This window comes from Bidens hawaiensis, unplaced genomic scaffold (genome assembly GCF_021521415.1).
Source record: "Bidens hawaiensis isolate Kalapana, Puna unplaced genomic scaffold, B.hawaiensis_p1.1 tig00044300_1, whole genome shotgun sequence".
NCBI classification, from domain to species: Eukaryota; Viridiplantae; Streptophyta; class Magnoliopsida; order Asterales; family Asteraceae; genus Bidens; species Bidens hawaiensis.
In genome coordinates, this window is record NW_027505888.1 from 27,732 (window position 1) to 99,820 (window position 72,089).

The window sequence follows — 72,089 nt, forward strand, 5'->3', positions numbered from 1 at the left end:
GATATTTGTGCATAAGACTAAATCATAGCGTGAATATTTATACGCGCTCCTGTAAACAGAAAAAAAGGATTTTTGTGTTTACAATTATTGAGGTTTAAAATGCATTTTCAAATTGATTGATTACCTGCTATGTAAGGGTCATCCACTCATTATCAGGCTTACTTATATTTAACTAAGTTTGTCGTGACTCGCGATCTTTGTACATGATACTAAGTAATAGCCCCAATATTTACGCATGCTCCTATAATAGGAAAATAAAGATTTTTGTGTTCTCTGTTATTGAGGTTTAAAATGCATTTTCAAATTGATTGATTATCTGTAATGTAACGGTCATCCACTCATTATCAGGCTTACATTAATTAAGTTTGTTGCGACTCGCGATCTTTGTGCATTTAACTAAGTTTGTCGCGACTCTATGTGTGTTACCAGAAGGAAAAATATGGGATTTTTATGTTCTCTATCATTGAGTTTTAAAATGCATTTTCAAGTTGAGTGGTTACGTGTAATATAGTGACCATCTATATTTGTATTATGCAACTCTTGATGTGTATTTGATCTGAATAAGTAAATGATAAATGACTGATACAAATAGAACTTTATAGTTTATATGAATTTGATTAAGATTTCATTTGTCTTATAGGCTTGCCAACTAATTATTGTTGCAACCGTATAAATGTTAAGACTTTTAGAGTTAGGGTTACAGTTAAATCTTAACACTACTTTTATGACAATGCATGCATAATTTTGGTAACCATAATACTAAAACGCTAACAAAAATCCCTTTTCTGATATAGGCGAAATGTTCTTCAGAAGAAATTGGCTGATTCAGAGGTCTCTGAAGAAGAGCAAAACAATTTACTAAAACATTTGGAGAAAAAGGAGACAGAATATATGCGCATTCAGAGGCATAAAATGGGAGCTGATGATTTTGAACCATTAACGATGATAGGAAAGGGTGCATTTGGTGAGGTAGATAATATTATAATCTTATTCTTTACACAACTCGACAAAAGTCAAAAACTCACAACTCTTTTTTTGACCTGCCTTCATCATTGACTTTTAATCTTTTCCAGGTTAGAATATGTAGAGAGAAGACAACTGGTAACGTGTACGCAATGAAAAAACTTAAAAAATCTGAAATGCTTCGTAGAGGCCAGGTATAAGTTTACTTATTAAGATTTTATAATGTTCATATTGTTTCTGGTTTTTATTAGGGTTTTTTTCCTTACTTTTTAGGTCGAACATGTGAAAGCAGAAAGAAACTTGCTTGCAGAAGTTGATAGCAATTGCATTGTTAAACTTTATTGCTCATTTCAAGATGAAGAATATCTTTACCTCATAATGGAATATCTGCCAGGTGGCGATATGATGACTTTACTGATGCGAAAAGATACATTGACCGAAGATGAAGCTCGGTTTTATGTTGGTGAAACCGTTTTAGCAATTGAATCAATACACAGACATAATTACATTCATAGGTCGATACATAAACATTGTTTTCAGATCTCATACAAAGTTACAAACATGACCGACAGTTTTTTTTAATAAAGTTTAATCTTCTTTCAACTTCTGCAGGGATATTAAACCTGACAACTTGCTGCTTGATAAATTTGGTCACATGAAATTATCAGATTTTGGATTATGTAAACCGTTAGATTGCACTAATCTTCAAGAAAAAGATTTCACTGCTGCAAATAACTTAAGCGGGGCCCTTCAAAGTGACGGGCGCCCTGCTGTACCAAAACGCACTCAACAGGAGCAACTGCTGCATTGGCAACGAAACAGGAGGATGCTTGTAAGTTACATTATTTATTTCATGTTTCCAAATTCATATCTTTTCGAACTATTTCCAAATTCATTGATATTTAGTATTTTAAGAATCTTTGAGAGTTTCAGTTGTGATTTTACAAATTGTAATAATGCAGGCTTATTCAACTGTCGGCACACCTGATTATATTGCTCCTGAAGTTTTGCTGAAGAAAGGATATGGAATGGAGTGCGATTGGTATGTATCTTATGTGTAAATAGGCCTGTAAACGAACCGAACGTTCAGTAAACTGTTCACGAACAGTTCGGTGAGGGCTGGGAAGTTTGTTTATTTAATAAGTGAACGAATGCGAACACATGTTTCGTTCGTATATTTATGTTCGTTAGTTTACGTTTATTTAAGTTCGTTAATATATTCATTTAATCTTTTTTGGCACATTAAAACTTGGTCTAGTTTTAAAAAACTTTTTAGGCTCAAGACATTGTTTTTAATGTTACTTTAGATTAGCTCAGTTGTGCATGCTCATCGATGTTCAGTTATGTTTGTCCATTTCCGTTCGTGAACTGTTCATTTATACAGTTTACGGACGAACATAAAAGAACTCGAGCGCATTAATTCTCTTAAATAACGAGCGTGAAAAAGAAAACCACGTTCGTTTAATTTTTCGTGTTCAATTGTTTGTTCGGTTAAAGTTAAACGAATTCGTTTACAAGCTTAGGTGTAAAAGAGACACTTTTTCATATAGTTATCTGTATATTAGTTGGTTTTTAATTTTTCTGTTGTAGGTGGTCTCTTGGGGCTATCATGTATGAAATGCTTGTGGGTTACCCGCCCTTTTATTCAGATGAGCCTATGTCTACTTGTAGAAAGGTTAAATTGTTGACTTGCTACATAAATGGTTTTTTTATCCCTTATAGTTCTTTTTATTAATATGTATAAAATCTTATTGTTAATACAGATAGTTAACTGGAAAACTCATTTAAAGTTTCCTGAAGAGGCAAAATTGTCTCCCGAGGCAAAAGATTTAATCTGTAAACTTCTGTGCAATGTTGAAAAAAGGCTTGGAACCAAAGGAGCTTACGAAATTAAGGTGACGTGTGGTTTAATTTTGATTTTAATTAAGAAGTAATGTTAGTGTTATGTGGTTTGACTTATGTTGACTTGAGTTTGTTAGATGAGGTGTTAGATCTAACTAACTTGTGTTAGCTCTCAGCTCTATATATGTATGTAGTCTTTAGTTTCCTTGTAACACAACACACAACTAAAAAATTACCTGCTTTTGTCTTTCTACTCTCTCACTACAACAGGCACACCCATGGTTCAAGGGTATAGAATGGGAAAAATTGTATCAAATTGAAGCTGCGTTTATTCCGGAAGTTAATGGCGAGCTGGATACCCAAAATTTTGAGAAGTTTGAAGAGGTGGATTCTTTAGTTGGTGCAAAGCTGTGGTTTTTAACTGTTTATTTATGTTCTCAAGTGTTTTTTTTGCTTACTTTTCTGTTCATGTAATACTACTATTGCAGGGTGAAAACCAAGTTCCTTCCTCAACAAAATCGGGCCCTTGGAGGAAGGTTAGTAATCTTAATACTTATTGTGTCAGCTATATTAAGATAACAATGCTATTACATTACTAATCTGAATCTTTAAATAAGCCATTATAGGAGGTTATATGCGTCTTATGCAATTTAGAATAGAATTTATGAAGATTTCAACCTTTTGGATTTGTTCCCTATTTAGCGAAATTTGTTGATTTGACCCATTTAATCTGTTTTGAGATATAAAACACAACCCTAATCGACCCATCATGAGTTTTTAAGGGTCGGTATTGTCATTTCTGACAGTTTATTATATATTACTCAAATACAGCAACAAGAATATCATCTATTTTTGTCCTTCCTATTTTTTATTTAAAAAATTATTTCAGAACCAATCATATCCGAGTTTTGTAACCATCGAACAAAAAAGAAATAAATTTGAATCACTTTGCATATTAAGAGGCATAACCTAAATAGGAACAATATAATATGCATACACAAATGATAAAATAAATATTTGTATGCTTTTTCCGACGGATTATTTTGTTGTAAAATTTGAACCTTGTCATTGTTCAAACTCCCGTCTTTTCCATTTTCGGTAACAAGGAATTTTAAATTATTAAAATTACAAATATTTAGATTTTACTTTGTGGATTCTCTTGATCTGTGTTGCCTTATGTTATTAGTATTATGAAGTATTTTTCTTTTTTGGTATTTTGTGTTCTAATTCACATATATTCATTCGTCTTTTTGGCAACTGCAGATGCTTTCCTCCAAAGATGTCAACTTTATGGGGTACACATACAAAAACTTTGAAATTGTAAATGAACATGAAGTCCCAGGAATCGGTACGCTCATTTGCATCTCATTTCTTATCCTAAAAAGTTTATTCTTAGAATAAAGCAATAGAAATATTTACGAATGCCAAAACTTTAATTCCTTATGTAACTGATATAACTTCCATTGATCTTAATTGATTATTTTCCAAAAATTATTTTCAGCCGAGTTGAAGAAGAAGAGTACAAAACCTAAAAGGCCAACAGTGAAGTCACTTTTTAGTAAGACCCCTATCTTCACCACTCTCCTCCTCTCTGAACAATTTTAGTTATACATTATTAATAATAATCATATGGTTATTTGAAATAAATGATAAATTAGCTTTTATGTATTAGAAAATCGAAATACACTTTGGGCAACTTTCTAACTATGCTTGTAAGCGAACTGAACCTTAACCGATAATGAACCGTTCACGCTGGAAGCATGTTTATCTAATAAACAAACAAACATGAACTAAAATTTTTGTTCACTCATTTAAACGAACGGACATGGACACTTGTCTTGTTCCTTCATTTATGTTTGTGGATGTTCGTTTGTTTATGTTCATTTAATGTTCACTAGTTTTTTGCTTTAGTTCGTTCATTTATTTAAGTTGTTTACTATTCAATATAAATAATTATATTCATTATAATTTAGTCTAATTCTATAAAAGTAAAATATCACTTCTTACAATTTAGTTAATTCTATAAAACTATAATCAGTTTTTAGAATTTAGTTTAGCTTTATTATTTTTTTTTCCTAACAGATTGATGTTCACGTTTACTTTTAACTGGTGTTTGCTTGTTTATGTTTGCCCATCTATGTTCATTTGTTTGTGTTCGTTTACGTCGTGAACTGTTCGTTTATGCTATTGAAAACGCACATAAGCCAACACGAACATGAAAGGCCTGTTTGTTCAGCTGTTTGTGTTAGATTGGTTGTTTGGATAAAATTGAACAAATGACGAACATGTCCAGTTTGTTTACACGCCAATTTTTAATTGTTTGACCTGTTGCCGTATAGGCTAATTTATTGTGATTACCCTTTCACCCATTAATAAGTCAGCGGGTCAAAATTGATATCTTTACTTATTTGCTTATATTTGTGTGTTTTCTTGCAGAAGAAGAGACAGATTCAACTTCCTCTCAACAAACTCAAGGAAGCTTTCTCAACCTCCTACCCCGACAACTAGAGGTTTCCAAAGAAATCAAGTCCACATGAACCATCACTGATCTGTTAATAAACAGTCACATAGCAGATAGTTATAAAACTAATTAAAATCAAAACGATGTGTTTTTTACAACCGGACAACTTTTCATTACCTGTGGGTAAATACAGAATGAAAGACGGTTTTCAGTTTGTTCAATTTCAAGACGAAAATGATTTGTTTGAAATTATGATTGATTGATTGTTGCGCTTTCATTTTGTTTTGCTTTTTGGGTTGTAAATTGGTTTCCTGGATTGTGTATATCTGTTTTAGTTTTACTTTGTTGTAATCGGTGTGTAACTTATGCGGTTGCCATATAAGTTGCGGGTTGATTAATCATTCTGTTTTGACTAGTAGTGCATAAATCGGGTTTTTTTAAAACCCGGAACCGGGTAGGAACCGGTTTTTTAAGAACCGGGTACAAAATGGAACCGGTTCCTGTCAGGAACCGGGTAGGAACCGGACCCGACCCGGTAGGCAAATATCAGGAACCAGTGGAACCGGGTAGGATAGGAACCGGGTCCGGTTTATACCCGAAAACCGGTTCCAACGGGTTTTCCTAGTTTAAATTATTTTTGACCGTTGGAAACCGGTTCCAACGGCTATTTTACCGTTTTTAGACCGTTGGAACCGGTTTTGAATGTTTATACCCACCCCCACTTACTATATATAGACATACTAGGTTTAGAACTTGTTAACCAACTCCCCTAACTTGTTAAACACTTCAATTTCTTGTTAAACCGCTTACCATTACCAATGGCAACCAACAACGAAGTTGTTATGGTTATCGACACCCCGAGATGCCCCGAGGTTTGGGTTCACTATGACCTGTGTGTCATGACCGACACACAGGAGATGGCGCGATGCAAATACTGCGGAAAGTTTTTGAAGGCGGCATCGAATTTCACCATTTGAAAGCATACCAATAAGTATTGCAAGGAAAAAAAGCATTTGGATGCCAAAAAAGGAGAAGTCGGGGAGTCATCCGGCTCTACAAGTCAAGCCCCTGTCGCCGGTAATAAAGCTTGATGGTCGTAGATGGCGGGACGAAAACAACGAACAATGTTTGCTATTTTTAGTTTTATGCTTAATAATGTTTGTAATTAATCGTTTTGCAATAATGTTCGTTGTGTAATGTTCTATAATTATTATATGTTTAAAAGTTAGTTTAAGTGTTTAAGACAAGTTTTTTATTTAACACAAACAAATAACACTTTAAAAAATTTGTTACATTAATTAATTGATTCGTGTTATATAATACATAAATGATTAGAACAAATACAAAAATGATTAGAACAAATACAAAAAATACAAATTAAAATTAGTCGAGTTCTACGACTTCGTCTTCTTCACCCGAAGATTCTTCTTCCATCTCTTGAATTGGACGTTCAAGTGGTATTTCGTCTTCAAAGTTTGCCTTGTTTTGTATACGATCCACCGCGTCCAAATGATCCTTTAGGCAAATGCACATCTCTAAGGACTCGGGAGTGAGTTTGGTTCTTCGCATCGATAATATCCTTCCACTAAGTGAAAAAACCGATTCCGAAGCAACCGTTAAAGCTTGGATGCTTAGCAAGTCATGAGACATGGCGGAAAGAATAGGAAATTCGTTTTGCTTTCCTTTCCACCATGCCAAAATGTCAAGGTTGCGAACGTCCTCGACCGTTGCACCTTCTACATAGTTTGCTCCACTATATCGGCCAAGTTCACTAGTTGGTGTGTTACCCCTTTGCCGCTTAGCCGCCGACTCACGAACTGCATTCATCATGTTTATAAGCTTGTCCTTGCATGGCTTACTTGATGTTGCTTGCTTCACAAAAGTCGACTTTGAGCTTGGACCATATATTTTGAAGTAATGGTCATAGATTTCTTGAAGGGATTTGTTGAAAGAATCCTTTGCTTCCGTCGACGCCATCGGATCGATCTCGTGCGCACCCATGTTGTCATATATTTCCTCGATCAATGCCTCAACCCCGGCAACATTTATGTAGGGGTTTAAAGCAGTGGCACAAGTAAACACGGGTGGTATTCCTTCAAAATATTTTAGGAACTTCTTCTTCATTGGGTCAACAATGTGCTCGAAAATGTCATTTTTGTTTTCAAAGTCTTTGAAATTCAAGGAGATGTTGTATAATTCTTGCAAAACCTAACAACTAGTAGGATAGTAAACCCCCGATAATTTAGTTGTTGTGGTTTTAAAAACATAAAGATACTCCAAGAAGTAACCGATATTACCCCAAGCACCGTTTGGAAACATATCGGCTTCGCAACGATCCACAAGCGTTCTATGAAACGCCTGTATAGTTTGTTTTTGTGAAAAAGCACAAGCGAGCATATTACAAGTCGAGTTCCAACGGGTTGGAACGTCCCAGTTCGGCCCCAAATATTTTCTATCCACCGACTTACAATAGTTTTTGTATTCAAGATGTCTTCTTTTTCTACTTTTGAAAATATCTTGTAACATCAACCTAAATAATCTCAAACCGCCCTCCATGGTTTCGTTGTCAAGACCATCTTGAACAACCAAATTGATAATATGGGCAACACATCGAGTATGAAAAAACTTTCCGTAGCAAAGTGGTGTATATTTTATATATAACTTGTCTACCGCTTTTGTATATCAAACGACATTGAAATTTTTTTTTTCCTCAAGTTAAAAGTTGTCACACCCTCAAAATCCACTAACGGAGTTTTACCGTCAAAGGGTGTGAACTAACAGGATCGGAATCATCAGTTATAATCAAACCATAAAAACGTTTAAATGAAAATAAGTGCGGAAGCGTAAAACCATAGAAACAATGTTACGTCACGCATGACGATTTAAAACCAATGATAACAGTTAAAAGTAAGTTTGCATAGTTAAAAGTTTTTCAAGCAATGCGTGTTCCTAAACCGCGCGCCCGCCTCGGCTACCTGAGAATAACATACTAAAAGTGTCAACACAAGGTTGGTGAGTTCACAAGTTATATAAAAATAAATCGTTTAGCGTTTGCGTTCAGCGTTTTGCGTTACAGCGTTTTGCGTTACAGCGTTACAGCGTTTTGCGTTACAGATAGTGTTATGTCAATTATATATCGATAGGTAGCTAGTCTATACAACAAGTATTACTAAGTGTTCGACACCGAAGCTGACTCGTTTATTAAGTGCCTTGTCACCAGGTCCTCCAGACCATGGTACGTGTTAGCCAAAATTACACCCGCTCGACCTCCAGTCGAGTTTAGCGTTGGGTGGGGTTTGTCAAACCCAGTAGTACTACTCAACAGTGACTCGCTATTCAAAATATTAACCGGTTCGATGTGTAGGACTTCAAATGTTTCGTTTGCCACTTAGCCTTTACAAGTGATATATAATTTATAACAAAATCTTAAATGCGTTGTGGAGTATGTTATCTCCCCCAAGTGAAAAGCGTTTGAAAACAGTTTAAAGAGGGGAAAGTGAAACTCACTGTTTGCGAAGAATTTCCCAAATTATATCACCAAGATGCGCGTCACCGAAAAACTCTCTCTAGCGTTCTAAAACAATAAAGAGATTTTTCTAAGTGTCGGAATATTATCGAGTCTCTAGACCCGGCACATAATACCTATGCACATAACATGTTTCGTGTTTCGTTTGTGAATCGTGTGTGACTCTAACCAGCGTATTTGTGACACATTACATGTGTAAGCAATCATATACGTGTCATATATTCATAAAGTACCTCACTATCAATTATTCCCCGTAAGGGCATTTTGGTCAAAACATAACAATTATATAGCAAGTATCATGTTTCATGCATTTTTACACAACTCAGCAGCTAGTTTCACCGAGACAGAAATCCTACTAGAAAGATTGTACTATTTCACCGATCATAGCATCTCAATTAATTTACCAAAAATCATCACAGAAGCACATATGTCTTAGGTTTCCAGAACATATTTAATTATATTTTTATTCCACATAGTTTTCTCACAATCATCAAATCATTACAGCAAACTCATAACAGTCAAATTCATGAGCAACAGAATGTTATTTGCAATTCCCGTTAAACGAAAAATCCAATAAATGCAAGACCACTTGGGTTAGGTTCCTAACTCAATAAGTCAACTTCCAGAAGTGGAACCAACCCAATTGGTCTCGTAGTTCATGAGATATAACATTTACAAAACAACCTAACAGCAGGTCTAACAGCTCAGCTTTGCACAACGTTTTTGTAAAATCATAAAAGTTAACTTCTACTTGTCCAAAAATTACAAGTTTATACTTTATAGAAACTAGACTCAACCTAGTTTACTGTAGTACCAATAATCTCAACCAATTTTCACGTTTACACTTCGTTACAGTCACTTAAACATCATATACCCATTCTGTCCAGAAACTGTTTGCATCCAAACTCAATATATTAACAACCTATGAACTATCATGCATTCATATAACACTCTAGACTCCATAAACACCATTCATGCACATCAATTACCCATTACATACATGATTAGGGTTTTTGTTTGAACTCAAACCATAGACACAACAATTAACATGCAACAACATTCAATCTAGTTATCAAATCATCACCAATCAACAACAAACATATTAACTTCATACATACATGAAAAATCGGCAGCTAGGGTTTTCAATTAACCCATTAAACATCAAAATCAAGTAACAAGGATGTATAGGATAATCAATTATACCTTCCTAGCACCTAGTTCTTCAATCAAAGGCTTGATTTCTTGGTGTTATGTGTGTGTATAGTGGACGGCAGCCAAGGGAGCAAAGGGAGGGAGGGGCCGATCGGACTTGTGGGGTTAATAATAATGAGTTAGGGTTGATTGTTAAGGATATATTTATAAACATACAAGTTACACTCAAGTCCCTCTACTTTCAATTGTTGTTTTTCTAACTTAACTAACTAGTTTACATCTTGAGTTAATGTTCATAACCATGTTATCACGTAACACATAAGTCTAACACATAATTATCACATAATTACTGTTTTGACGTTTTTCGTTTATTCATCAATCGTTTGCGTCAACTCGTTTGCGTTTCGGTGCAAATCCCGAAAGACTACACATGTAGTAAGTGTTAAGCGTCATTTAAACCCTAGTTTAAATGTAATGAAGTGTGCATTAGAGATTCAATGATCTTAAGTTTGAATTGACGGAGTTGAGTTAACGGAGTTAACCTGAAATTGACGATTGTCACATCATTCCCATGTTAAAGAATTTTCGTCCCGAAAATTTGAGTCAAGTCGTGATGAGTGTCTGAAAAAGTAAGAAGAAAAATTTTCAGTTTGTCATAAAAGTGGTTATTACCTCATCCAAAATTTCAAACAATTTTTCGGCGGTATGTGAAAACGGAAAGTTTTCAAACGCGATGGTGCGTTTCATCATTTGCCAAGATACCGGATCGATCCAATGCGCGGTCACACAAAGGTACGATTCCGGTAACCCATGGGGTGCCGACCAAACATCGCTAGTTAAGTTGACACCCGTTTGTAAAGTGTCAAAAAAATCAATCAAATCTTTTTTGGCACATTCCCACAACTTTAACAATGACGTCGAAGAGTGGTACGACTTACATGGGTGTAGCGAGGCTGAAGAGTCTCTCTAATCAAGGTCGTCAATTGAGGGTTGTCGAAGTGGTTAAACGGCAAATCTTGTTGAATCACGAACTCGCTATCCTATCGTGAACCGCTTTCACGTTGTAACGAAATATTACCCCATCTTTACCCAATTCGGCTTGGACCATGGCGGGAACTTCTTTCAACGCCTTGCAAAATTTCTTCTCGATGTGCTTCTTTAAAGTAGAGTTCGAATCATGCTTTAAGTAAGTGCCACACAATTTGCAACGAGCCTTAATGTCTCCATTAAGCAACTCAACCAAATCCCAATTCCGCCATACTTCTTCGTTGCGGTTATGAGGGAGGATCTTTGCAACTCCTTCGTCATATTCGGCACGAACCGGGTCAATAAAAACGGAGTCGGTAGGCGCCGCCTTTCTTTTGCCCTTGTTTTGGCTTACCATAACAACTAGTTATCGAGTGGTGATGGAATGGAAGTGAAAAAAATTGGAGTGTAAAGTGTAAACCGATAAGTTTTCTTGATGTTTTTGAGTTGGAGTGGTAAAACAAGTGATCATCCAACCCTTTATATAGTTGTCTAGTTCAAAAACCGGTTTCATCGATAATATAGCCGTTGGAACCGGTTCCAACGGCTATATTACCGACGGAACCGGTTACAACGGCTTTTTTTAGGAAAAAACCCGGCGGAACCGGTTATTTTGGGTAGGAACCGAAATCGGGTTGGAACCGGTTCCGGGTAGGAACCGATTTTTTGTCAAATACATGGGTCCGGGTAGGGTTATCCGGGTATTATAATACCCTAACCGGGTATGGGGTATACCGGGTATGAACCGGAACCGGTTCCGGGTCGGTTCCACCGGTTTGGGTCCGGAACCGGTTTTTTTGTGCACTAGTTTTGACTTATCTGATATCGCTCTGTTATCGAACCATTTTGATGATGGTCTACAAACGTTAGGGGTGGGCTAATTGACTTATTGATAGAAACATAGTCAAAATAATAGGGGAATGTAAAACTGATTGTAGGATGATTGTGTGCAACTGCTATCGACTATTAACTTTTGCATATTAGAGCCATAGGAACTATCGAAATATATGGAAATAATTTTAGTGTATTAGACTTGGAACCGACCATATAAGTGTACTGATTTGAGTGTATTTGAATTGTTGGTGGTCGGCTGGAGTTGCTACTTTGCTCATTTGGAACGATGGACCACAGTCGAGAACGATTTCTACCATAATGTAACGCCCTGGAATTTGACTGGTAGACAAAAATCAAGGAATCATCGGAAACTATACACTTTGGGGTTCTGGACGATAAGTTCGGAACCCATATCATTGGAGAAATCTGCTTTTATCATTTGAAATGTTTATTTTATAAAACGACATTTACGCCTGGAAAATATTAATTTTTATGCTTTTGAAAAATAAAATGTTCTTATTTAAAAAAAAAAAAAAAAAAAAAAAAAAAAAAAGATTTTAAATAATTATTCGGAAAATGGTTTATAAAAGTTTTGCTGAAAAAGTTTTAGTTTGTTTAAAAACTTATGAACTCGACTAGTCTTGACCCGTCGGTAGCCTAAACCCGAACCCGAGTCACCCGAGTATTTAAGCGGAAAATCAAGTATTCTTACACCATCTCTTTCATTTCCACCAACACTTCCCACCCAAACACTCCCACTTCTAGAGAGAGAGTAGTGAGAGAAAGTCATCCAATCTAAGATTCGAGTCCACCAATCTGTTTATCGTTGTTGTCGGTAAGATCTTCTTGAAAATCATACGTTTTTACAACCAAAACCCGCCCCGAATCGAGCAAAAACTCCGACTTTTGTGTCAAGTGTGTTCTTGGTCAAAAACCGTCATTTTTGGTGTCAAAATGCAAGCTTTTGTGTTTAAAAGTACTAGGAATCGATACCCCTTTCAATCCCGAGCATTTCCATGTCAAAAACTTCGATTTTGGGTCAAAAATCTGGAAAATCTGGAAAACCCGTGGGTATCTCCGTCGCCCAGCTTTCAGTCGATCGAATCAGTTCATTCGATCGAACCAGTCGATCGAATCAGTTCATTCGATCGAATGTGTCGATCGAACCAGTCCAGTCGACCGAATAGGAAAGCAACCGAATGGTCTCCAACTCATTCGACCGAATGAGCTTCGTATTCGATCGAACGTCTGTCTATTCGATCGAATGTGTTTCTATTCGATCGAATGTGTGTCTATTCGATCGAATGTGTTCCTATTCGATCGAATCAGGTCAGAACCAAGCTGTTTCGTCTTTAAAACCTAGTTTTTGCTCGAGATCGTGTAAGGCTTACACTCTTAGACTTAAACTGCGTTGTTAACTTATTATGTCCTTGTCTAGACTTAGAGGATCGACGTTTGACAGCACCCGACCGCCCTAGCAACCACACCTAGTCAACAAGGTGAGTTCATAGCCCCCATTTTTCTTTTAAAGCCTTTCAAATCATTGGGGGTGAAAACATGGTAAATGTACACGTTTTGACAAAACACATTTATTCAAACATTACTTATCATAAACACTTGACAAATCTTTTGCAAACAATGAACATTGGGAAAACAAGTAATCATGGCAGGTTACGCGTACCTTTAACTTTCTCGGAAGTTGTGTATGCATAATCAAATATTCAGGAGTAAATATGGGAATCACTCAGCGTTTAGGGAACATTGGACGTTTGGAAATCAAAGTCATGTACCCGTTATACTTTATCATGAAAACACATTATTCATTGGTCAGTCTTGTGATCGTGTGAACAGTGGCAATATAGGTCACAATAGTGCATAGGTTTGATCTCCAAGTGGTCGATTGGTAGACAGGCCGTCACTAGATGTGGGATTCTAAAGTGATCGATTTAGAATACACGTGACCTATGGGGTTCTTAAGTGTTCGATTAAGAATCCGAAGGATCTCTTAAGTGTTCGATTAAGGATCCGAAGGATCTCCTAAGTGATCGATTAGGAATCCAAGAGATACTAAAGTACGCTTTAGAATTCTCTCATGGTACCCAAAGTGATCGATTTGGGTTACCATCAAGGAAATCAAGTAGCATAGTGTGGTCTTGTGTGGGGTCGATGTCAGGTCTTGTGTGATCATTATGCATCATTATCATTTTTCATCATGGCATGGTTACATATGATTCTTGGGTATCTTATACATATATCCTTGATACCGTTCCTCCTGCATGCATGGAAACAATAATTGGAATCTTTATCCGAAACTCTTGCAGATTCAGTTGAGATGATAAGCATACCAAGCATAGTAGGATAAGTTGTAGGAGTGGTGGGTTAGCCGATGGTACACCCTATATATAAACCCCTACAACTTAGCCTAGTATGCTTGTGTAGGGCTTATCACTACAGTATTAGTTAACCTATGAATTCACTCATCTACTTTTTGTAGTTGACGTTTTATTACATGTTTTCAGGAAATGAAGCAGGAAGTAGCTAATAGCTGATAGAGGCCTTAGAGAGATGAAGGCTAGGCTAGGAGTTGTTTGGAAACTTGATATTTTGTATTAAAACAATTTGTTTCATGTTACCTGGATGATGTAATATTTGACAGTTTGGTTATGTTTATGCATTTAGACTTTTATACTATTGTGCTCAATCAATCACGACCTAGTCGCCACGCCTCGGTTTTCCGCCATTACGACCGGGGTGTGACAGATTGGTATCAGAGCCAATGGTTATAGGGAATTAGGAAACCGACCTAGACTATAACCTAGGACCCTTAACTCTAGATAATTCATGCATCACTATCACACGCCCACACTTATGTGCTTGCTATGTGCTTATGTGCTGCATCTTTAATTGTGTCTATCGTAGCGATGTATTCTTTGGCTATTCCTTATCCTGTTATTCTTATTCCCGGTATCATTCTTGCGCGTTCTTTTTCTTTTTCAGAATGCCTCCTCGTCGCTCGTCCGTTAATGCTGACCCTGCTGACCTCGCTGCCATCATAGCGCAGCAAATTGCAGCAGTTCTTCCGGGTCTGGTTAACAACCTAAGGCAAGAAGGAACCTCGGGCGCGCCACAAGCCCCAGAACCGAATCCTACTCTTCAGGCCGACAGGCTCTATAAGGCTTTTACTAACACTGGGCCTACGAGCTTTAATGGATCCGAGGGAGCTGCTGGTCTTCTCCAGTGGTTCGAGAAAGTCGAAGCTTCATTCAACATGTGCTCTTGCCCGGATGAACTCAGGGTCAAATTCGCGGCGAGTATGTTCCACAAACGGGCTCTCACGTGGTGGAATATCGAGATTAGAACCAGGGGGCGAGACGCGGTCTTAGCCTTGCCCTGGGCCGAGTTTGTTGAGCTAGTCACGCAGGAGTTCGTTCCGAGAACCGAACTCCAGAAATTGGAGGCTGAGTTTAGGGCGCACACGATGAAGGGCGCCGATCACATGAAGTACACGGAGAGATTTCATGAACTCTCCCTATTGGTGCCCCACATGGTTACCCCAGCTTCTCGCGCTGTCGAGCAATACATCAGCGGTCTTCCGGACTCTATGAGGGGCATTGCGGTTGCAGTTGACCCCACTACACTTAAGGCAGTGATCGATCTCACTGCCCGTTTGACCAGGGAACAGCTCAGGTCCGGTGTTTTGCATCAGGATAAGGGCAAATCTTCCGATGGGAAAGCGAAAAAGGGGAACAATAGGAAGCGGAAAGCGACCTACTTAACTGCGATCACTGGTGCTACGCCTATCAACTCCATGGCCCCCGTTTCAGCCGCAACAGTCCAGGGAAGACCGAGAAAGGAATATACTGGGCCGCATCCCAAGTGCAACTTATGTTCTTATCATCACCCAACAAGTGAGTTGTGCCGCAAGTGCACAAATTGTGGACGATTCGGACACCTGGTGGAGCGCTGCAGGAGTCCTGGCAACCAATTGGCTGTGGGGAATGCTAACCCTCAGCCTAACCCTGCTCGAGGCTGCTTCGAGTGTGGCGCGATGGACCATTACAGAAATCGATGCCCTCGCGTCACCAACGTTCCTCCGGCTCGCGGGAGGGCCTTCACCATTGGAGCTGCCGAAGCACGCCAAAACCCCGATGTTATTACTGGTACGTTTACTCTTAACAACAATTGGGTGTCTGTCCTATTTGATACAGGAGCTGATAGGAGTTTTGTCTCTTGCGAATTGGTTCCTTTGCTGAAATTAAAAATTTCCGAGTTGGAACCTGCCTTGGTTGTTGAACTTGCTAGTGGAGAGTCCACACAAGTGAGGTCTGTCATTCGATATTGCACCCTTACTCTTGTCACCACATCGTTCAGTATTGACCTTATACCTTTTCGTCTTGGAAGCTTCGATCTAGTTGTGGGAATGGACTGGCTGTCTAGCAATCGCGCGGAAGTAATCTGCGCCGAGAAACTTATTCGTATCCCTCTGTCTTCTGGTGAAATTCTAACCATTCAAGGGGATAGGTCGGGTGGATGCCTAAGAATCGTTTCTTGCTTAAAAGCCAGTCGGTACCTTCAAAAGAAGTATCCCGCATTTCTAGCCCGTGTTACTCTCAAGGAATCCAAAGTCAAGAGACTGCAGGACTTCCCTGTCGTGCGTGAATTTTCTGATGTTTTTCCCGATGAGCTGCCTGGACTTCCTCCTAGCAGGCAGGTGGAATTTCGTATCGATCTTATTCCTGGTGCTCTCCCTGTTGCTAAGTCTCCTTATCGTCTAGCTCCGCTGGAACTTCAAGAATTATCGAATCAGCTTCAAGAACTTCTTGGCAAGGGATTCATTCGCCCTAGCTCGTCTCCATGGGGAGCCCCAGTACTCTTCGTCAAAAAGAAGGATGGGACTTTCCGTATGTGCATTGACTATCGGGAGCTTAATAAACTGACCATCAAAAACCGGTACCCGTTACCGAGAATTGATGATCTCTTTGATCAGCTTCAGGGTGCTACGTTTTTCTCTAAGATCGATCTGCGTTCTGGTTACCATCAATTGCGTGTTCTGGAAGAGGATATCCCGAAAACTGCGTTCCGAACTCGTTACGGTCATTACGAGTTCATGGTTATGCCTTTTGGAATGACCAATGCCCCCGCCATTTTCATGGATCTGATGAATCACGTTTGCCGTCCATATCTCGACCAGTTTGTCATTGTTTTCATAGACGATATTCTCATTTATTCTCGTTCGAGGACCGATCATGAGCTTCATCTCAGGCTTATTTTGGAGCTTCTCAGGAAGGAACAACTATATGCCAAGTTCTCCAAGTGCGAATTTTGGCTAAAGGAAGTTCAATTCTTGGGACATGTTATCAATGTCGACGGCATACACGTCGACCCTGCCAAGGTAGAAGCCATCAGAAATTGGGTAGCGCCTAAAACACCTACCGAAATCCGTTCATTTCTTGGATTGGCTGGTTACTACCGCCGATTTATCTCAAACTTCTCCAGGATTGCCTTGCCTTTGACCACTCTGACTCAGAAGGGAGAACCCTTCGTGTGGGGACGAGATCAAGAGGAAGCCTTCCAAACTCTGAAGAATAAACTTTGCCGTGCACCGATTCTATCGCTTCCGGAAGGTGACGATGACTTTACCGTTTATTGCGATGCTTCAAATCAAGGCCTCGGTTGCGTTTTAATGCAACGAGGGAAGGTCATCGCTTACGCTTCTCGACAACTCAAGGTGCACGAAAAGAACTACGCCACGCATGACCTCGAGTTGGGTGCTGTGGTGTTTGCCTTAAAAATCTGGAGACACTACCTGTACGGCACGAAGTGTGTCATCTATACCGACCACAAGAGCTTGCAGCACATCCTCCATCAGAAAGAGTTGAACATGAGGCAGCGACGCTGGGTCGAACTTCTCAGCGATTACGATTGTGAAATCCGCTACCACCCGGGAAAGGCTAATGTGGTGGCTGACGCATTGAGTCGTAAAGAAAGGACCCAGCTGCACTCTATTAGAATTCAATCCAATCTTCCCTCCTTAATTCGCGAAGCTCAGAATCAGGCACTTGTGAATGGAGATCTCAAGGGCGTTTTGTCGTGTGGAGCCGAACAGAAATTCGAAACCAAGTTGGACGGCATCCTCTATTTTCTTGATCGAGCATGGATCCCAAACTCTGAGCCTCTTCGAACGCTTATTCTAAGTGAAGCCCACAAGTCCAGATACTCGATTCATCCCGGCAGCAGCAAAATGTATCAAGATCTTAAACCTCATTATTGGTGGCCCGGGATGAAGAAAGACATCGCTTTATACGTGATGAGATGTTTGACTTGTTCGCGAGTCAAGACAGAGCATCGAAGGCCGTCTGGGCTGCTTCAGCAACCTATTATTCCTCAGTGGAAGTGGGAAGAGTTAGCTATGGATTTCATCACCAAGCTACCGCGGACGCCTAGCGGTCATGACTCAATTTGGGTTATTGTGGACATTCTAACTAAATCCGCTCACTTTATCCCGGTTCGTGAGGACTACACTACGGAAAAGTTGGCGCGGATATACATTCGTGAGATCGTTTCCCGTCATGGTGTGCCTAAGGGCATTACGTCTGATCGCGACAGCAGTTTTTCTTCCAGGTTCTGGAAATCTTTGCAAAAGGCCTTTGGGACAAGTGTGAAGCTTAGCTCTTCCTATCATCCAGAAACTGATGGGCAGAGCGAGAGGACCATACAAACCCTAGAGGACATGTTGAGAGCTTGTATCCTTGAATTCGGTAATAGTTGGGAAGCTCATCTGCCGCTGGCAGAATTTTCTTACAACAATAGTTACCACTCTTCTATTAAATGCGCGCCGTTTGAAGCTCTTTACGGTCGCAAGTGTCGCTCACCCTTGTGTTGGTCCGAGACCGGGGATTCACAGATCATCGGCCCGGAACTAATACAGGAAACAACCGATCAAATCGCTATCATTCAACAGCGACTCAAAGACGCCCGTTGTCGGCATAAGTACTACGCAGACAAACGACGCAAGCCACTCGAGTTTCAAGTTGGTGACCGTGTTCTGCTGAAAGTTTCCCCCTGGAAGGGCGTAGTCCGTTTCGGGAAGAAGGGAAAGTTCGCTCCTAGGTATGTTGGACCATTCAAAATCCTTGAAAGGATCGGACCAGTTGCCTATCGTCTTGAGCTGCCGCCGGAACTCGGTAGAGTTCACAATGTTTTTCATGTTTCGCAGTTAAAGAAGTGTCTTGTTGACGAGGCCCTTCTCATTCCCGTCGACGAGGTTCGAATTAACGACAATCTGCTTTTTGTTGAAGAACCCGTCGAAATCTTGGATCGCGAGGTCAAGAAGACCAAGCGTAGCCGCATACCGCTTGTGAATGTTCGATGGAATAACAAACGCGGACCCGAGTTTACATGGGAACGCGAAGATCAAATGAAGGAGAAATACCCTCATCTGTTCTCTTAGTCTCTATTCTTGTAATCTATTGTCTAGAAGTCAATATAACATTTGCAGCATGTATCAAATAATTGTGTTATTCAATGAATATCGTGTTGCCTTATTATGCTTATAAGTATTCTTTTATTTGCATCCACAAATTTGGCTACTCAGGGCTCATGCTGGGAGCACAAGTCATATCTACTCAATCATATGAATTTTGGGGAAATTTATACATTATTTAAGCCAAAAATTTGTCATTCATTCTTGCATTCATGGAGCATGGTTGTGTGTATGTGTGTGGTGTCGTGTCAAATTTTCTAGCCGCACACAATAGAGCTTATACATTGATACAAGGTGAGCTCGTAATTATAGTCCGGAATATAATTACATCAAGGTCACAGGTGTATACGTGTATAAGCAATATGCTATTGTGTAACTAGAAGTCGTGAACTCAAGGTTCGTGTAGAGAAATATTCGACAAAGGTTGAAGAAGTGGTGGGTTAGCCGCTGGTACACCCTATATATAAACCCCTTCAATCCGAAATGAATATGTCTGATGTAAAGCTTGAGGATGATGCCTCGTAGTGGAAAATAGTGTGTCGTCCTGTGTGTCATTGATCTAATAGGAGTCGAAGGAAACACCCAAGTAAGGTTGAAGGAGTGGTGGGTTAGCCGCTGGTACACCCTATATATAAGCCCCTTCGGCTTGATTTGGGTGGTGCCTGAGACGAATATTAGAAGTGGTGGCGCATAGTGGTCATCATGGGATCATGTAATCTTAATCATCGATGCATCAAGTATACTAAAAAGCTAAATTTCGGGACGAAATTCCCCTAAGTTGGGGAGGATGTAACGCCCTGGAATTTGACTGGTAGACAAAAATCAAGGAATCATCGGAAACTATACACTTTGGGGTTCTGGACGATAAGTTCGGAACCCATATCATTGGAGAAATCTGCTTTTATCATTTGAAATGTTTATTTTATAAAACGACATTTACGCCTGGAAAATATTAATTTTTATGCTTTTGAAAAATAAAATGTTCTTATTTAAAAAAAAAAAAAAAAAAAAAAAAAAAAAAAGATTTTAAATAATTATTCGGAAAATGGTTTATAAAAGTTTTGCTGAAAAAGTTTTAGTTTGTTTAAAAACTTATGAACTCGACTAGTCTTGACCCGTCGGTAGCCTAAACCCGAACCCGAGTCACCCGAGTATTTAAGCGGAAAATCAAGTATTCTTACACCATCTCTTTCATTTCCACCAACACTTCCCACCCAAACACTCCCACTTCTAGAGAGAGAGTAGTGAGAGAAAGTCATCCAATCTAAGATTCGAGTCCACCAATCTGTTTATCGTTGTTGTCGGTAAGATCTTCTTGAAAATCATACGTTTTTACAACCAAAACCCGCCCCGAATCGAGCAAAAACTCCGACTTTTGTGTCAAGTGTGTTCTTGGTCAAAAACCGTCATTTTTGGTGTCAAAATGCAAGCTTTTGTGTTTAAAAGTACTAGGAATCGATACCCCTTTCAATCCCGAGCATTTCCATGTCAAAAACTTCGATTTTGGGTCAAAAATCTGGAAAATCTGGAAAACCCGTGGGTATCTCCGTCGCCCAGCTTTCAGTCGATCGAATCAGTTCATTCGATCGAACCAGTCGATCGAATCAGTTCATTCGATCGAATGTGTCGATCGAACCAGTCCAGTCGACCGAATAGGAAAGCAACCGAATGGTCTCCAACTCATTCGACCGAATGAGCTTCGTATTCGATCGAACGTCTGTCTATTCGATCGAATGTGTTTCTATTCGATCGAATGTGTGTCTATTCGATCGAATGTGTTCCTATTCGATCGAATCAGGTCAGAACCAAGCTGTTTCGTCTTTAAAACCTAGTTTTTGCTCGAGATCGTGTAAGGCTTACACTCTTAGACTTAAACTGCGTTGTTAACTTATTATGTCCTTGTCTAGACTTAGAGGATCGACGTTTGACAGCACCCGACCGCCCTAGCAACCACACCTAGTCAACAAGGTGAGTTCATAGCCCCCATTTTTCTTTTAAAGCCTTTCAAATCATTGGGGGTGAAAACATGGTAAATGTACACGTTTTGACAAAACACATTTATTCAAACATTACTTATCATAAACACTTGACAAATCTTTTGCAAACAATGAACATTGGGAAAACAAGTAATCATGGCAGGTTACGCGTACCTTAACTTTCTCGGAAGTTGTGTATGCATAATCAAATATTCAGGAGTAAATATGGGAATCACTCAGCGTTTAGGGAACATTGGACGTTTGGAAATCAAAGTCATGTACCCGTTATACTTTATCATGAAAACACATTATTCATTGGTCAGTCTTGTGATCGTGTGAACAGTGGCAATATAGGTCACAATAGTGCATAGGTTTGATCTCCAAGTGGTCGATTGGTAGACAGGCCGTCACTAGATGTGGGATTCTAAAGTGATCGATTTAGAATACACGTGACCTATGGGGTTCTTAAGTGTTCGATTAAGAATCCGAAGGATCTCTTAAGTGTTCGATTAAGGATCCGAAGGATCTCCTAAGTGATCGATTAGGAATCCAAGAGATACTAAAGTACGCTTTAGAATTCTCTCATGGTACCCAAAGTGATCGATTTGGGTTACCATCAAGGAAATCAAGTAGCATAGTGTGGTCTTGTGTGGGGTCGATGTCAGGTCTTGTGTGATCATTATGCATCATTATCATTTTTCATCATGGCATGGTTACATATGATTCTTGGGTATCTTATACATATATCCTTGATACCGTTCCTCCTGCATGCATGGAAACAATAATTGGAATCTTTATCCGAAACTCTTGCAGATTCAGTTGAGATGATAAGCATACCAAGCATAGTAGGATAAGTTGTAGGAGTGGTGGGTTAGCCGATGGTACACCCTATATATAAACCCCTACAACTTAGCCTAGTATGCTTGTGTAGGGCTTATCACTACAGTATTAGTTAACCTATGAATTCACTCATCTACTTTTTGTAGTTGACGTTTTATTACATGTTTTCAGGAAATGAAGCAGGAAGTAGCTAATAGCTGATAGAGGCCTTAGAGAGATGAAGGCTAGGCTAGGAGTTGTTTGGAAACTTGATATTTTGTATTAAAACAATTTGTTTCATGTTACCTGGATGATGTAATATTTGACAGTTTGGTTATGTTTATGCATTTAGACTTTTATACTATTGTGCTCAATCAATCACGACCTAGTCGCCACGCCTCGGTTTTCCGCCATTACGACCGGGGTGTGACACATAATTTGAAGCCTTGAAGGTAATTGACCAAATCCTTGTTTACTTGTTCACTACATGGCGCACCGTAGCAGTTATGTGTTTATAAAGTTATTTTTTTTTCACCAAAACTTGTCGACTCTAATTTTTGTGATTGTGTGCTTTTTAACCTTTGAAGTAGGTTTTACCTGGAATGGAAAAACAAAAATGAATTCATGAAGGTTAAATTACTGAATTGCTCGGAAGTATGATTCGAAATCTAATATTTTAACAAACTTATTTTCTTCCAGGAAATGGATTCAAAATGATTCTCTTCATGAGAAATCGTATAAATGTGTTTATCGTATTCCCACATGTTAAGATCCTATAAGAGAAAATAGCATATATATATATATATATATATATATATATATATATATATATGGTAAGGATCCTAAGAGAACTATTGGAAAATTGAGAACTTTGAGAACTATTTTGGACTACTAAAAAAAACCTTTAAAAAAATATTTAAAAAATTATAAAACAAAAAAAAAACGAAAATTTTAAAAAAGTAAAAAAACCAAAATTCTTATATTTCATTCCGGTTTCATAAAAAAACCGATTTTTTTTCTTTTTAATTCGTATTATACCTATACACATATGTATACTTTCATTTAATTTCTAGTTACGTAATGTACACATATGTACATTATCATTTACCTTAAATTATACATATGTGTATAGGAAAAAACATGTGTGTACATATTATACATAAATATATGTATAATAAAAAAATGATTTTTTTTTCTTTTTAATTCGTATTATACCTATACACATATGTATACTTTTATTTAATCTCTAGCTACATAATGTACACATATGTATATTATCATTTACCTTTAATTATACATGTGTATAGGAAAAAAACATGTTTGTACATATATGTATAATTTAGCTAAACCGAGAATTTTTTTTTACGTTTTTTTTAGAAACCGGGATGATAAATAAGAACTTTGGTTTTTTTAGTTTTTTTATTTTTGTGTTTTTTTTGTTTTATGATTTTTTTTTTATTTTTGGGTTTTTTTGTGGTCCAAAATGATTCTTACGGTTCTCAATTTTCAAAAAGTTCTCACATGATCCTGATCCTATAAATATATATATAATATATATGTATGTATGTATGTATATTTATGAAGGACCCAATTTAGAATTTGTTTTTGCCAAATGTGAATTTTCCGTTTTAGACATAAATGTGGATTTTGCCCGATATTAGAATTTGTCTTCTGACAACCATCGTTATTTCATGTTATATGTTGATCAATTTTCCTGCTATATGTGGACTTTTCTCTTAACTCAAGATCTGATGTTTACACCACCTTTACGAACTTACTTACCATGACTGAATGCAAATTTATGCTAAAATCAAAAGAGTCCAAACGGATTAGGTTGGTGAATTTCGACCTTTGATAATTTTTTCACCTTCCATGGGTTTGTTCATAAACTCTCTTACCCACATACTAGTGAATAAAATGCTTCGGTCGAACGCCACCATCACTGTGTTGTTGAAACTAGTCTTACTCTTCTAGTACAATCTTCTGTTCCTCAACGGTGTTGACTGTTAACCTTTTCCTTCGACATCGTTGCCTATCTCATAAATGGTATGTCTTCATGAACATCTTCCAACACATCACCCTTTCGCGACTTGCTAGAGATTCACAAAGTGTTTTCCCTTGGCTCATTAAAAAGCAAAGCCGTTCATGCGGTGATTCTCACTTTGTGTTGGTGTATTTAGCAAGTATGAAATGATATGATTTTCAACAACAGAATAGCACATTTACAGGTATTTATGGAGATAATTAAAGAGTACTAGCTTCTTGTGGATTATACGTAGAACCAAGCATAATTTCTTACTTTGGGACAATTGGTGTAAGTTTATATTTCATTTCATTGTACCTTACAACCTTGGTGTTTCGGTTTTGGTCTAGCAACTTGCTGTTTATGAATATATCTTTTGTCGTTAGGAAAAAATAACTGAAATTAAAGACTAATTTTCTTTTTTCTTTCTAAATGCAACGCTATAGTCACACAACTATGATTAACAAGAGATATTAAATGGTTATTTATAAAATCTATCTAACAATATATATTCAAAGGTAAGTTGTATTTTAAGAATTTAAAGTTTAACTTATTGGCCGATCATAATCTCATAATAACAACTTAATAATACAACACTCTTAGCTTATATTTTAGTTGCAAAGACAACCCCACTCGCATTATCATGTATAACAAATTTATATTTGACTTCTAGCTGGTTTTGCTAAGAATAATGATTATGGGTGAAATAGGAAACATATGTTTTTTGTATAAGTGAAATCGAGTAAAAGCCATGTGTAAATTTATAACTATTAGGTGAGTAAGGTGCCATTAGAAACAAAAATGTAAAATTAGCCATTTAAGAATGTCAATGTCAACTCGCAGGCATGCATTATTTTCATTTAGTCGATTATAGTTTAGATTATTAGAATCTAGTTTGCCGTAACTTTGAATTAGTTCGACCAAATTCTTGTTTACTTGTTCGCTCCATAGCCCAACCACTCTAATTTTTATTATTGTGTGTTTTTTAATATTTAAAGTATGATTGTCTTTATAAAAAATCGTATTGTAACAGCCCAGTTACCGTCACACTATAATATTGTTCGCTTTGGCTGGAACGAATTACCATCACCTCACCCACAAATTTGTTTTTGGTTGCCTATAGGTGGAGACTTTCCAGGAGGTTATACTTCCTGATACTACTTCCACCTGAGCATGCTTAACTGTGAAGTTCTCCTTTCATCCACTATCATTAAGCGCTCAAAACGCCTTATGATAAGGAAGATATTCATCTCTTTATAAAAAAAGCTCAATTCTCCTTCACAACCGATGGGATGTCATATCAATTTTCCTGTTATCTGTGGATTTTTCTCTTAACTCAAGATATGATGTACAACACCTTTACAAACTTAGTTATCATTAGGGATAAGCGTTTTCAGTACCGTAACCGACTCCGATATGATGTATTGTCAGTACCGAATCCGTACCAAGTTTTAAGTTTTCGGTATTGGTACGGTACCGACATTTCCCGAATTTTGCACAAAATACCTGTACCGTACCGTTACCGAACCGATACCGTACAGGTACCGAACCGAATATTTCGATGCCGGCACCGGTACCAAATATTTCAAATTTTCGAGGTCGGTACTGGTATCATCCTGAGTTACAATGACTGGACATCAATTTTATGCTAAAATCAAAATTGTCCAAACAAATTAGGTTGGTGAATTTTGACCTTTGATAAGTTTTTTCACCTTCCTCAGGATTGTTCACAAACTCTCTTGCCCGCATACTAGTGAATAAAATGGTTTTGTTGAACGCCACCATCAGAATGTTGTTGAAACTAGTCTTACTCTTCTAGTTCAATCTTCTGATCCTCAACGGTGCTGGCCTTTTCCTTTGACATCGTTGCCTATCTCATAAATTGTATGTATTTATGAACATCCTCAAACACATCACAAAGTGGTTATCCCTAGCTCATTAAAAAGCAAAACAACTCTCGCGGTAATGCTCACTTTGTGTTGGTTGTATTTAGCAAGTATGAAATGATATGATTTTCAACAACAAAATAGCACACATTTACAGGTATCTATGGAGGACATAATTAAAGAGTACTAGCTTCTTGTGGATTATACATAGAACCAAGCTTAATTTCTTACTTTGGGACAACTAGCGTGAGTTTATATTTTGTTTCATTGTACTTTACAACCTTGGTGTTTAGGTTTTGGTCTAGCAACTTGCTAGTTTCCAATGTTTATTTGTGAATATTCTTTTGCCATTCAGGAAAAAATTAACTGAAATTGAAGATTAATTTTCCTTTTTCTTTCTAAATGCAAGGCTATAATCACACAATAATGACTAATAAGAGATATTTAATGGTTATTTAAAAAATCTAACAATATATATTCAAAGGCAAGCTGTATTTTAATAATTTAAAGTTTTTAACTTATTGGCCGATCATAATCTCATAGTAACAACTTAATAATACTCCTAGCTTCTATTTAAGTTGCAAAGACAACCCCACTCGCATTATATTATCATGCATAAGAGATTTACGTTTGACTTCCAATCGGTTTTGCTAAGAATGATGATCATGAGTGAAATGAGAAACATATGTTCTTTATAAAAGTGAAATCGAGTAAAGTCAAATGTAAATTTATAACTATTATTCGAGTAAGATGCCATTGAAAGCAAAAAATGTAAATTTAGCCATTTAGGAATGCCAATTTACATGCATGGATTATTATCATTCAATCAATTATATTTTGGATTATTAGAAACCAATTTGCCTTATTCAAAAGATAAGAAACTTCGAATTGGTTCGACCAAATTCTTGTTTACTTGTTCACTATATGGCACAACCAATCTAATTTTTGTTATTGTGTGCATCTTTTGTTTTTAATATTTAAAGTATAAATGTGTGTCATCATCTAATCTAACTATTATCATATTACCTTTAATTAAGCTATCCACATGAGATTCCACCTCAACAATTTCTAAAATTATAATTTACATCTAATAAGCTATTTAATTTTAATCTACCTATTTATACTATTAAAACAAAATTATTCTTCCATAAGGTATGTTACTATGAATCCATAAGATAATAATATGTTGTATTAAACATATTTTTAGACATATAAATATATTTTAATATGCTTTGAGACGGCAGGTATGCTATTACGTATATTATTAAATTTAACATTTTTGTTATATTTTAACCATCTGTGTATTACACGGGCTATATCCTAATATTATAACATGTTAGGATCCTAAGAGATATAAGTGGACCCAATTTTATATTTTGTTTTAGCTAAATGCGTCTTTTTCCGTTTTAGACATAAATGTAAATAGTTTCCGATTTTAGAATTTTTCTTCTGACAACCATCGTTATTTCATGTTATATTTTTATCAATTTTCGTGTTATATGCAGATTTTTCTTTTAACTTAAGATCTGATGTTTATAACACCTTTACAAACTTAGTTGTCATGACTAAAATGCCAACTTTGTGCTAATATCAAAACTGTCGAAACGGATTAGGTTGGTGAATTTCGACTTGTGATAGGTTGTTGCACCTCCCTGGGATTGTTCACAAACTCTCCTCCGCATATACTAGTGAACAAAATGGTTTTGGCGAATGCCGCTATCACCATGTTGTTGAAACTAGTCTTACTCCTCTAACTTAATCTTCTGTTAACGTTTTTGGCCTTTGCTTTTAACACCATTGCCTATCTTATAAATCGTATGTCTTCATGAACATCCACCAACACATCATCCTTTCTATACTAGCTTGTTGATTGGAGATTCAAAAAGTGTTTTCCCCTAGCTCATTAAAAAACAAAGCGGTGGTAATTCTCATTTCATGTTGGTGTATTTGACAAGTATGAATGATATGATTTTCAACAACATAAAAACGCATTTATGTACTTATGGATGGTATGATTAAAGAGTACTACCTTCTTGTGGTTAAACATAGAGCCGAGCTTAATTTTTTTTTTACTTTGAGATGATTGGTGGTTTATACTTATGGTGGTTTATACTTCAGTTCATTGTACTTTGTAACCTTGATGTTTTAATTTGGGTCTGGCAACTTGCTAGTTTCCGCCGTTTATTTATGAATATATGTTTCGCTGTTTTGAAAAAAATTAGCTGAAATTGAAGACTAATTTTCATTTTTTTCCTTTCTATGCAAGGCCACAATCGCACAATAATAATTAATAAGATATATTCAATGGTTATTTAAAAATATCTAACTGTATATATTTAATTTGGCAAGCTGGATTTTAATAATTTAAAGTTTATTGGCCGATCATAATCTCATAATAACAACTTAATAATACAACACTCCTAACTTATATTTTTTAGTTGTTACAGACAACCCCACTCGTAGTATCATATATAATAACTTTACATTTGACTTCTGATCGGCTTTGCTAAGAATAATAATTATGACTGAAATGGAAAACATGTCTTCCTCGTATAAGCAAAACCGGGCTAAATTCAAGTGTAATTTATAATGCTTATGCGAGTAAGATGGCCGTTAAAAACAAAAATGCAAACTTAGGAGTGCCAATGTCAACTTACATGTTTAGATTATTATGGGTAAATAGATTATAGTTTAGATTATCAGAATCCATTTCGCCTTATTCAGAAAATAAGAATTCAAATTGGTTCTTCTCGAGGTCAGACATGAATGTAAACCGCATGGTTGAAGTTATGGTCCGGATTCTTGGTGGAACAATATTTAGATTTTAGACGTATGCTGCTACACATTCGAGGCCAGAGTTTTGTTTAAAAGTCAACCTAACTACCGAAGATATGGACTTAGATGTGTGACTTCTGTCAAGCCGTTGTATCATAATAACTGAGTTGTACTTCTTCCTTAGATGTCTTCTGTCACGCCATCGTAATAATTGAGTTGTCGTTCAATTTGATGGAGGTCATGGCCCATATTTAATGTTGTAAGGCGATTGATAGCCAAGAGTGTTTTGACCCGGCAAATCCTAAAATAATAGAAAGAAAGTTGTCATGTTACTGCATGGGTTTTCTAACAAACTCTTCCTAACAAATATAATTAACGAGTTGTTATTTATGTCAACAAAACTTTAGTCTCCTTGTGAAAAAACAACTATTCGGTCGTAAATGAGCTGGCTTGTCGTATAAACCAAATCCAGTTAGGTTCTAAAGGAGCTAGCTAGCTAGGCTCGGTTGGCTCTTTAATTTTCACTCATTTGAGTTGAGTTTATTTCTAATGTTTTATTACGCCATTCTTATTCTTTCTAACCCCAATTTTGCTGTCTAAGCGTCCAAACACAATACTCTCGTACCGATAAGTGTCTTGATGACAAAACAATGAAACATCTAGTTTCTATTTGATTTTATGACATAGTATTCTTTATATATTTGGTAGGAATTTGTTAAACCTAGCTAGCTTGATTATACATATATATTCTTTATATTTTGTTAAATTTTATCTTAATCTTAGTTTTGTTATCAATCTATTATAATAAAATACTATTATTTTTGTCACTTGTCAATCTAGCTCTCCTCATCCTTTCTCAACATATTTCACTATGGTCCTTATATTTTAAGTAATTTCAATATATGAATTCAAGTTTATTTTTATAAATGTAAATCCTAACCGATTCACTCATTAACATTAATGGTGAAATAAAAAAATAAGAAAATATAAAATTTGAAGTTACAGGCCTGTTGGAATAAAGTTTGTTTTAAAGTCACAGGTAATTGAAAATTAAAGAAAATAAATGTGCATCATTGTCGAATAATTTAGATTTTTATGGTAAACTACAAATTGTTTTTAAACTGAGATTCGAGAAGCAGTGCGTAAATTTTTATATAAAATTTGCTTTAAATTTGGATTGAAAATTTTCTCATATGCATTTAAACGAAGGAAAATGTGTATTTTCTTAATTTTCTCTAAACATTTTGTATAAATCATGAAAGCATAAAGAATATCTATTATATACATCTTGATGCTTAGCATTAAATCATTAAAGTTGAATATATTAATTAAAGTTAAATTTATCTAGGGTTGCTATGCACTTGAAGATCCTTATTTGTCACACGGACATCTATACGTGGCTATATCAAGAGTTATAAGGAGACTTATATGTTACCTTGTCAATAGTTACAAGCAGACATAGACTAAAGACTTTGATTTTTGATAAATAATGTATACCAACTAATACAATTACAAATGCAGTGTGCAAGGAAGTTTTACTTATTTATAATATGTTTATGTGGTCATAGTTATGTAATTTCTGTAATTTTAATGTAAATTGTAATTGTATTAACAATATATGATCATTTTGTTGACTATATTTTACTTCATATTTAAAGTTTTCATTAATTACCCGTATAATACACAGGGCTCAGACTAGTGTTATATATTTGGTAGTTGTTGCCTTGTTGGAAAAATTTAACAAACAATATTTATTAGTATTTGTTACTAATAAATTAATTAATAATGTGTCCAAATAGTAAAGATAAATGCGATATATCAATACCGTTATGAGTTATGACTCACTTCCTACATTAGTTAACTTAAACAAGGCTTTTCACTGCGGTTATTTATCAATCTTAATTGCTATGATCCCACATCCCAAATCTGTCCATAAACATTAAACAATACGTTAGTTAGGGTTTAACAAACACGAACCGTTGACCAGAGATTGTTATAAAGTCACAAATTAGAAGAAAAATGAGTAAAATTTTAAGCCCTTAAATTAATTCAGAAGTTCATATATAATATGTGCTCCTTGCAGATGGATATATGTTATTGCAATATATAATTTGTCACGGAATTTCTAGAAAGGCCATTGCTGAATTCTAGAAAGGTCAAAGTTTCAACACGAATATTATTGGTTTCGAAACCAACTGTGCTTATAATTCAGAAATAGGCTATATCATATAAACTTTATACGTGGATATTTAATTTTGAAAGAAAAAAAAAAAAGAAGTTGGAGGTTTCATACGAATTGAAGTGAAAGTCGAGCCGTGAGAATATATACAACAAATTCCTTCTATTCAGGGGTGCTAGTAAAACTAGTTGGAGAGGAAGTAAACTGGGAAGCTGTTTCCTAGACTCTCCCAGCGAAGGACAACGTCTTCGCCTTCCAGTTTAATAGTCTGGATTTCAACCGACTTCCAAACCTGACTCGCCTCACAGTTCACATTCACCCCGACAGGGAGGCCCAAAAAAGTGAACGTACGGAAACACCTTTCTCTTGCATTGGGCCAAACCAGCCATATAGAAAGTCAGCCATAAAGGGCTTTGTCTTGTAGCATGTTTGGGAATTGGGATTAATTTTGAAAAATGCTTATTGACTTGTTAGGTTTTTTCAAAAAGTCATTTTGAAAAGTTAGGATTTGGGGTTTTTGAAAAACTATTTTTTAACCCTTTTAAAAAACTAAAATAAAAAAGATTTTTGTGATTGCCAAACATATTTTAACTTATTGGCTTTTTGAAAACACCAATAAGCCAATAAACATTTTTCCCAAACATGCTCTCAATGTAGTATTTTTTTTTAAATCTTCACGAGTTGAGCAACCAAGTCGAATTAAAAGATCTACAGAGCCACAGAGGCGACGCTGTTTATTATAAATGAGACGAATTCAAGCACGATATTTCCAGAAAGGTTCGAGCTATTTGAACAACCTTAGCTCAACATGATCATTATTTAGGGCCCAGAATCTTTATATGCTCTCCAATAAAAGGTTACAAGTTTTGTCACTTATTACATGTACACTAAAGTATTAAACCTCACTCTTTTTAATAAAAAAATATTATAATACTTATAATTGTTAAAATTTATGTTTTAAAAATTATTAATTTAATATTTACTTCTTGTTTTTTTTTCATATATTTGAAATTTATAACTATATATCTCTTATTTTATATAAAAAAAACTTTACTCAAGATATGTACACTTACAAAAAAATAAAATTTATAAGTTTGAAATTTATTACACTTGTATGTTTATCAACGTGCTTTTGCTATATATAAAAATAGACATAACTACGTTTCGTATCTCTTATACCAGTTAGTACCCATAACAATTCAAGTTGAACTGATCTTTACTCTGTAAACAATATACATCTATCAAGTGCCAAAACCAAGAATTTTTGCTGCAATAGGAGTATTGATACGCTGGCTGACGATCTTGTATAATCTTGAGTCTCGCACACACTAACAACTCCCGTAGCTTGTGTATTATCATATGCCACCCTATGAATCTAAAAAACACATAAAGTAATTGTAACAGCCCCACGTAACCGTATCATGATATTTTTCATTTTGCCGGCACAAACCACTATCGTCTTAGTGATTTAAAACGTCTCATGACAGAGAAGGTATCCACCTCCTTGTAAAGAAGATTTCATTCTCCTCCCCAACCGATACGAGATATATATGTTATAGCAATACCGTTGCATGTGCATGGCTAAAGTCATATTACCATAATATTAACAAAAACCAACAACTAACCATCACACATCAATATGTTCAAGAGGCAACAATATATTGGTATATTTTCAAGTTGTCTATATATTGTTTATTCTTTTTTTTCTCTCTCATTTTTGTTGTTTGTTGTTCTTTACCAAACGGAGCCATTTGGGATGGGCGAGGTCTATTGCATTTAGTCCAAATAATGAGTGGTTCTATATTGATTCTACATATCAAACGATTAAGGTAATTATTATCATTATATATTTACATATAATCATAATAATAACTGTATATTATTATTATTCACAATAAGTTATAATAGAATATAATGCTTACATCAAAAACTAAAATAAGATAATTATTTTAGTTCTTGATAAAAAGTAAATATAGAAATTATAAACAAAATACAATAAGAGATTTTAGTGTACAATAGTTTTCCTGTAACTATATGCCCCATAAGTATAATTTTAGAAATCTCAAGAAGGTAGCACACCTTAAACTTAAATTCATGTTGTTATCACAATTCTTTGCATAATTATTATTTCTATGCATGTTAGTTATTGCTTCATATGCAGTAGGTTACAATCCTAATTTTGAGAGATCAATTATTTAGGTCTTTATGCAGTTAGTTGACATTTATGGTGCCAATAGTTTTAAAATTAAATAGTTGTGCTAATATATCTGCTGGTACGTTTAGCACTTTAGCCTAACCAGTAACCCTGGTTGTTTTACTCCAATTATTATCTTAAAATAGTTTAGGAAAATACTATTCGTTTAACCTTTGTCCAGCTTCCACACCCCTTTGTGTGCTCTTGCTGTTAGATTATGGAGCATGATTAAAAACAAGAAAGAGAAGAAAAAAAAAAGGACTCGTTTAAGCTTGAATTTGCTGTTAGATTATGGAGTATGATTTAAAAAATAAAAAAAAAAGCAATTTAAGGCTTGAACTTGTGACCTATCACATGTAAAATCAAAAGCTTACCACTAAACCAGAAATATGGATTCCATTTGCTAATTTTTATGGGGTCTTTTAAAAATTAAATTTAATGCTTCTAAGAAATTTTTAATAAACATTAGAGTCCCAGGACCCCGGTCCTTTCTATGTGAGCGTGTCAAGATTTGACCACATACCCTTTTTACCTTAGTGTCCATTTCTTTTCTTTTTTTTTACTGGCTAATTAATTTTACACTCATATGATTGAGCCCTTAACATTTTATTTTATATCTTTTTAATTATCTTACCACTACCACCCCACCGAAATAGAAACACAACCTTTTTACCTTAAAACAAAACTCACAACTCAATACCCCTGACCAAGAAGAGGCACCTCTATCCAACCTCAGCCTCTCAAAAAAATAATCTCTTCATTTACAATATATTATTTACTTTTACAGAATATAGAATCATATTAGGGAATATATTATTTACCATAATCACATTAATCTTTTAAAAGAACACACCCAAATCGCCTAGTTTGACTCTTTGAGACTTTCAATTATGCATCAAAACCAGTATAAAAGGAAGCATCACCCCTGACTTATTTCATAAGAACACATTCCCTTTCCTTTATGGCAGCTTTCATATATTTACTCTCAAATCCAATACTCATAGCAGTAATTACAGCTTCACTTCTTGTCCTTTTCCGTTATATCTACAAACAACCACAACAACATGGGAAGAAGTATCATCCAACTGGCGGAACTGTGTTCCATCTTTTCATCAACTTCAACAAGTTACACCATTACATGACTCATCTCGCCGAAAAATACAAAACTTACAGAATATATAGCCCTATTCACGGTGAGGTTTATACAACCGATCCTGCGAATGTGGAGTATATCCTCAAGACCAATTTCCAAAATTATGGCAGGTAAGATTTTATCTTGTTATAAGTTTGTTGAACAAACTAAAATTGTGTAAAAATATTATGGGTATACTTGGCAAAAATAGCTGATGGCAGGAAGCTGGTGGCTGGTAGCTGTAGCTTTTAATAAAATGTATAAAATGATCAAAATGGACATAACTAAAAAACATAATGGTAAACGTAATCACACACACACACACACATATATGTGTGTGTGTGTGTATGTATGTATGTATAAGGCTTTTCTCAAATAAATAAAGCATGGTTATTTTCTATTAAATAAAACATAGTCATTGGCAAACAATCGAGAATAAAATATAATATAATTAAAACATTATTGTCGTGCATTCCATATCAAAGTAGCAATATTGTTGCGAACATATTTCATCTCATTCATTGTTCCTTCAAATAGATCGCTGGTGCTTGTGTCATGGTTACTAACATCATGAAGTTCATCTCGTGGTATGTAGTTTGGATGTTGCTCCATTGTAGTAAACATGATATCTTCTTGAGAATTACGTATATAGTTATGCAATGCAAATGTAGCCATGATAACATCAATTTGTGTTTGCACGCTATACTTGGGCATTGTACCAAGTATCTTAAATCGTTTCTTCAAAATTCCAAATGACCTCTCAATATAACTTCGTAAAGATGAATGTGATCGGTTGAAAGCTTCTTGCATATTATTCGGGGGCTCTCTTTGAAATTGAGATTGATGGTATCTTGTCTTAGAATAAGAAATAAGGTACCCTTTTCTGCCTAGATATCCTTTATCAACCAAATAATATCTACCTGATAAAGGAATTGAAAAACAAAAGACGTTGGAATTTATTAAAAGTAACATGAAACAGTTCCAAATACATGTGTAAAAAGTTATAAATATTACCTTCAGGTGGGTGTGGGAAGTTGAATTTACTATCTTGGGTCGCGTTAATGAAAACACGTGTGTCATGTGCTGAACCCTCCCATCCGATCGATACGAATGTGAAACACATATCAAAATCACATGTTGCCATTACGTTGAAAGTTGGTACCCCTTTTCTACCAATATAAGGTAGTTGTTGACTCTCTGGGATGCAGGCCCCTATGTGTGTACCATCAATACATCTGATACAATCCTAAATATAATTTGAAATTAGTTAAATAACAAAGTACACAAGCATAAATGACATTAATCAATTTAATACCTTGAAATACGGCATGTATCTTTTGTCGTTCAATATTTGAGGTGGTACAAATTGAAAAGTTGGATCTTTTGGTCTTATAATGTCACATGCTAGACCTTGAAAACCTTTATCTCTACCAGCTATTGCCTCTAGAACTTCATGAAATGCTCTACTAATAGTCTCCCTAGAACGTTGAAAACGCTCCCCAACATCCCTGTTAGATAATCCCAATGCCAATGTATACAGAAATATCCCCACCTTCTCACAAGATGACATTCTATCACTCGACTGCAATCCATAGTTTGATTCAAGCTCTCTACATAATTTCATAAACACGTTTGGATGCATTCTGAATGCATTTACACATCGTATAGGATTGCCATTTAAAACTTCCATTATCCAAGCCTGCCCCGTTTGTGATGATGTCATGCATGGTTCCTTGTATGTAGCAACTAGATCAATTGTATAAGTTGAATCCAACAAAAAGTTATAACAATGTAATTTGTGCTTCTTCTTGCTTGTTTCATTATCCATAATAACCCTGATAATAAATTCAATATCAATAAATTCAATATCAGCTTAATATATAAACACGTAAATAGCTAAAACATAAAAGCATATATAGCTTAACATATAAAGACATAAATAGTATTCTCGAATAAATATAAATTAAAATGAAAATATATCATATAACTTCCATAGTCATGGCACTAAAACATCAAGGTAAAAAAACAATAAGTCAATTCAAAAGCAGTAAAGTTCAAATAAATAGAAACAATAATGCATTCATAACATGTCCTCAAAGAAAACTTTAGTCGGTGAGCCTTTGCTTTCGTTGCAGCCACGCTAACCTACTATCATCATGTCGCATGTTTATAAACATTTCTCTTTTAACGGGATCTTCAAATAAATCCTTTGCAAAGAACCACAACTCCTCATCTTCTCTCATTAATCCTGCATCTACCATCTGGTTAAGCACACCTATAGCAGCTTCAATACTAAACTTAGTACTTTGACTAAGTTTGGAAGAATATGATTCTAATATTTCTAGAGCACGTTGTTGATTCATGTTACTTTGAGTTAAATGGTCTTTAAGCATTGAAGCTCCCAATGAGTCTCTCCCTTTACGTTTCATCTTAACTGGTTTAGGCTTAGTGTTTACTTTGGTAGGCTTCTCAAAATTTTTTGCTACCTCACTTGGGCTTGATGTTGATGCATTAGGTTGACGTACTTCATTAATCCAGTCACCGAAGAAATTATTTTCTTGAGTTTCCAAGTTTTCTAGATTAGAAGGTATATCGTTGTATACTTGATAATCGTTTGCATTATCACTTCCGTCAACATTGTCATCCTCAAGGTTCTCAACATGCACCTCACTGAATGTATTTGGATCCATAGAGGGTGCCACACAATTTTGCCCACTAGTAACTGCATCTCCAAATAACTGATCCCACTATTCTTGTAGTTATATAGAGGGTTGATTATTTTGAATTGCTAGAACTTTCTGGTTTTCCTACAAAATATATGGTGAATTGTTAGTAATCATTATTGGAATATTATACGGTATTTAAATGTTAAATGAGTTATATTATGTCACCTTAATTTTTCTTTTCCACCATTCATCGGAACAATTAAGTTGTCTGGTACTTTCATTCCAACCTAGACCAGTTTCTCCGTTCTTAAGTGATTTCCAAAGGTTGTACTCTTTTCTCATACCGTCATACTTGTTCTTTAGAGCTTCGTCACTAATGAATTTGTGATTTATAACCTTTTCAAATTCCGGCTGAAGAGAAACCCATTTGAATGAGGAAGTTCGACCATGCTTCGTTATATATTTGTTTAAGAACCGACAGAATTCTAATACCATTTATTTTGTCCAATTTTCTCTTTTCCCTTTCTCTTTTTTAGAATCCATCTATCAGCCATGAATACATATATACACAATTGCAAAATCAGTCAAGTAGCTAGACTACTAGCTATCTATCCATAAACATATTATAGACCAGAGAGAGGTAGAGAATAAGAGAAAGAGAGACAGTTTGGAATGAATTAATATATGTGGTGTAGAAAGGTTAAGGAAAGTTGTAGGGGTAGTGAAGGAATCTTTATATGAACAAGAACAAGCCTCTCTGTTACTTGCCTTGATGTTTGTATACTGTCATGCTACTTTCACTATCTTAGTGCTCATAATTGAAGTCTTTTTATACACCTGTAATTATCTACTCGAGTGTATTTGATATGAAATCATCAATTGAATACACATGATATTCTACAATTTGTATGGAATATATATAAATTAAAACATGTATTTTCTAAGTTAGGGTGAACTATCTTGGATAAGATATATATCATATAAAATGTACACAGCTCTCAAAGTCATATGATTAAAATTGGTTTTTGATTGAAATTGTCCTTATTTTGGTGATATAAAACACGTTATGACACATAGTTAGGGCCTAGGGGCCAACTTTGACAAGAATAGCATTAGGGGTGAGTTCGGTACTGTACTGGGACCGAAAATCCCGATCCCGAAAATCGCAAAATTCGGTACCGGTAAATGTTCGGTTTGGTATCGGTTCAGTACGGTACCGGGACGATACCGGTACCGTACCGTACCGTACCGGTTCCGAAAACTCAAAACTTTGGTTCCGAATCGGTACCGACGATACCAAATCAGTATAGATTTCAGTACCGGTACCAATCGATACCAATACCGATTTTGCCCATCCCTAAATAGCATCATTGAAACCATTCATTATGCTTTTAAATTCCAATATTCCATTACTTTAAAACAAGATAAAAAGGACGCAAAAGACTTGACCATTTTCGCATAGTAACTTCAAAGCCATTCAGAAACACTCAACACATCTCAAAACAAGACCTACATTACATCATCAGACCACCACCATATACAACCATCACGATCAGTTAACACACACTTGAAACAAAATTTACAAAATACCATATTACAGCAATATATCACGTTTCCTCATCTTACCCGAAAAGCAGCCGGGCCCCCATGAGAACAGTTTGGGTTTGCAGAGCGACACCCGGCACCCACCCCGACAACCTTAACAAACTTATGATGCATCTAATTAACATATTAACTAGACTAATATCAACAGATAATATGATCATATAAGAAAAGCTATTCATCAAACAAACAGATGTATTGAAATAGAAGTGTTAAGTAACCTAATTGATTTGCATCAAAATTAAGAAAGTTAGAAGCACTAAAATTAACAGAAACCACATGTTTATTATGCTATTAATTTTCACGAGTTAATATCTATAGGGTAAAATAGTAGGGCATGAAATTAAAAGCACAAGGGAGGAGATAAAGCAAACATGTTAAAAATTACCTGTGATTAATGGAGTTCGATGGATGATTACAATGGTTGTTGATAGGATTTAACCCTAGAAGCTTGCTGTTGTCGATGGATTTATCCTTGCTGTTGAGGATGAAGACGTTCGTTGTTGTTGTGGAGATGAAAAGGTTATTTAGGTAATATAAACCCTAGAAGCTTGTAGCTTTTTTTAAACGCTTCTACTCTGAGCGTTTCAAGATGGAGTTTTTTCTCTTAATATAAAAGCTTCAAGCCCATTGAACCAAACAAGGCTTTTTGTTGGGTAGGAGCTTTTTCTTAAAAGCTTGAAGCTTGAAGCCCCTAAAAGCTCCTAAAGGCTCATTGCCAAACATACCCTATAGGGACATTATACCCACAACCTTGCATCAGATCTACTTGGAGACGGAATATTCACAGTGGACGGGGACCAATGGCGAGAACAAAGGAAGGTATCGAGCCAAGAGTTTTCTATGAAAATCCTGAGGGATTTTAGCAGTGTAACATTTAGAAATAACACAATAAAACTCGGGAAGATACTGTCACAAGCAGCGGATAGCAACAAAATTATAGATATAAATGTAATGTCTAGTGACTTTTATCGCTAAAACATGATAATTTGTTTAATTAGTGCCGAACATAATTTTCATGATATGTGTGTATATATGCAGGACTTGTTCATGAAAGCAACGACGGATTCAATATTTAAAGTCGGTTTTGGAATCGATCTTGACAACTTGAGTGGCCGAAAAGAAGAAGGTGTTAGATTTAGCTGTGCATTTGATGCTGCAAACAACTTTACATACAAAAGATTTGTTGACCTATCGTGGAAGATCAAGAAGTTTTTTAATATTGGATTTGAAGCAGAGTTAAAGAAAGTTTGAAAATTATTGATGATTTTGTTTACAAGGTGATCCAGGTCAAGATTGAACAAATGCACAAGTCGAAAGATGAATCTTTGGTAAGCTTATATTATTCTTCTGATCATATACGTGGAGGTATATTTTTAGTGTTATATATACCCAAAAATCCCCAATCGCCACCATAAAACTTTGGTTAATCCCTCCAAACCCCAACATGAAAAGAAATCCAAGGTACTTCACTGATTTTGTCTGATCAGGTAAAAGGACAGAATTGACTTCATAACCGTTAAGGGACATGTGGTGGATAATATGGTTATAGTAATAGAACAAACTAATTACTAACGACATACTTGATAATAATCACAATTTGAATAATCTGGTTTTGTGACCATGGTTTGTGGCTGACCCTCCAAAGTCAAATTACAACTATTATACCAAAAAATTGACTTGAAGACTTGAATTTTATAACGTCCTTATTTCTAAATACGGAAAGAAATGAGTTTGACCTGAAAGCTCAAACTGCTGCTTGTTTCCTAATATGGTGCCACTTTTCTTTGTTCCTAACAATTCCTGTATGGCAGAGTTTTTTTTTACCAAAATGGAGTTGAGGGAAATTTTATTTACGTGATTTTAAAAGTATTTATCAAATTAGATTTTTTTCTCTTTCTTTGATTTAAATAGCATTTTATATTTTATTTCTTTTCATTTTTTTATTTAAATTACTATCTTTCACATTTTCATATCATGAAACAATATACGAAACGTGTTTATAAATCACTTTTGTAATATCTAATAATTTTTTAAATACTTTTAAATCAAACCATTTATGATTTTGGTTGCTCGGTGATATGATATTTTTAATTCATCTCTATAATATTTAATGATTCTATTCCATTTAATAAAACTCTAAAAAATAAAATAAACTATTTTTTTACTTCTTTGCAAACTCAATAAAAACAACAGAAACCATATTGCATCAAACAAATACTATGCCTATAAATATTAAGAGATACTTCTTTCTTTCACACACATACGTTTAATATGTTACGGTTCAGAATTCTGATAACTTTTTAAAAATAATTGAAACCACCTGCGATTCCATAACACGCAATTGAACTTGTATAATCAAAACCAGCGATTGAAAGTGAATCCAATCTGCGATTGAAAGTGATAAACGGATCGGAAGCTACTATTGGAATAATGGGCTTGGAAAAACTATTGAGTGTTTGAAACAATGATTTGGCTAAAGAAAGTGGAACATCAATTGGTTTCTTGAAGGAGGGGGCCATACATTTAATTATTTTAAATTAAAAACAAAGAAAGAGAAAAAAAACCTAATTTAGTAAATACTTTTAAAATCACCTATTTTAATAAATAAAATTTCCCTCAACCCTATTTTGGTAAAAAACTCCTGTATGGCATGCTACTCATTGTTTTTAAATACATTTAGAAAACATAATAATTCTTATGAATGGAGTAAATTAAATAATTCTTTTTAGACAATTCAAGGTTTAAGATCATAAATTAACATTTAAATAAAAACTTCAAAAAAAGAAACTAGTTGCGTAACATATTATAATTATTATGCGAGGCTAATTTTTTCAGCTTATCTTCCACCCATCGTATTCTTTTTCTTAATATATCGTTTTGTGTTTCATAAATATTCATTACTAAGTTATTTAATATAACTTTATTCAAAATGTAATACGTGACATAGAACTTTTACAAACTTACATTGTTATGTGATGACATGCGGCACTCTACTTTCTCTAATACTTTAGCAAAATAAGTTTTTAAATATATTTTAAAACCAAGTTTTTGAGTATTTAAAAACATTAAATATTTTACACACACTCGTGTATGTTTCTAAAACGCATACTACAACTATTTTAAGAAATTAAGTTTTTAAATGCTTGGTAGATGGGAAGTCTCATGCTCAAACTTGAAAAAATGCATAGTTTAATATTATTAGGGTAAAGTAGAGTAAACGCAACATTTGTCGTTCAAAAATATAGTAGAGAAAAAATTCTTTTGGGTACTAACTTTATTATTATTTTAGAATTTTGGAGTATCTTATCATATCTTTGCGTCAACGCGAGCCGGATATGTGATGATTATTTTATATGACGAAATTTTTTATACAATAAAAGCCGACGCCTATTTTCATAAAACGTGTTGGTCATGTTGATTCAGTGATTTACCTTTTATCAATTCAACCCTTAGTAATTTATTGAACTTGCGGCTCAAAAAAGAAGATATCCTATCAAGGTTTATTCAGGTTAATGCTAAAGATCCAAAGTACTTACGTGACATAATACTAAACTTTGTGCTTGCTGGTAAAGATCCTATAGCGATTAGCATGTCTTGGTTTATTTACATGCTTTGCAAACATCCTAAAGTTCAAGATAAGGTTGCAAAAGAAATCACAGAAACAATAATCGTTACCGATGAGATCAAAGATATTGAGGATTTCGCTGCTCGTGTGAGTGAAGGTGAACTTGACAAGATGCAATATCTTCAGGCAGCTTTGACTGAAACTATCAGACTATATCCTGCTTTGCCAGTGGTATGCATTCAGTTCTTGTATATACCATGTTTCATTTTTCAATTTTTCATTTTTTTTTGGGTTTCTAAGGGCAATTTTGAGTTAATATTATTTTTCATTCATTCACTTGTTTGATGATATGCTAACTAATTAAGTGAATCCTACAAGGCTACAATCAATACACCTCATGGCTAGACTAAAAAGTTTCATTTATTGTTAAAACTATTCATAGAAATTTAATTATTATAATGAAATATGGAATAAGTTATTATGATTATTTTTTAACGGAACACCCACTTTTGCTAAAACACTCATCAATACGCCCCGTATAGGGCTATACGGGGGGTTATAAAGGGGCCCAATATGCCTCAATACGCCTCGTATAGCTCTATATGGGACGTATTGGGAGGGTGTCTTTAGCAAAAATGGGGGTGTCTCTAGAAAACCCCTTTAACTATTTATGATAGTACATGGGTTGATTAAAGAAAAAAAAGGAATAGAAAATAATATATTAGGGTTGATTGATGAAATTATAAGGAAAGAATTCATGGGTTTGCTAGAAGATAAGAAATAAAAACATATGACAACTCGAAACCACACCTAGTCTGAAAATAATTTTTCAGTCACACCATTTAGCACAATTTTTGGAACGGCTTCTTTAAATAAAAAGTCATCAATGACCAACGGGATTTGATCCATCACCACTTGAAAAAAAAAACTAACAACACATGAATACCAGAATGCCCTTCAGTCATACCGTTTGACAGATAACTTTGACATATGGTGGATGATGTGCAATATAATGATATACAAACATTAACTACGTACACTCTTAAAGGGACATCTGAATTTATTTTTGTGTCAACAATTCCCTAACAATGTTGAGATACAAATGATGTATGTAGGATCCAAAAGTATGCTTTTCAGATGATGTTCTACCGGATAGTTGCAACGTGAATAAAGGGGATATGGTATCTTATCTACCATATGCTATGGGAAGGATGAAGTTTATTTGGGGTGATGATGCACTTGAATTCAAACCAGAAAGATGGTTTGATCAAGATGGCTGCTTCCGTCCAGAGAGCCCCTTCAAATTTACAGCTTTCCAGGTTATTATAATATATTGAGTATTTAAAAAAAATAGCTGTAATTTTTTTGGTCATGAATATTTTAAAATTACTTTATGTCTTTAACTAGTTATTAATTATATATTGTACTAATCAACCCTTTTACTTTTGTTGTTCACAAACAGGCTGGACCACGAACTTGTTTGGGCCGAGATTTCGCATATCGGCAGCTGAAGATAATCTCTTCAGTTTTGTTAGGTTACTTTGTGTTCAAGTTGGGTGATGAAAACAAAGTCGTAAGTTACAGAACCTCAATTAATATTCACGTTGATGGTCCATTGCAAGTGTATGTGTCCCGTAGATCTTTCCACAATTCTTAAATTACACAACGTATCTTTGGGATGCCGGATATATGCTCAGCAGAACATATATAGTCTAGTATATATATGCCAGCTAGTAAATTTGAACGTTTTCGTTGTAATAAAATAGTATGTAATAGTGTTGTAGCTATAGTATCTATGAATAAGCTAGTGTGTTTGAACGTTTTCGTTGTAATATAAATGTTGAAAACTTTTATGTTCTATGTATAGAAAAAAGAATAACATTCATATTAATCACATAGTGTCTGCTTTTGGCTAAGTGGTTAAACACAACTTGCATGATGTACTCATGATAGTCGAACATCATATCATTAAACTATTTACATTGTAGACATGTAGGCTAGTGCAGGTTTAAAAGGAGCTTTCAGTCCTCAAAATTATCCTCTCGAACTGCAAATTAGTTACGTGACCCAATCATTAAAAACTTGAATCAAGTCAACTTTCAACGAACTCAAAGACTAATTAAGTTGAAGCTTATTTAATAAACATGATAAAGTCCGAGCTCCAAGTTTTAAATACAACCATATTAGGGGTGTGCCAAATTAGGGACGTATATATGAAACTAAATATTAAACAATTAATCAGGGGTGTACCTTAAGTCTCTTTTCATTTTTTTTAGCAATATCATAAATAAAGGAAAATTCTCAAATGTCATATTTGACAACTGAAGAAACGTGGATCTACTCACTGGTAGCAGATCTACTTTCCTCGGGTGTGGTTACGATTCTTCACCGATGGTTTTTCTGGATCTGGGTTCTTTCACCTACAAAATGAACAGCGCCGTTAACTTACCCCTCAGAAAGGGACAGAAGGGTCCTCTTTGGGGTAACCCTCCGGCGTGAGAATAAGTATATGTAAGAGAAGATAATAATGTGAGAGTAAGGGAATCTGGAGAGTATTGCTTAATAGCTGAATACTGTATGATTGTGTGACTGTGTTTTTGTATGTCTTTCCTTGTGGAGTTGATGCTGTATTTATAGTGCTAGGGTTTCCACTGATTGAGCTGAGACCAAATTAGGGTTTTGTTAGCCTCCTCCAATAGATTTGCGCCACGTGTCCTTGGAGACACCTGGTGCTTTTTCATTGGTTATAATCACGTGGTAACCCATGAGTCATGCTGAGCAGTCCACCTTTCATTTAGCAGCTGTCAACATCAGCATATCCTTATTCCTTAAAAAGATGCCTTCTGGAAGGTTGTCTGACGTGCACAATCAAGGTTGCCCTAATCCTGATTTGGATAAGGACGAGGTTGATTATGTGCATGTGTGATATGCGCCCATCCTGAGGATGCGCGAGGTCTTCTCTTTATTCTCACGCGCAGATATTTCATGCGCAGATGTGATACGCACAAGCATGTAATACGCGTCACGCGCGGATGCCCCACGCGCAGCTGCGCCATGCGCAACTGTGATATGGGTGGGCATGTATGATGCGCGAGCATGTGATATGCGCCGCGCGCGGATGCGCCACGCACGATGTGATATGCATAAGCATATATGATGCGTGAGCATGTGATACGCGCGAGCATATGTGATGCATGAGCATATGTGATGCGTGAGCATATGTGATGCTTGAGCATATGTGATATGTGCAAGCATGTGATGCTTGAGCATATGCGATATGCGCTGTGCGCATAAGTTTTGGCTTTGTGCCTTGATAATATCTTTGATTTCTAATGTCTTGTATATATCTTGTGGGTTGACCCGCCCCGCTCGATGTTGAGGCGGGTACATACCTCTTCAAGCCCCCCCAGTCTAATGTGTGTCTTATCTCGCGCGAGCGCGGTAAGATAGATATTAGACTTACTGATTTGGTCTTTTAATGGGGTTTTGTCGTTTTGTTGGTTGTTTCCATCGTTGCGCGAAGTTCTATCCATTTAGTTGAAACGAAGGGTCCAAACACGTGGTTGGTTGGTGGTGACATGCGCCGGAAACGTGTCAGACGTTTCGTGTGCTCGAGGTGCTACAGTTGCCTTTCATGTCCCCTCGCACAGCTGTCTGGAACACGTGTCGCACTCGCATTGGTTTGCACCTGCGAGTGGGGGCACGTCTCTGCTCCGTGACTGTTCCGTTACGTTTTCATGTCCCCTCAAACAGTGTCAAGGACACGTGCCGCGGCCACGTTGGCTTACAGCTGCGAGTGGGGGCGCGTGAAATCCGATCAGTTGCCAAATTTCTCTCTCCTGGGCCTATAAAAGCAGGCCCTTAGGAAATTTTTTATCTTCATCTTCATTGTTGCTAATTTTCGAATTTCTGCCTTTCATATTCTGATTTGAGTGTATTCATCGTTTTCGAATCTTCGATTATCTGCTGCTGCAGTTGTATGTCTGATAGTTCAGACTCCTCTAACCCCTCAATCACCTCTATTGCCTCTCGAAGACGCCGTGTGAAATCTGTGGTGATGTCGACATTGAAGCAAAAGGGCAAGGGGAAGAGGGTTGTTGAGACCACATCGGAGGAAGTAGGGAGGACCAAGGCCACGAAAAGGTGGAATGAAATCCCCTGCAAATTGAGGCAGGCCGATCTCGACAGCCTCATCTCGTCATAGGGTTTTCTCCCTGTGTTTGGCTGCATGTTGCCTGTGGCCGGGCAAACGGCGGCGGACCCGCCTCCCGGCTATATTTCACTGTACACCCATTTTTTCACCCACTGCAACCTTCGTCTTCCGATGACAAGGTTTGTAGGCGCGGTGTTACGGTTTTTCGGGATTCATATATCCCAAGTCCATCCGTTTGGACTTGTGCGCATGACTCATTTCGAGTTCATGTGCAAATCACAGCGCGAAGAGCCCACCCCTCGGCGCTTTCAATTTTTTTACAAGCCCAAGATCCAAGATTCTTGGATCTCCTTTATTCCTCGCAGTCAGAAGGTTAAGTGCAGCACCGTGTCATTCAAGAGCCTTCATGACTGGTCTGAGAGGTTCTTCTACATCAGGGCTGGTGTAATCCCCATCCGCATGACGATGCGCGCGATCGATTCTGCGCCCGCGGATGCGGATGTTATTAAGAACCCAACCGGCGCCTGGGTTAAGAAACTGACCGCCGAACCATCCCCCGCCAAGAAAATTCGCAAGGAGGCACTGGTGGGGGTCGGCATGAGTAAGCTGTGGTCCGACAGCGCGCTTGAGCCCGTTATCCAAGTCGACGGGTTGTGTAAGTTTATTTCATTGCTTTATTTCTTTTTCTGCGCGAACATAATTCTTTTTGCTGATATCACTTGACTTGTTTTTGCGCAGTCACCAAGGATTATATCCACGCCGCTTATGATGATCAAGTGGAGGGTGGCTCCGTCGCGCTTGGCGCTGGGGAGGTTGGTTTCCCAGATCGCTTCGATGACATGTTCATCCATGTGGATCTGGAATTTGACTTTGACAGCGACGCGCCTGGTAAGCCTTCGCACTTATGCTTATTCCTTTAGAATACCAAAGTTTATTAACAGTTCTGTTGCTTGTATTTGCAGATGCGCTCGAAAACTACGAGCTGGAGCTCGCGGAAGAGGAGGAGGAGAAGAGGAGGCGCCCCTACTAAAGCGCAAAGCTAAGGGGAAATCTGGCGCAGGGGGCAGTAAGAAACAGAAGAAAGATGACACCCCTGTCGCTCATCCCCATGCTCAAACGAAGGGACCTGAGGAAACCCAGGTGTTTACCACCAAGGTTTCTTTAGCTTCCCTGCCTGTGAGAGTGGGCAGACCTCCTGTCCACTTGAGGTATGGTGGCGTGACCTCCTCCCTTCGCGCGGCTGAAGAGAGAAGCAGTGCCGCGCCTGCGACAGGTATACTTTGCTTACCCATAATGGTTTAATGAGGGCGATCCTGATTGAATTATTATTAAATCTTTTCGCATTTGAATGTTTGCAGGACCGGCGACGGTAGCAGATCAGCCGCAGGCGCAACAGGGTGCTGAGGCTGCGCCGGGGGCTGCTTCGAAGTCCCCTGTTCTACCCTCAGAAAAGGGTAGAATGAACTTTATGGCGATGTTCGCCGCGCGAACAGAATTGCGCCAAGGTATGTTTGCGCATTTGTCTTTTGAATTTTTTGTTTTGATCAAGTCATAAACCATTTTTTGTTGTTGCTTTGTTCATAGGAGTTGTAGCTGGCGTACAAGCTGCTGGTGACACTCCTGGCGCCGTTGCCGGCGCCGCTGGTTCTGCTCCTGCTCCTGCTAGTGCTGAGTCTCCCCTTATTGGGATTACAAAGGAGCAGGAAGCCGTATTGCGCGCCGAAATGGCGGCGTCGAGACCTCCCTCGCCTCCTCCTACGCGCAGCCCTCTCCGCGAGACTGGTTTGGAGCCCTCCAGGTCGCAGGAGAAGAGGCCGATTGAAGAAGATGAGGAGGATGAGGGAGCTCAAGCTGAAGACTCCTTCGGAGTCCGTGCCAGCCATGCGATGCCACAAGACTTCGCAGCGCAGACTTCTGGTGGGGCTGGCGCTGACTTTTCTGCTTCATCCCCGCAGGTATGTTTTAATTTGTTGCTCCGCTGCGCGTACTTCCATATAAGTATGTTTTTATGACTTAGAACATTTCTTGTGTTTTGCAGGAAGGTGACCACGTTTACCGCCCGAGATGGAATATTAACGAAGACAGTTCCTTCCAATCCATGGGTGTATGCGGGGACTTCTGGGCTCATGCCGTGCCTCCTACTGAAAGGAGGTATCAGGAGGGGCGCACCCGCGCTGACTTGCTCAACGATCACATTTTCGCTGGGTCGGCTTTCTTTGCTGCCTCTCAAGAGCTTCATCGTGATTATATTAAAGTACGCGATGCTCTTGTGGAAGCCCAGCAAGAGGCTAAGGTGGCTGCCTGGAACCTTTCTGATGCTCGCGCACGAGCTGAGAAACTCCAGGCGGAGCTCAGCAAAAACCGAGCAAGTGCCAACACCGCCTTTATTAAGCGCGGGCATGAGCTCCAAGCTGCGCGGGAGAAGCAGCAGGTGGCGGAGGCCGAAGTTGCCAAGTACGCGCGGAGAGTGCGTGTCTTGGAACTGCAGGCGGAGGCGCGTGACCAAGCTATCGTCCAGAGTATCACTGAGAAATCATCACTGGAGAGTGAGGTTGCGCGCCTGAAGAAGGAGTTGGCGGCCGCGCAGGCCGATAGAGATGAGGCCTTGGCGACGGCAGCGTCTAGCCAGGAAGCACTTGATGCTGCGCAGGCAGAGAAAGAAAAAATTTTGGCGGCAGCAGCGTCTGATAAAGAGGAGCTAAAAAAGACCAAGGAAACTGTTGAGTTATTAAACTCCCAGGTTCCTGCCCTCGAGACGTCTGTTGCTGGCCTCGCGCAGGATCGCCAATGGCTGGTGTCACAGGGCATGACTCGTTGCGCTTTGGCGATGAAATATTCTGCCGAGTTTCAGGCCCTTGTGATGGACTGCAATGCTGCCGCGCGCTTGGTGGGTCGAGCTGAAGGGTTTACGGATGGCTATGAATATGGCATGTTGAAGAAGAACCCATCCGAGTACCCTTACAAGAGCGACGCGGCCTGCGCGGACATGGCCGCGGTGGGGGAGAAGTATATGAATACTCCCATCCCCATCCTTGTGCAGGTACCTTGACCTTAATGAGTTTTTCTTGATTAATTTTCCAAGTGTTTTGTACTCAATACTTTTCTAATGATTTGCAGATAGCTGCGCTTGCTGACCAGCCCGACCTCGGCGCGCTAAAGAAGTTACTCGATGAATGCGAGAGGGCTGGTGGCGATGATGGTGGCGCGGGGGATGTTGCCCCTGCCAGCGGCTCTGGCGCGGCGAAAGAATCTGCTCCTGACACCGTCGTGATAGAAGACTCCATTGAGGAGGAAGAACTTGACTATGGTCAGTTTGGAGATGAGGAGCGGGCCGCGCCAGATGCTGCGGGAGATGATGAGGGTGATGAAGTGGCTGACGTCGACGTGGAGACTTGAGAAGCCCTTCATCTTTCTAATTTTTTTTTTTTGTTTTTTGTTGTACTTGTAATTTGTAACTCATCACACTTGTAAATTTCAATGCTATGGAATGAAATTTGTTTTCCCTTTTTCACATCTTGCGCATTTCCATTCATCTCTTCATGTTTGCTTGTATAGATATAAGATATGTTTGCACGTTAAAATAAGAACAAGGTTGTAAGGAAATTATTTACTTAACCATAGTCCTATTTTGTAAGTGGTTTCGCAGTATCTTGTTTATGCTGACATGCGCGATGACTTTTCACTATTCCTTTTTTGCGCGTCGTTGTCGCGCTTTTTTTATATGGAATTATGAGTTTTAGCCATTACATGTTAGCATGTGTTACTCAGATATCCACTATGATTCCGCGCGCGACCTCGACCTGAGACCTTAACAACTATGATTTGGCATGTACTTTGCCTTAGTTGTGTTTAGGGATTTTTATGATCAGGCTGCGCGGGATGTAAGATGGATGTTTGTGAGTGTTTTGAGCTAAGGCTCTTTGTTTTGGGCTAAGGCCCTGACGTTTTTAGAGTTGAGACTCGTTAACGTGTTTGAGCTAAGGCTCGTAGGTTTGGGCTAAGGCCCTGACGTTTTAGAGTTAAGACTCGTTAACGCGTTTGAGCTAAGGCTCGCGCATGTATGTTTTACTTCGTTTTATTTTGTTTTGAAGTCAATATAGTGTTGTCATATTGCTCCAAATTAATAAAGGAAGTGTGAAACATGTATGCAAAGGTAATAGAACAAATATTGAAAGATAGCGCGAATCATCATTCATGATGGCTTAAAAGCCTTGATTACATATTTGAATTTTTACATGAAGCATTTTCTAAGCTGTGCTGCGTTCCACGCGCGCGGTATCTTTTTTCCATTCAAATCTTTTAAAGTGTACGCGCCTTTCCCCAATTCTTCTGAGATTTGATAAGGTCCTTCCCAATTGGGGGACATTTTTCCTGGGGGTATTGCGCGGCTAGCTTCATTGTTTCGAAGGACAAAATCATTTTTCTTGAAGTGGCATTCTTTAACGCGCTGATTATAATATTTTTCCAGCTTTTTCTTGTATTTGGCTTCATTGATGATAGCCACTTCTCTGCGCCCTTCAAGCAAGTTGAGGTCCAATCTTCTTTCGCGCTCGTTATCAGTCTTGCTCATCATGAGTATCCTATGGGATGGGCATCCAATTTCTGCTGGGATCATAGCCTCTGTCCCATAGGTTAGGCTGAACGGGGATTCGCCATTGCTAGTTTTGCTTAATGTCCTGTGCGCCCACAGGACATTAGGTAACTCTTCGACCCAAGAATGGGATTCTCCCTCCAACCTTTTCTTCAACCCATTTAACAAACTTTGATTCGCGCGCTCCACTTGGCCATTCCCCTGAGGGTGGTAGACCGAAGTGAAGATTTGGTTGATGTGCAATTCTTTGAGCCAGCTGGATATCTTCCTGTCAGTGAATTGTTTGCCATTGTCGCTCACAATTTCCATAGGAAGGCCAAAACAGCAAATGATGTGGCTCCAGATAAATTGCTTCATCGCCTCAGCTGTGATTTTTGCTAGTGGCTTGGCCTCAACCCATTTTGTGAAATAGTCTACCGCCACTACCAAAAATTTCACTCGCCCTTGCGCTTGCGGCAGGGGCCCCACAATATCAATGGCCCATTTGTGGAAAGGCCATGCGGATGTCACTGGAATCAAGTTGTTCTTTGGCCGCATGGTGTTTGGCGCGTAGCTCTGACATGCCTTGCATTTTTGGATTTCTTTTAGCGCATCCAAGTACATGCCTGGCCAATAGTAGCCTGAGCTCATTGCCTTGGCAACCACCATGCGCGGGCCAGCGTGTATTCCGCATATTCCTTCGTGAATCTCCCTAATCACATAGCTTGCTTCTTCAGCATCCAGGCATTTCATGAGCGGTCCAAGATAAGAGCGTCGATATAATGTACCATCAAGTAGTTCATAGTTCTGCGCCTTGTGTCTTATCTTTCTCGCCTGTGCGCGATCGTCCGGTAACTTCCCCTCCTTCAGGAATTCCATTATTGGAGTTATCCAGGATGAAGGGGTTGTATGAATTACAAGAACAGATTGCGTTTGCACCGACGGGTTGCTCATCACTTCCACCCTGACATCTTTGCCAAAGTGATCAAAATTAGTTGATGCCATCTTACTCAACGCGTCAGCGGACTTGTTTTCGCTGCGCGAGATGTGTATGATTTTGAAGAAGTCAAACTGCTCAACGAGCTTTTTTGCCTGCTCTAGATATAGAGGCATGGTGTTCTCCTTGGCATCATAAAGGCCATTGACCTGTGCAGCTACCAAGTAAGAATCAACATGGGCCTCTAGCCTTTTAACTCCAAACTTGCGCGCAATGCGCAGACCAGCCAGCAGGGCTTCATACTCAGCCTCATTGTTGGTACTCTTGAAGTTCAACCTAATAGCATAAGTATATTCATGATTATCAGGGTCCACCAGTTTGAGGCCTGCGCCGGACCCTTCGCTGTTGGAGGCTCCATCAGTGAATAGCCTCCAAACATCTTCTTCATCATTTGCTCGCGGAGGGTCTACCTCGCGCTGAGCTTATTCAATCTTTCCCTCTGGGATTTCCGTGATGAAATCCGCTAAAACTTGACCCTTTATTGCTGGACGGGGCTTATAGGTGATCGTGTGTTCACCTAATTCCAGCGCCCACTTTGTCAGCCTTCCGGAGAGCGCAGGGCGTCGCAAGACTTGCTGGATGTTGTAACCTGTCAGAACTTCAATAGGATGACCATTGAAGTATCTATGAAGCTTGCGCGACGCGTGTGTTAGTGACAAAACTAACTTTTCCATGATGGAATAGCGCGTCTCAGGGTCTGTCAGCACCCGACTCACATAGTATATTGGCGTTTGGATCCCCTTGCGATCCACCAATAATACTGCGCCTATGGCGCGGTCTCCAGCTGACAAGTACAATGTAAGGGTTTCGCCAGGAAGTGGAGCTGTGAGCGCGGGCAGCTTTATGAGACATTCTTTTATCTCACTGAAAGCTTGTTCAGCCTCAGGCGTCCATTTGAATTGGCTCTTCTTCAAGCAGTTCCTCAAAGTGTTAACGAATGGAGTAGATTTGCTGGCGTGGTTCGCTAGGAACCTGTTGATTGACACCAATCTACCATTCAGCTTCTGAACCTCTTTCATGGTGGATGGTGAAGGCATGTCAAGGATGGCTTCCACCTTTTCAGGGTTCACCTTGAAACCATCCTTAGTGACCATTACACCAAGAAATTTCCCCTCTTCCGCGCCGAAAGTACATTTGCTCGGGTTGAGCTTCATGTTGACTTCCGTTAAGCGCCGAAGAGTTTCCTCGATGTCTTTGAGCATTTGTCTCTCCTCCCTGCTCTTGATCACCAAATCATCAACGTAGACTTCTAGATTTCTTCCGATTTGTTCACTGAAAACCGAATCCATAAGTCTCTGATAAGTGGCGCCCGCATTCTTTAAACCAAAGGGCATTTTTGTGTAACAAAAAACACCCTTGTCGGTTCTGAAGGCAGTCTTGTCTTCGTCTTGTGGTGCCATTTGAATCTGGTGATAGCCTTTGTAGGCATCCAGGAAACATTTGAGCTTGAATGGCGCCACGGAGTCCACCTTTGCGTCGATGTTTGGGAGGGGGTAACAGTCTTTCGGACATGCTTTGTTGAGGTCCTTGAAGTCAATACACATCCTCCATGACCCGTTGCTTTTCTTTACCATCACAGGATTGGCTACCCACGTCTGGTATCGGATCGGGCGGATGATGTTTGCGCGCAACAGGTCCTCAACTTGCTCATTCATGGCCTTCGCCTTTTCATCCCCCATGATTCTCTTTTTCTGAGCAATTGGCTCCACCGACTTGAACGTGTTAAGAGAATGTTGCGCCAAGTCTCGCGGAACCCCAGTCATATCGGAGTGTTGCCATGCGAAGACCGACGTGTATTTTGTGAGCAACCTTTTCATTCTCAATCTCGTTTCGTCTGAAATGGTAGCGCCAATTGTGACCGTTTGCTCTGGGAATTTTGGGTTTAAAATCCACTTCTCTGGCGCATTGTCCGCCATTGGAAGTTTCATTCTCCCTTCCCGCGGTGTACTTGTCACTGCGCACAAATGATCGCGGTAAACAAATGTTATGCCTGTTGGTGTATGGAACCCCAATGCGCCGTGCGCTGGCGACGGTATAGCATTAAATTGGGCAATCGTTCCCCTACCCAGGATCATATTGTGGCATGACGTGGTGGGCAAGACCAAGAAGTTGACAACTTCGGCTCGCTTGTGCTCATCATCCCCCATAGTTAGTTCAAACTGAATTTGACCTAGGGGATGGATGATTTCATTTGAAACACCACAGATTGGTGCGTTCACAATTTCGAGCCGCGCTTGGTCCGCCGGGTCTAACTTTCTGAAACATTGCTCATACATAATGTCAGATTCGCTTCCAGTGTCCACCAGGACCTTTGACACCTCATAATGAGCAATGTGTGTGGTGATGACGAGAGGGCTGCTGATTGAAGGGCCTCCCCTGATTCTTGGGAAGATAACTTGCTGCTCGCGCCAATCTCCGTGGATTTGCGCGCTTCTCTTTTTTGACGTCTGCCCTTGTCGCCCCCCCTCAGCCACACAGATTCTTTTGTATTTCTTGCTGGCAGAGGCTCCTTCCGGTTGCTCATCTTCTATTCTTGGGTTTTTCACCAAGTGAGCCAGCCTGCCTGATTTTACATCCTTCTCGATCGCATCCTTTAAATGATGGCATGCGTCGGTGTTGTGGCCCGGGGACCTGTGAAATTCACAATATTTGCCACTGTTTTGCGGTCCCTTGTAGTGTAGTTGCTTGGGGGGCTTGAATTGGACATTCTCAGTACTTAACACCTGTGAAGGTGTTTTAGTGAGGGGAGTCCATATTCTTGGCAGAGGTCTGCTAGGATCTCTGCCGCCCTCCCTCTTGTCACCTTCCCCGCGATTACGAACATCTTTTTGGGGCTGGGGTGAGCTTGGTTGCGTTTGCTTTTCTGTGGAAGAAAAACTTGTTGGTTGCAACCTGGACCACACAGAGTTCTGTTTGGCCCTCTTCTCTTTGCTGCGCGGTGATTCAGCTTGATGCGCTCTTTCTCTTGCCCTATCTTGGGCAATCTGTTTTTCATTTCTCGCGAAGACTCGCGATGCTTCCATTAGTTTTGCCCAAGTGGTGGGCATACCATCTCTGCTTACGAGAGCTCGGCGGAGTTGATCACTGCGCGCGCCTTGTATAAAAGCCACGCGCAGGAGTTGCTCAGTTATACCCCCGATTGCCAGAGACTCCTGATTGAAACGAGTGATGTAGTCCTCAATCGTTTCATCATTCCTGCGCACGCAGTGCATGATGTCATCAGGATCGCGCGTGTGTCTGCGCTGCTGTACGAAGTGGGCCTGGAACTTTTCCAACAGTTCCTCGAACCCATCAATTTGCCCAGTCGGCAAGCTCTCGAACCAGACACGCGCCGCGCCCGTAAGGCAGCGGGCAAACATGTGACACCATGTTGGCATCGTCCAGCTCTCTAGGTTTCCCGTGTTATAGAAACCTTGCAAAAAGTCATCTGGATCTGTTGTGCCATCATATTTGCCTAGACCACTTGGCATCTTGGTCTTGTGCTGGATGGGGGCCTTAGCAATGCGCTCAGTAAATTTTGAGTGCTTCACTAAGATGGCCGGCCTGTACGGCGTGGTTACGTCCACTTGCCCCCTCACTTGGGGGTTGTACGGCATGTGCAGATCCAGATCTGCTCTGGCTCCAGGCGCCATGTTCACAGGCGCGCGGAGTTGTGAGCCTCCTGCATGAGTATCTCGCGTCTTCCTCATGCTATGCACTTCTTCATCACTGAACTCAGTGTGTGCAGTGTGAACAGAATGTCCTTCTTCCGGCGCGCGCGCGGCCTTTTTGTAGTCTGCTTATCAAACGCTTGCCTTTGTGTTTGGTCGGCTAGCTTTTTCTGTTTGACCATTTCATTGTACTTTTCCATTAGACGCCGCTGCTCGTTTATGAGCCATTCATTCGGATCATTTGTTTCTTCTTCTGGACCCATTGGTCCTTTCAGTTTCGCGCCGACAAGATTTTGTAACGTGAGATCGTCTGGAGGAGTTTCAGTCTGGTCGTGAGGGGTTGTGATGAAAGGACGGTTACTGGTGGTGCGCGTAGAATCACGCGGCACCCTTAGAAACTGCTGTCCCTCATTGACACCCTCACGTTCAATATCCTCCAGAGCTTGATCAGCGTTACGAACGCCAGAAACCATGGTGATTGATTTTTTTATGTAGATCTGATGAGATCTGATTGCCGTTTGTAACAGTGGATGGCGCCAATGAAGAAACGTGGATCTACTCACTGGTAGCAGATCTACTTTCCTCGGGTGTGGTTACGATTCTTCACCGATGGTTTTTCTGGATCTGGGTTCTTCCACCTACAAAATGAACAGCGCCGTTAACTTACCCCTCAGAAAGGGACAGAAGGGTCCTCTTTGGGGTAACCCTCGGGCGTGAGAATAAGTATATGTAAGAGAAGATAATAATGTGAGAGTAAGGGAATCTGGAGAGTATTGCTTAATAGCTGAATACTGTATGATTGTGTGGCTGTGTTTTTGTATGTCTTTCCTTGTGGAGTTGATGCTGTATTTATAGTGCTAGGGTTTCCACTGATTGAGCTGAGACCAAATTAGGGTTTTGTTAGCCTCCTCCAATAGATTTGCGCCACGTGTCCTTGGAGACACCTGGTGCTTTTTCATTGGTTATAATCACGTGGTAACCCATGAGTCATGCTGAGCAGTCCACCTTTCATTTAGCAGCTGTCAACATCAGCATATCCTTATTCCTTAAAAAGATGCCTTCTGGAAGGTTGTCTGACGTGCACAATCAAGGTTGCCCTAATCCTGATTTGGATAAGGACGAGGTTGATTATGTGCATGTGTGATATGCGCCCATCCTGAGGATGCGCGAGGTCTTCTCTTTATTCTCACGCGCAGATATTTCATGCGCAGATGTGATACGCACAAGCATGTAATACGCGTCACGCGCGGATGCCCCACGCGCAGCTGCGCCATGCGCAACTGTGATATGGGTGGGCATGTATGATGCGCGAGCATGTGATATGCGCCGCGCGCGGATGCGCCACGCACGATGTAATATGCATAAGCATATATGATGCGTGAGCATGTGATACGCGCGAGCATATGTGATGCATGAGCATATGTGATGCGTGAGCATATGTGATGCTTGAGCATATGTGATATGTGCAAGCATGTGATGCTTGAGCATATGCGATATGCGCTGTGCGCATAAGTTTTGGCTTTGTGCCTTGATAATATCTTTGATTTCTAATGTCTTGTATATATCTTGTGGGTTGACCCGCCCCGCTCGATGTTGAGGCGGGTACATACCTCTTCAACAACCTTGGACATAGTTTTATCTAACACTTTCAAAACTTCTCCAAATGTCCATCAAAGATATCGTTGCAACCTAAACGCCGAAGTGAAACTAACAATTCGCACTTAAATACATTGTAGAGAAACGCATGGCAACCTCTGATCGGTTTTGTGACAACATATTTGGAGAATTTGATCACATGAAAATTAAAATTTTATGTATTTTATTTTATTTTTTTTTATCTTGTAGTGTTTTAAAATTAATTTTAGTTACTTCTTTTTTTTTTAATTTTGAAACTAATATAACTATACTATTAATGCGTAAAAAGCGGACATGGGTGTCATTCAACCCCTCCCAAACACCCGGAGTACTTCGAGAAGTGTGATGTGTCCTAGATCTCAAGTCCTGACGTGGTCCAGAGTCCTTGAAGTTCATATTGGCCTACCCAAGTCCGAATTTGATGATAAAGCAAAGGTTCTATCCGTTCGTCAATGCTTTTACCCGACCTTTTAGATAGTTGTTAAGCCTATTTAAGGTAAAGGTTATGGAATTAGTAAATTATTAAGCTCTAAGCTATGATCTTAGACAAGGCGACAGTCAAAACTTGAGTAACGAATTTAAACTATACAAAATTGTTTTTACAAAGATTTTGACAAAATGAACATTAATTCATGATGAAGACTGAAGAAACATATTTTAAAAGAATAAAAATATAGACTAATAAGTCTAGCTATTGTGATGGCTTGTTTTAAAAGGTTTTAAACTCGATAAATGAGATAAACGGCTTAAACAAGGTTTGGCCTTCAAAACAAGATCCCATATTAGATCAAGAGATTTAACAAAAGACCTATGATTTAAAATAGGTTAAAGAAAAGTATTCGGATAGGAAGAATTGAATTTCTAGAGCTTATACACTATGCGAATATGATAACTCTTTCAAATACGATTGTAAAATCAAACATATGGCTTAAATGATTTTCAAAATATTCATGCGTAAAAGTAATCTACTGTCAAAAGCATTCACGTCATAAGTGCACGTATATTTGGATCCAAGTTATACGTGTATTACAGATGAAAGACCGTAATAGGGCTAGTGCGTGTTCAGTAATAAAGCTGAACGGAAATACTAGTATGTATTGTTGTTGTAGTCTCAAGTTGAACCATTCATGCTGAATGTGTAGATGTACTCAAGAAGTTATGATTAAACGGATTTTAAATTCTTGCCAAAAGATAAGGTTTTTTTTTTGTTTTTTAATGTTGTTCGCCAGCTTTTCACTAGCATACTCCATGTGAATAGGTTACTCATGTACTACTTCCGCCTAAGCATGCTTAACTATGAAACTTTCATCCGCCTCACAACGAACTAAGCCCAAAAGGCAATGGTGATATTTGAGGCGGGACATTCCTTATGAATCATAAACCTATCATAGTCACGGATGATGCGAGATTTGTATAAGATGTTACATTAATCACCCCCTTATGGACTCGTCATCCTCGATGTTTGAGCCACCATCCCAGTCCAGGGATGTGAGATTTTCCTAAGGTATTCTCATGGAAACCCATAGCAATAATCATTCTTGGTTAGGTTTACCCCATCATCATGTACGTCTCATGAATCAAGAGTTACTCGGATACCATTGGTAATGTCTAACCACCTGGTACCACTAATATTGTACACTTTTCCCATGATGAATTGCCCGTCCAGAAACTCACGGATTTGGTTTTTGTTACATTAGTGGAGACTTATCAGAAGGTCACACATCCTGGTATTGCTCCCACATGAGCACGTTCAAAGTTTTTATTTGCTTCACAACCAACTAAGCCTAAAATATGTAGGTGATCTTTAAGATGAGACATCTCTGTGACATTTCGGATTTTTTGTATTATTAAAATCTTGTATTTTATGTTGTTTAGTTCATTTTATACCTTCATGTTACTCAAACTCATCAAATACCCGTTAAAAACCATTAAAATGGCTAAAAATCTCATTTTTTGAAACTACAGGGACTAACAGTGACAAAATGAAACTTGTTGACGAATACCCCAAGACGTGCCATGCGGGAAACTACCCTAGGTAGGCCGCGCGGCACGAGCAACTGCTGGTTGGTTCAGAATCGTTTAAAGTCTTCATTTAATGCTAAATCATTTTATTTTTTATTCGAATCTCGTGAATTAAGCTATAAGAAAACTCTATTGCTCCTTAGGCATATCCATATTCATCACCTTGCTATTATAAACGAATTTGGTATTTTATTTCATTCGATTTCGTCATTAAACACTTATTTTATTGCCTAACTAGTTTTTTTTACCCGGCTCGTTGCGCCGACCAAGTCGGATTTGTTTATGTACCAGTTGCGTTAAGACAGTGAGTCGATGCGAATTTGACCAACATTAATTACATCCTTTACGGTATAAGCAATGTTGGTAAAACCTAAGCGTTAAAACCTAAGAAATAAGTTCTTCAAAATAACTTATAAACAAATAAAATATTTGAAATGACGTTTTTTCGGTCGGTAAAACCCGGACGTTGGTAAAACCCATGCGTTTTCGGTGTCGGACGTTGGGGCGGTGAATCGGTAAAACACAAACGTTGGTAAACCCGAACATTGTCGGTCGTGGGCGTTGTGGCGGTGAGTCGACAAGAATTCAGTTGGTTTTAGTTACGTTCATTCCGGTACCGGAACTAAAATAAAAATGTCGGTAAAACTTGGTTGATGGTAAAACTAGAGCTTTGTCGTCCCAGGTGTTGTGACGGTGAGTCGTTAAACTCGATCATTGTCGGCCCCAGATGTTATTAGGGTCTGGTCCCTACTATCTCAAATATTATTAGGGTCTGGTCCCTCTATCTCAATCTCAAATATTATTAGGGTCTGGTCCATACTATCTTAGATATTATTAGGTTCTGGTCCCTTTGTCTCGCTTAACCATACAACCATACATGTCCCGTCAATTGTCCATACGTTACTTCATATGTTTCCTATCATACGTGCATACTTTACACATATTTCAATTGCATGTATAGTAATTATATTTATATACGCACATTCATACAACAATTAATAATAGCATTAAATAAATAAGTATACACATATCATACACTTATCACTTAGGATAAGTGTATTAACTATCACATAGGAGTATGTACACAGCCCCAAAAAACGTCACAGAGAAAGGGGCTAAAACTCACCTGTAGTCGATTCCTCTCTGAATTAATAGTAATTCCTTTCTTCAACTGTGTCCGAATAACTGTTAATAACATACACGTATTAATCCTCTATAATTTATTGTTATTCATTCCTTAAGTTAACGGGGTTAAGTTTTAAGTGAACTGAACCGACATGTAGCCTTCTTAAACCGATCTTAGTATACTTAACCTTATTTATTAGTATCATATTTTTATAATTTAACCATTTAATTATATATATATATATATTCACAACGTATTTCGAGCTCATATGTTAAAGCTTTTCTCAATGGTCTTACGAGTGTTGGTTCCGATATGAGTTGGTTCTTGGTTTTGTTTGAATCGGGTTACGGGTTCGGGTCTCGATAAATTTATCTTTATCGTATTCTTTTATTGCCAAAGCTTTTATTATAATTATTTATTGTTATTATTATTATCTTTATTTATTTATTATTATTATTATTATTATTATTATTATTATTATTATTATTATTATTATTATTATTATATTAACAATTACCAAAACACCCCCTAACCCTAAGTATGTAAAGCCCCCCCTTCACTCATCTTCTTCCTCTCACCACTTGCAATCCTAGCCGCCACCACCGTCCTCTCCCTTTTCCGGCCACACACCACCACCACTGCTGCTCTAGTCCGGCGACCCACGTGACCGCGATTAGGGTCGGGTTTGGGTTTTGGTTTGGCTCCCTCATCTTATCCCATGGTTATCCCACCACCGCCACTCCTACTTCTTCTCCTTTCTTGCTTATTTACAATCAACCCACCGCCGCCATCTGCCATTTCCGGCCACCAAGGCCGTGCATTGAACTCCAACGGCAGTCCACTCAATGTCGCAGGACAACGATTCGCATCCAAAACAATTCGCATGGGATGTGAATGGTTTTCATCAAGTCATTCGCATTTCAAAAGAATTCGCGTGAAGAGTATTCGCATGGGATGCGAATTATTTCCCGACAACCATTCGCACTCTTCCCATTCGCGTGATATGCGAATCGTTTCCAAAAACCGTTATTGGGTGTTTACCGGTGGTAGGACGGGGGTAGGTTTAGGTTCGGTTTCATAGGGGTTTGGATACGAGACTCATCAAGTTAGTTATGGTTCAGATCTGGGCTCGGGTTCTAAACTTTGGCCGAGCCGTTCGGATTCGGGGTCTCGTTGAACCCGTTTGTACCATGTTGTTATTAGTATTTGTATTTTGCAATTTAATATTATTATTTGTATCATTTGTTAAACATCATGTTATTGTTATTTGTATTGTGTTTGCTTGAATCTCGTTCATTATTGTTCATTTGTGTCGGTTTGATTCGGTAACATGTTAATAATCTTAACGAGTAAATGAACGAAATGAATATAATATTTACCTTTTTGGTGTGATTGGACTAGATCTAGGATGGATGATTGGATTTGGAATGTTTGGTGTACAGGAGGTTTGGGTGTGTGTATGGGTGTGGGTGATGTAACATCTCGGATTTTTCGTATTTGTATTCTTTTAAGTTTAAATCGATTCGAGAACGTAATTTGGATCTTCCGAACTATTTAAAACTTGTATTTATTGGTATTTAACTTGGTTTAACTTATTTTATAATTTCATAACTTTTAATTATGCCAAATAGCCCTTAGAAACCTTTAAAATCGCTTAAAACGGCTAAAAATCGCATTTTCGGGAACTATAGGGACTAGTTTTGCCAATTCTTTTCTATTTTCGATTAAATTAATGAAATTTAAACTCCAAGAAATGTTATAGCTGGTCCAATTTCGTTTTCTTGGTGTCCAAGCCAAATTTTGTTAGTTATCGTACTAGATTTTCTCATTAAACAGCTTATTTTGTTTCCTAATTTATTTTTAGCATCCAAATCATTTATTTTTGGCATAAATCGGGTAAATTAAGGTCCAAGAAAAGGATTATAACTAAAATACAAGTCCATATTCTTAAATTACTGATAAATCACAAAATCTTTGATTTATTACATCGATATTCTCATTGAAATCATATTTTGTTAATTAAACGAGTAAATCTTCCAAATATGGTTCATTTTTGTAATCTCTATATAAACATGTAAGGCCCCGAACCCCGGGAACCCCACAGTTGGTAATCATCGAAAACACTTGTAAAAATATTTAAACTTAAATTAAAATAAGCAATTCAGAGTATAATTCAGCGGAAAACATAAATAATAAAATAAGTTCCCAAAACGGGAATTTTGCCCAAAATCAACATAGTTATCTTTAAATAAAAACCTTTAAAAATAAATGTTTAATAGTAAAACTTCAATTCCTGTATGCCCTTCACCGTCCAAGTAGCTTCGTGCACGTCCAAGCGATAAGGCATCCTCTTCCTAACCTGAAACTCACACTAACATGCACACAAAGTCAGCTTGAGCTGAGTGAGTTCAAGTTTTAAGTAAATAATATCAGTAGTAATAGTTATGATAGTCATACCAATAGTTTTAAAAAGTAAAAGGATGTTCACACAAAGTCAGCTTGAGCTGAGTGAGTTCAAGTTTTAAGTAAATAATATCAGTAGTAATAATTATGATAGTCATACCAAAAGTTTTAAAAAGTAAAAGGGTGCATCCATCAAATCATCATTACCGAAAACTAAACATCCTCATACATACATATACAAAATGTATATGTAAACATCCTTTCAATTACATCTCTATATATATAACAGTATAGATATATAACATCCATGTATAACATCAGGGTCGAGCAAACGTACAACCCAAACACGTAACATCAGTGCATGCAAACACAAAGTAGGCATACACAAAATCAGTAGTCGAAACGACTACAACATCGCCAAATATAGGCCAAGAAATAATGTATATACATATATATATATATTTAACATCCCAAGGCCTATCATATACTAGCAAGCCTATATAAAATCGTTTAAAACATTTCCTCATGTAAGAAAACACTTAGGTGTGCATGCTAGCCCAAAAGTAAAAAGAGTAAAAAGGGCATCATGAACTCACCTGAAATCAATCGAACACCTGCAACGAGCTAGGAAATCTCTAAGTGCACAATCACAAGCAAGGGCCTGTAAATTATACACAACGCGTTACTAAACTAGACCGTAAGGACACTCTTGCCTAATGGGCCGTTCAAGCCCAACACTTGGCCCAAGGCCCAATAAATTGGCCAAAGGCCCAACACGTTGGCCCAAGGCCCAATGTGACATTCGTCAATTTTGGGTCTTGTTTGTATTCGTTTTTGTATTTGTTTATTATGTAAACCGACCCGATTTGTAAACCGAAGCTTATGTTATAATCAAAATGATGGATTTATGTTACAATATTGTTTCACACTTGTTGGGTCTTGAAAACATCCTATTTTTATTTGTATTTTTATTTATTTATTATTTATTTATTTATTTATTTATTTTTTTGTTGTTTTGTGTTTTTGTCTTGATCCACTTTGCATGAAAACTCTTGTGTCTCACACCCATATTTGACCACCAACATTATCCTATATATACACCACCTTTCCTCTTCATTTTCCCTTGCTACAACTCCAAAAAAAAAAAAAAACTCTCTCAAACATCAAAGATTCAAGGTTATATTCTTAAGTGTTCTTGAAGGATTTTGGTCTTTCATCTTAATTAGTTTATGTAGCCTTATTAATACTTGTTTATGGTTGTGCAACATATATATAATATACACCCCTTGTTTACCTTTAGTAGTTACTTCTCCGATTCCGGTCGGTGAGGTTTCGAACCCCATAAGGCAAGACTTCATGGAGGACTTCGTGTCCTTGATATATATACATCTATATAACTTGTTCATATATATTAATCTTGCTTATTTTAGTTTGTTGGTCATGTTTACAAGTTCCATAGTTATGGGTTTTTAAAAGTCTATGCTTCGGTTTAACCGTAAATAGCTCTAAACCGTAAACCGAACTTTGTTACTAGTTTTGTTTGTTTAAACATACTTAGTGTTAGATCTAAGTTTCTAAAATCATTTTTACAAATTCTATGGTTATGGGTTTGTAGAATCTTACCTCGGTCTTAACCCGAAACACGATCCGAACCGAAAACCGAACTTTTGTTTAAAGACTTTATTGTTAACTTTTGGTATTTTTTTATTTGTACATTTTTATACAAGTTCTTTAGTGTTTGGACATGTGGAAACCATCTATGAACTTGTTGTGAGATGGAAACCGAACCAAACCGATTCTTGCTTGCTTAAGACACACAAGTGTGTTTTTTTTAGCCATCAAGACTTGTATATTTCTTTAAAAATAGTTACAAATTGATTTTTAAATATTTTCTTAAGTACTTGGAAATGTTGGATCCAACTTGATCTCATAACAAAGTTTGGACTGACAAAACAGAACACTCTCTTAACGTGCGTTGTTAGTTCTAAAACAATGGAACTACATACTTGGTTAAGTCTTATTAAATTTTATTGAGTTATTTCATAACATTCAATATTTTGGAAAGTTGACTTTGGGTTTGACCAATTATCAAGACCCGAACCGACAACCCCAACACTCGATAAAAAAACCCGTTTTAGTATATTTATTCCAAAGGGATTTGCATTCTTGCATTTTACCCACCTTATTACTTAACATAGGTTGAGTAAATATTAAGGTTAGATACTTTAACCCGGTTTCGAGCAAACTTACATTTTTAAAGGGTTATTATTATAAATTCTTAAATAGTCACATTTTAAACCTTGAACTTTAATTATTTACATTTCTCAACATTTATTTTGTTTAAAGACCTTCAAGACAACCTTTCTAAATTCAAGACTTCTTTTCTTTTTAGGCATTGTGCGTTAAACTCGTCGTTCCGACAAATCTCCAAATTATCATCTTTCAAGTTTACCACTTGAAGGTGAGTACTTCATACCCCATTTTCCATCTTTTATTTTGGGGGTGACATTTCATACTTATTCAACAAAATGCTTTATATTTGAATCTTAAACCACAAACGTAGTTGTATACTTTACCTAAATAATTGCTCGATTTGGTGTTCTATGCTTATATGCCTATGTGTTTATCGCTTTTGGTTGGTGGAACTATAAAATCCTAGACTATTTGGCATCCCCTTATAGCAAGGTGTCGTTAACGTAATGCAATTAACGATAACTATAAAATCCTAGACTATTTGGCATCCCCTTATAGCTAGGTGTCGCTAATGTGTTTAGCGATATCTATTTATCCAAATTACCACTTTTATTTATCGTTTCGTATGCAAGTTTTGTGGCTATCTTTATTATATACTAATATGATCAAACTTATGAATTGCTCACCGACCTTTGTGTTGACAAACTTTATTTTATGAAATGTTGCAGGTTTGCATCTTGGTTGATTTATAATTGTGAAGAAAACGACATCAAAGACCTTAGGATATTAGTAAAAATGAACAATATCAATTTGCCATATTTTGTGATATCTTGTTTATGGTTATTTTATGGATAATTGTTATGTGACACTTTCGATGTTGTGAAATGAAATGAGTTTATTAAATACTGTCACTTTAATTAGTGTCATGTGCTTATGGACAATCGTTACACCTCGGCATGTTCCGCCGCCTTTGGTCGGGGTGTGACACCCAAAACTTGGCCCAAGGCCCAACACTTTACCTCAGCCCCTAAAACCTTTCAACTAACCAAATCCACCGGTTAAGCCTAAAACGAACTTATCGATTAATAACAAGTAAAACGTGTAGATTTTAGCATGCGAAGATGTATCTAATTACATAGGATAACCTTTGAAATAAATTATTATCTTTTTACAAGACTTTAATAAATGCCTTAGGTTTATAAAATTATTTTTATTATATTTTTCTATTGGACACAAAAATTAAAAAATTTATCCAACACAGCAAGGTACGTGCAGCTATTTCAGTGCGCAACAAGATGGTTTTATTTTTATAAAATTCATTACCGAACCAAATTAAACGATTCCAATTGGGTTTGGTTCCTAACTCAAAATAATAACTTCCAGAAGTGGAACCAACCAATTTGGACCTGTCGAAAAAAGGTTATGACGTCGGGAAGACAGACCAGAATCCGTCATCCCGCATCAGCTTTGACACTCGATTTTATAAATTCATAAAAACCAGTCAAATCTCGGCCAAAAATTACGTATTATACCTTTCTGGAAACTAGACTCAAAGTAGAACATCATGGAATCAAGAATCGATCAAAAACAGTGGATTATCATCGCGTTACAGACCCTACAAAAAACGTATACGAATTTGTTAGCAAACTGTTATCATTAAAACTCAACCTTAACGACCAATAAGCGCGTTAATATGATCAATTAAGGTGTAAAAGACATGGGGAATCGTAAAACCGATCTTGAATTGGAGTTTTCACTGCTGAAACTTGGCTGGGCAGAAGAAAAACGAGCAGGGGGGTCTTAGCTGCGATCGGCTGTTGAAATAGGGTTTAGGGTTTTTTTTGTTTAGTGTTATATTGTAAAACATTTTCATTCTAGCCCCCGGAGTTTAATAATGATGCAACTTGGAAGAAATGTTAAGCGATTAGACGTACCGGGATGACGTAAAGGCTTCCGAGAAGCGTCGGATAAATCCCGAGAATTATACATACTCTACAAGCTTTAATTCCTGAAACTGGAATTGACGGGCGTTACAAAACATATCATAATTCTCTGCCACAAACCTGTATCCTAACCCTAGAGAGACCTCCTAGCCGTAAGCTTTAATGGCCGTTTTTGCTTATTCGTTGAAGATACAATGATTGTTCGTTTGACTTTGCATGCGTATGGATCTTTGACTCATCATATCTCTTAATTCTTTCACTTTCTGGGTAAGTTGTAAACTGTAAAATCATTCATATACCTTCCCTAGTCAATAACCTTCAATCAATTTCGGTGGTTGAAGGGTGTTGACTGGTCAAATCGTTTTAAACTCGTTAAAGGGCAAAATAGTTAACAAGTTTGACTATCCGTTTTCTCATACTTCTGGTCGGATTCAACGTTCGGTCGAGAAGACTTTTATTCTCGTAACGTAATTTTAAGGCTACTGACCAAAACCCAACTCCCGAATCGCTGTTCAGATTCTGGTCAGTACCAGCTCGCTTAAATCTTAAAACAAACATAACTTGAGTTCTAATCGTCCGTTTAGAGTGATTCCAGCGGCAACGAGTTCTTTTTTACTTATATTATCATATCCTAAAATCTCAGATTCTTAATTGGTTATATCATTTGACATGTAGTGGACGACTCGCTTATTCATATTTATATTCGTTCGTCATTAATCTAAGGTGAGTTTATCATTCCCCTATTTTACTCAATTTTCTAAATGTTTTGGGGAACTATGAGTACGTATTCGTATTTTATACTATATATATTCAAATAAATGCATACGTGTTATTGTGAGTGATTTAATCAAACATACGTGTTACTTGCTTACTTGTGTTACCATTCAATCAATCGTATATTGGGATTACTATTCAATCAATCATATAGCGAGTGTTCCTGCTGGCGACCACCGCCCGATTCGCTTGGCAACGGTCTACATAATTGTTTATGGTTTGATTTTATTTACCGCACTTATCACGTTAAGCTTATTTATTTTGTTATGTCAAAACTGGTGATATTCTCACTCAAATTTATGTTGACAAAACTCCATTTTCTACGCATATGCAAGTTGCTTGTATTGAAGATTGAAGTTGGACATGTAGACAAGACTTTAGGATATAATCAAGTTAATATTTATTTGAACTTATATTTATTTATTTAAATCGTTTGTTTTATTTGGATATTGTGTGTATAATTGATATAAAATAATTAATTAGATATTGTCACTTTTATATTATGATAGTGTCTTCGAGCTGTGAGCAATCGGATCACGCCCCGACATTTCCGCCTTAGGTTGGGGTGTGACAGATTGGTATCAGAGATGAATGTTATAAGATAGGTCGTTAGAAATTGTCCTAGACATATGTTAGGAACCATATACGTGCTTATCTAAACTGCCTTATGTGCTATTTAATAAATTGTTTACAGCTTGCTTAGATTAATTATTTAATTGTATTTATCTTATTTATTTATTGCACGCACACACAAATTCCGAGGCTATGCCTCACATTTAAAATATTTTTCTAAATATTTTATTTTGGTATATTATATTTTATTGTGGGAAATTCCTTAAGAATTACTGGGTTTTGTTTTTGCTCTTTCACCTTGAAGCATGGGGGTATGACAAATTTCGTACAACCATAACTTTAAGTGGTACCCGTAATCGGCTAAACGGTTGCATGGTAAACATAACCGACTAAACGGTTATACTTCCATATTGTGTTTTTAAATTATTTTAAATGCTTAGTTGGGTGAAAAATCCATGAAAATCCATGGGCATTCCAACTATCCATTTCTTAAACCAATTTTCGATTTGATTTTTGGGTTGGAACGTATCGTCTGGGGTGGTTCCCGAGATACACCAACTAATTATATTTGATTCGTTGATTCGATATTTAGTTGGGTCGGTTAAATGCCACGTAACGCTCATGGTCTGAACAACTCCATTGATTTGATAATTCGTTAATTAGTTGGGTCAGTTAAACGCCATGTAGACACTCATGGGCTGACCAACTCAATTGTTTATTACTCGTTATTTGAATTGGGCCAACAAATTGCCATAGAACGCTCATGAGAGGCCAATTCGCACACTTTATCTTGCTTATTTTAGTTGGACCATTCAAATTTCCATGGAAAGCTCATAGGAGGTCAACACGTTTGATATGTTTGGTTATTTTATTCTTGAAAAATTTTATAAACATTATTTATTTACTTAAATGCCTCAAACTTACATACATTATTTTAAATCTCAACTCGTCCTCGAGTCTTCACTAGCACTAATTCATATACATATATATACATAAGCATCTCTATTATTCCATATTGACTCATTCCCACAACTTACCCATCATCTTATAAAGCTTCATCTTTGGTCCTCATGGAATGTCTTTCCTAAGAATCAATCATCGTAATCAACGTCGTTCACCTGCTTCTCGTAATTGTCATTCGACTACTAGAATCGACAAGGAGTTTGCTGCTACTATAATCGACAAGGAGTTTGTTGCTGTATTCCGTTAACCAAACGATCGCCAATTTCGACAAAACTAAAATACCTTGAACAAGAAATCTTATACTAACTCATATCCATTAAAATATTATTTAAATCATCTTTTCTTATTTATTTCCATATTCTCAAACTATGAATTACCAAGTATATTTCAATCATTAACCTCAACTTTAAAACTATAAATATTTCATTACCTCTTGTTTTCCTCAATCTCATGATGAGTTTCACAACTTACTTTCCATTTTATAAGTCTTTATTATTAAAATTCAAATATTATAAATTTTATTGATATTAAACGAAATTTTTCATCATCCAAATTTAATTCTCATTATTAAATTAAATCTTTCATTAATTAAATTTTTACAATTAAAATTGATTTTTTGATAAATCTCCATTAAAGCCCATCACTCACTTTATTTATTGATTAAGTTCGAAATTAAGCAATGATTCATAAATACTTCAACTCCCCACTTTGATTTTTGATATATATTGAAAATTTTGAACGTTTTAATGATGAATTCGTAGTTGTTAGAATAATCATGGTGGTTCATTCATTTCTAGCCCCGCGTTTATCTTATTTTATTATGTTAATTCACATATTATTTTTGGTATCACAATTAATTTAAAATTTGTTATTTACTTGAGTTTCTATTATAAATCATCGATTACTCAATTTACTTATTCCCTACTATTTATAACGATTTTGTATATATATATATATATATATATATAATCCATGAATTCCCAAATTAATCTAATTTAATATCTTTAAATTACCTAACTTTATATTTTATCTAATTTTAAGGATTTAATTGGAATAGGACTATCTTGGTGATTTGGGAATATCCGCTTCCCAGTATTAATCTATTAAAAATTTAATTCAAATATGTATATTTTCGCATTATCATTAATATTTAAATTATTAATTACTAACTATTATAATATTTTAGAATATTTTAATCGAATTAATCTAATCTCAAAATTACCAACTTGAAAATTTATAACTTTATATTAACTTTTGAGAGAGCTTATACGGATCTAGATCTTTTGATTACATCGATGTTCATGTTGATTATTAATACGATTAGGCTATGGTTACGTTAGTATGTGTATTGAGATGGCAATCGGACAGAGTAACGAGAGGATCGATGGATAAATCAGAACTGTTCTAATTAGATTAGATTACAGGGGTATATATAGGAAGATGACCCTATTAATTAAACTTAACTTAACGAATAGGTCATTCGTTACAAATACCTTAACGAATAAACATGCTTATTCGTTAATACTTTAAGTGATAGCAAATGGCCCTCATTCGTTATCTCATTCGTTAAACAGGGTTAACGAATGAGCTTACATTTAGACGAATGTGTTACATTCGTTACGGGGTAACGAATGTAACTTACAATAGAGCTAATGGCCTTTTAACCTTATTTAAAATATACCCTATACTTTAATATATTACATTAATAACCCTGATAAAGATCGAGACGTACAAAACATGTATCAACAAACTCCCCCTCATCTCGAACTCTTTATCGTTTATCTCTAGAACATCTTGGTCTTCCAATCAACGCAACTGTGAATCTTGTATGCATAACAGACTCTAACAACCTTCTGGAACTGCATAGCAAGCTCGTAGTCGCTTACGTTAGCAAATCTGATATGACTTGTAAATAACGCATCATTGTCAGACTCAGATAAGTTAACTAGCCACATTGGGTCAATCATACGTAATGTCTTTCTGTTAAAACCGTGACCATATACAATAACCGCTTCACCTGTATGATTGTCGTAGTACCAATAATTAAACGAGACTCAAAGTAGAACATCATGGAATCAAGAATTGATAAAAAAAACAATGGATTATCATCGCGTTACAGACCCTACAATAAACGTATACAAATCTGTCAGCAAACTGTTATCATCAAAACTCAACCTTAACGACCAATAAGCGCGTTAATATGATCAATTAAGGTGTAAAAGACATGGGGAATCGTAAAACCAACCTTGAATTGAAGTTTTTACGTTTGAAACATGGCTGGACAGAAGAAATTCGAGCAGGGGGGGGGGGTTCTTGGCTGCGATCGGCGCTGAATAGCATTAGGGTTAGGTTTTTTTTATATATATATTATGATATAAAATAATTTACACCCTAGTCCCTCCAGTAAGAAGTGTGTAGCAACTTGGGGAGAAAGTTAAGTGATTTTAACGCACCGGGGTGACGAGAATGATCCCGAGAAACGTCGAATAAATCCCGAGAATTATACATACTCTACAAGCTTTAATTCTTGAAACCGGAATTAACGGGCGTTACATATAATATTCAATACTGATTAATGAAGGGTTACCTCATTCGTTAAAAGATTTAAACGAATGAGACATTCGTTATACATTATAAGTTTCCATTCGTTGCCTTTAACAAATGAAACATATTCGTTAACATTAATTACCTTACATTCGTTAATAATAACGAATCTACTGATACATCATATCATTCGTTATCATACGAATCACCTATTCGTTATATGTGATATTTTAGCAAATAAGATAGATATTTGTTAAGTTTTAACGAATCAAAAGAGATCATTCGTTATATGATTAATGAATCTGATAAGTCATTCATTGCACAATCAACGAATCACCAATTGACTTATTAGAGGTCAAAATTAATTTGATTTTGACTAATTAAAGTCAAGAACGACGATTTTTATCAGTAACCTTTGATCTTCTATAGCATTTAA

At 37.4% G+C, this 72,089-nt stretch overlaps 1 protein-coding gene and 2 pseudogenes across 2 annotated transcripts in view; 2 read left to right on the forward strand and 1 right to left on the reverse strand.

The window, feature by feature from the left end:
* Positions 1-5,656, forward strand: part of LOC143615783 (uncharacterized) — a 6,131-nt gene extending 475 nt beyond the window's left edge. The window contains exons 2-13 of the mRNA XM_077088818.1: positions 795-969; positions 1,074-1,157; positions 1,237-1,478; positions 1,576-1,795; positions 1,926-2,005; positions 2,554-2,638; positions 2,727-2,858; positions 3,076-3,189; positions 3,294-3,341; positions 4,069-4,153; positions 4,307-4,363; positions 5,242-5,656. Of these exons, the coding sequence (XP_076944933.1) occupies positions 795-969; positions 1,074-1,157; positions 1,237-1,478; positions 1,576-1,795; positions 1,926-2,005; positions 2,554-2,638; positions 2,727-2,858; positions 3,076-3,189; positions 3,294-3,341; positions 4,069-4,153; positions 4,307-4,363; positions 5,242-5,342 (1,423 nt within the window). The 3' untranslated portion in view covers positions 5,343-5,656. The remainder of the gene's footprint in view (positions 1-794; positions 970-1,073; positions 1,158-1,236; positions 1,479-1,575; positions 1,796-1,925; positions 2,006-2,553; positions 2,639-2,726; positions 2,859-3,075; positions 3,190-3,293; positions 3,342-4,068; positions 4,154-4,306; positions 4,364-5,241) is intronic.
* Positions 5,657-34,100: 28,444 nt separating this feature from the next.
* On the forward strand, positions 34,101-43,764 carry LOC143615781 (cytochrome P450 704C1-like; annotated as a pseudogene). The gene is made up of 8 exons (XR_013150537.1): positions 34,101-34,402; positions 36,787-36,841; positions 39,275-39,490; positions 39,581-39,870; positions 41,923-41,944; positions 42,025-42,338; positions 43,223-43,426; positions 43,570-43,764. The product of XR_013150537.1 is annotated as a cytochrome P450 704C1-like (transcript).
* Positions 36,365-37,432, reverse strand: LOC143615782 (uncharacterized; annotated as a pseudogene).
* Positions 43,765-72,089: the final 28,325 nt, after the last annotated feature.